Raw genomic sequence first — 72,089 nt, 5'->3', positions numbered from 1 at the left:
CGCTGTATATCTGTATATTAATTTCCAATCCCAGGCGCTGAGAGAGGAGGTCGGACGGGGAGAGGACTAGAGGCAGCGCTGTTTTGCTTTAAGCATCACTCGCCCGTGGGATCGGGTTGCGCGCAACAGTCCCTCTATCGCCAGAGGAGGCAAAGCTCCACGCCTCGGGCCGAAGCAGGTTTTTACATTGTGTCGTCAAACCCGAGGGCCCAGAAAGTCTGCTTCATTCTCTGAGTGAGGGTCCTCCCTTAGGCAGAGAGTGCTCAAGCAAAACTCAAAACTCGAGCAAAACTCAGGTATAGAAACCGATACCCGTTCACTGCACCATCCAGTCTATTATTAGGTGTACAAAAGAGGGCATAATGAATGCGCATGAATAAGTGGTCTACCGCCTCTTTTGGTGGGCTACTCTTAAAAAAAGGTGATGATTACCGTAATAAATGTGTGGTGTATTTCTGAACTAACACACTTATCGCGTTCTCTCTACGATTCCTCAGAAGCCGCATCACCCTCAGTGCAGCGCGCACCGCGGGTGATAATCAGGGTCATTACACACACTTCAATCGCCTCCACTGAGCCGAAACACACAGAGCAACACACGCGGCGTCCAACGCACCTCCAGTGGGAGCGCGGGCTACAACAGCGCAAGGTCACGGGCGGGAGGTGGGAGCGGGGAGTCTGCCTCGCTGAGTGAGTATCCCAGTTTATTCCTCCTCGGGGAGAGAGCTGTCGTTGCCGAATTCCTCCGGATGAAGAATGCTTCCCCCTCCTGCGGCCTGGGTGATTTACCCAGGAAGCGTTCGCTGTGGAAGCGTCGCTTTCAGAAGTACCCAGGCTCTAAACGGCCCCCGCGCCAGGACGGGTCGGGATGAGGCAAGACGGGGCCGTGGCTCCAGAGAGGGCCAGGAGGCCTTAGGAGGGACAACAAAAGGACCCTCCGGTCCAGGGGGCATCGTACGGGATCCCAGGTTTTGAAGGACCCGGCCTGCTGAGGGTAATGCAGCAGTGAGGAGAGACTCATTTTACCAACAAAACTGCCCCCTTTAAATACAGAGTGACATCAAGATGCTGGTGACAGCCAAGGCCAACCAATACAAGACCAGGTTAAAACCTAGTATATGGCTGGACCTAACACACATGATCCAGCCGACCAATGGTGTAACTTCATCCCTCAGTCACTCAGTCACAGACATTCGCGTTTGTAGGGCTGGCCCCGCTGTTGTGGTCCAGCCAAAAAAACACCAGAGGCCTCTAACTGTTAAACTACTACCCCGAAACAAGTCAACCAGAGCTGGTGTCAATCACGCGGGTGCGATGTATATCTTATTATGAGTCAGATTTAATACCACCGTGTCCAGAGGAGTCTCCAATTAAAATAATGAATCAGTTATCTGAGATCTGCCCCATCGCTCTTTCCCCTCGTTGCACTGCGGCTGCCAACTAATCATAACAACACCTCATTAAACTGCTCCTAGCAGAGGGCACGGCTAAAGGAGGCTAGCAGAGACAGCGATGCCAAGGATCCCTCATCACACGGGTCCTGCCAACTCGTCTCAATCACATCTCATCAAAAAGCCCCGGCCAACTGCTCTTAACAATGCCTGATGCCAAACATGAAAAGGATACTTCAGCATGTTTTTTTTTTTCCACCTAAGAAAAAGACTTCAAAAGCCCCCAATGGGCCTTTCATCAATAAAACATATCAATAAACAACGGACTCACTAATCTCTGGACTGGTGTAACTGTGTAACAATTCCCAGTGAAGTCATACTTTACTACAATGTTCTCTCTTCAGTAATTTCTCCAGTTGAAGGCAGTGACACATACATTCAGTCCAGAGTCAGACTCTTTCCTCCCTACACCTGCTGCAATAGTCCCCATGTCAGCTCTATACTTCCTGCTACAGTCACCATGCTGGTCCTATACTTCCTGCTACAGTCCCCATGCCAGCACTATACTTCCTGCTACAGTCCCCATGCCAGCACTATACTTCCTGCTACAGTCACCATGCTGATCTTATACTTCCTCCTACAGTTCCAATGCAGGCCCTATACTTCCTGCTACAATCCTTATGCCAGCCCTATACTTCCTGCTACAGTCACCATGCAGGCCCAGTACTTCCTGCTACAGTTTCCATGCCAGCCCTATACTTCCTGCTACAGTTCCCATGCCAGCCCTATACTTCCTGCCACAGTTCCCATGTATGCCCTGTTCTTCCTGCTACAGTCGTCATGCCGACCCGATACTTACTGCCAATGCCAGTCTCCCAGCAAAGTATTAAATCTCCTCAGCTTCTCACCTGCCTCAACCGTGAAACCCAAACTGCCTGTAAAAACCTACTTGGATAAAAAAAAAAGTGTTATACTGGGCTGACTGCGATGATTAATGGAGAAGAGTACAGGAACCTCCCCATCTCTCCCCCTCAGGATTACACATCTTGTCACTGAGAGTTTTCTGGGACTATTTTTTTTCAAAATAATGGTCAGAGACAGACAGACTGTGCTATAGTATCAACTCTCCTCTCAAAAATCTTTCAACATTTTTTATGAGGGGCAGAACGATAGAGCTGTACTCAATAAAAGTTCTTTTAAAAGTCCCCCCCCCTTCCTGGCATGTACAACCTGCACTAGAGCGTGTAATCGTAACACCATGTCCGGGACTGCAGAAAACTCACAGGCTAAATTGTCCATGTCATCGCCTGCGCTTGGCCATGAAATACGGAGTCTGACATCACAACCCCTCGCAGAGACGAGATGCTTCAGGGACAGGGCTTTCGGGAATGCTGGGAGAATCAGATCTGTTCTGACCATTACGGAAACTCCCCGGGTATCCATTTAAAATTATTACCTGGTTCCTCTACCCCTTTAAATTCAGTTTCCGCTCTCCGTCTCCATCTCTCTCTCTCTCTCTCTCCTCTTTCTTTCTCTCTCTCGCTCTCTCTTTTGAACTTGACAAGCCACTGTCTGAAAAACAGCTTATGTTCAATTTCCACCTCTCATCTATGAAGGCCTGAGAGTCAGTAGAAATCCAAGTCATATCTACTGCGCTGAAGTCAAATATATCCATCTTAAGTTTCACGATCCCCGCAAAATAGCACTAGAATCGATTGAGGAACTCCACAGAAACACTGAGGGTTTGACAGAAAGTCTGCAGACAGCATTTTTCAAGCTTGTGTTCTCTGTTTTCACTGACAGTTAACAGCTACAGGGTGCAGTGTCTCTCTCACACACACACACACAGCGCAGTGGCAAGCTGATTCTTTTTCACAAATAATCATCTTCCAATGCTGGGAGCTATACTGCATAAAAAGTACAGTAATAACCTTTAAAGTTCTCATTACGGATACCAGGGCAATTCAACCATATGTTTACATATGTTCTGAAGCATTTTCAGCTATGAGGTAATAGCAGCTATGTAGTCTACACAAAGGGTGCCTAGGTTATTTTCTCATATTTTTCCTCTAGACTGTGGAGTACATAAAAAATATACAGTCACTTTTTTCAAGGGGGAGGGTATTACTGGTCTGGTTATTCAAATTAAGGCTGATACTGTATTTGGACACTACTCACACAATATTCATTTTGATCTCAAATAAATCATTTAGTCCACCAGTGGATATCCAAATAGAGATGTGGAGGGCTGTGCAGTGACTGGGTTTGGTGGTAGGATGTGTCTGTCATTGCTGATGATGTCACAGATGGAGATTTGGATGGATATACTGTGACTGGGGTCAGTGGTGAGGCGGGTCTGCCATTGCTGATGATGTAACCTCCATAGAGGCAGGTGCTAGACCTACCGCAGAGGAGTCTGCTACAGTGCATGGCCTAGGCCTGCTGGTTCTGTATACACCAATGAAGAGGAGATCCATAGTGGAGAAGCTAAAGTACGTAGCCTAGGTCTGCTGGTTCTGTATACATCAAGGAAGAGGAGTTTGACAGTAGAGTTACTACAGTACATGGCCTAGGTCTGCTGGTACTGTACATATCAAACCAGCTGGAAGAGGAGGCCATCTGGAATTTTAGAAAGCCTGCGCCCCAAGATGCTTCATGACATACAGACAACTTTGTCAACTCACTGCAGCCAGGTTCCCGTACAATTGCTCATCTCCAAAACTGTAGAAATTGACATGCTCCCATTTACTGACCTATGCCACAACGTTTCGACCCTCAGGTCTTCATCGGGTCAAATATAAAATAGTTTCAAAGTGACCACTGTCACTTTGAATTCAAGCCAACACCAGGACAGACAAAGGCTTAGTCACTTGTCCACTCTGTAATTTTGTATCACTGTTGACCTTCCCCCATCCGCACAGTGGCTGGTAATTGAACCCATTCAGAAAGCAAAGTCAGTTACTATTGTGAAGAGGGGGGGTTTCCTGTTCCTGATTCACCGATTTTCAACTGATCATGTCAACCAATCACTGCCTATGAACACTGTAGTGGCAATGCAACCTCATAAAAAAACTTTGTCTAACTTGTATTTCTATAGCAATGTCACCACTGCATATATTACAGCAGTGCTATCAATGATATTTTAATGAGCCTACCCTTCCCAAAACATCTGAATGAATATCCAATTAAAACTGGCACAGCATTCAACAGATTCCTCGCTTGGTTATTCATACTGGGGCAATAAAGCACAATAGAGCCAGCCTCAGAGTTAACCAGCTGTACACAAACTTTTAAAGACGAGTATCATTTCCTCTCATATTATGGAGCAGATGTTCCGAATGACCTCACTGCTCTGCTAAGAGTCCTCCAGGGGACCTGAGAAAGCTGGAGAGCCATGTGATCCCGTCTTCACTGTGTGGTCCACCTCACTTTCTCCACAAATGTTTATTTTCATGATTGAAATTCAAAACCCTTACAGCTTGCAGTATTCATCCCAAAACACGGAATATGACAGTATTATTTATGTGTACGCTTAACGGGAATAAAGGTAGAAAGATCTACGCAGACACACCATAAGCATCATGCTATTCTCCTTCCAAACATGTGAAGAGTTGATTGTAATCTCCAAAAGAGATCCCTACCTTAAGCAGTCATTTGTAAAGTGATTATTACAGCAGAACCCTGCATGTGCATAACATCTGTTAATTAGAATAGTGTGGTATAATTGGTAGGGAACTGGGCATGCACCCCAGAGGTTGCAGGTTCGATTCCCAGGTAGGACAGATTGCACGGCTGCACCCATGAGCTTAATTTAACCTGAATTGCTTAATTGCTTCAGTATACAGCTGTATAAATAGATATTATGTAAAAACGCAAAAGTTTCTCTAGATCAGAGTATTTTCTAAATGGCAGTAATGTATTGTAATAGGAATTAATAAACCCATCTTTGATTGGCAGGTAAAGCAATGAAACTGTCCAGTCCTTGGCACCACTCAGAACCTCAGGAAATTCTCAAAAATGTACATAGAAGGCCAAAAAAGCTGGTTATAATATGGGCAAGTGAGTCGGGATATACCTGAAATTTGTGTAAAATATAAACACAACAAAAACACCAGCCATGAACATCAGGATTAACTGAGCCCAGGCAAGTGTAAAAGCCCTCTATATGCCATCAGTAATTCCTGACCTCCTTGGTCTTGGTGTCCCAGCTTAGTAACTGGAGTCAATAGAGCAGCAGTGAGGTCATGTGACACTTACTGAGGGGCAGTAAACAGTGGTACTCTGTGGCAAAGAGAAGATGTGCTTGAGGAAGAGTGTAACCACAGTTCATATCATGGATGTGCCCTTCAGCATAGATTGCATCGTGCCTGTTTGGGCAGTCCCATAGAGTCACCCGACCTGGCTGAATTACCCAAGGGAAACTGTTCAGGCAAAAAAAGTTTACCAACAATCTTAGATTTTTTGCACAGACTGATGTGCAAAATGATTTCTAAAACAAAATGGGTTTTCATACTATTTGGTAAGCGTATGTATCACTCTCCTGCTTTCTTTTTTTATCTCTCTCTCTCTCTCTCTCTCTCTCTCTTAAACACACACACACACACACATACACTCTCTCTCTTCCTCTCCCAAGGGTCCCTGGCTTACTGATCACATTACCATTTATTTTGTCGGTGTGTATTAATCCAGTTAACTAAATGCATTGCAACAGAAAGGATAAATACATTTTCTTTTTTTTTTTTTAAACGTTCAGCAGTCCAAGTGTTTTAGCACCTGAACCCTTGAGAGTGTAATAAATGTCACAGCAGTATTTATAGTGCAGTATATGGAGAATGTCCAATTCCCCGCTCCACAATAACACACGAGCATCTGCTAACCGCATCAGATCACCTCAGAAAAGATGGACTGAAAATAGAAAAGTGCAGCACTCGGCGAATCGACGTCACCCCTCCGTGCCCCGACGCGCTTTCAATTAACTCGCTCCACAAGCCTTCGGGCAAACGCAGTCCGCACGCTGCAGCCCGCACGCTGCAGTCCGCACGCCGCAGCCCCAGTTCAGTTCACCAGAGGCAGAGTTAGGTGCTGGACAGTACTTATGATTTCCAAAATATTTTAACTCTGTAGGTTAGGCGTGCGATCACAAATAAGCAATAAGCGATTATAATGTTCTTAACTGAATATTCTAATGCTGATGCAACAATCACTACTGGCAACTGAAAGCAATGGAGTTCTAGAACACTGACTTAAAATTCTGAAAGAAACATTCCAAAAAACCTACTTTTCAATGGGTTAATTCAGTATTTGTATTAAAAAAAAAGCTATCCATAGCTCAGAGAGTGTAGGTGCTCAGAGGGACAGGTCATAGACCAGGTGGGGGTTCAGAGAGTGACTGGGCCACAGCACCATATCCTGTGATCTGCTCATTTAATTATTTTAAAGATCCCATTTGTGCCCTTGGCTGCTCCACAACTGGAGACAGACAGAGTCATCTCCACATGGAGAACAACTCCACACCCCACACCCCCTACTGCTAGCTGCTCATACAGAGATATTCTACACGCACCCACGTGTGTGTGTGCACGTGCATGCGCGCGTGTACATGCGCGTGTGCGTGTATGCGCTTGTGTGTGTGCGTGTTTGTGTGCATGTGCGTTCAAATAGTTTCTTATTTTGAACAACATTTTGCTTGGGTTCTACTGAGGAGGTTCCAATGACCAGGAAAAAATACAATTTCAGTTTAATGGTTTTAGCTTTCCACTGCCTAAAAACTGGGCAACTAGTTTTCATGTCGCGCACAGTCTCAAATAAAGATTAAATGACACCATTTTACATCGCCGATTAGCACACGTAGTCCCACTTGTCAGCGAAGAAGAAAAGAGAAATAAAATGTGCCGGTATTGAACGTGCTCTCTGCGCTCTCCTGCTGTGTGGAGCAGACTTTCACATGCTATACAGCCACTGTTTTCTTTCCATATAAATCATTTCAGCGCAGCTGCGGAGCTGTCCTCTATCTATCCCGAGATAAGCCGTCTCAAATCTCCCTTCCGACATTATCCCCCCCCTCGCGCTGGGGGAGGCTGGCCACCCATCAAACTTCTCGAGTCTCAGCGACCCCCCCCCCCCTTCCATGAGGGGCCGTTGGCGGCGTGAGAGTTTGGGGGCTATCACAGCGGCCTTTCAGCACAATTCACCGAACAACTGAAGCGCTAACTGGCTAGCTGCCTTCTGCAGTGGGGGTCTGCCTCCTTTAATGTGGATTAAAACTGTCTAAATGTAAAAGAAAACTGTCCTGAAAGGGTACAGTACTGTCCGAGATGCTGTGTAATTCTTTTGATTCTTGTGATTGAAATGCTCCTGATTTTTTAGGAGGACCTAATTCCTGGGCAGTACACCTGCGAGGTAGGTTGTGAGTTAATGTTCCTTGGACCAAATTGAACCAAATCTGGCATATCCGAGCTATCAATTCTTAATTCTGGGTGCATTCAGTCTGACCTTGTCTGTCTCTGTCTCACGCTCTCTCTGTCTCTCTCCCCGACACTCTCTCAGGATAAAGGGAAAAGGAGTGCTGGTCATAATGGAAAGTGTGAATTTTACAGAGAACCTGAAGTACAGGACCTCAAAGAGCAGGAGGACACAGGAGGAGGAAACCCCAGATGTTTGTTGGATCAGGATCTTGATACTTTCCCCTGGAGATTTTCCCAAACCCTGCATGAGTGCAGGTATGACATTGGCAATGAGGCACGGGCCAACCAGGGGGTGGCAGCAGAGAGTGGGTTTTACACTGTGGATGGTATAATCCAGGGGCATCCAAACTTATTCGAAAAGGGCCAGTGTGGGTGCAGGTATCTGTTCCAGTCCAGCACTACAACCCCAGATTTAAATATTTAACTGATCACGGTCTTCAGTCAAGACCTTGATAATTAGAATCGGGTGTCAGTGCTGGGTTAAAACAAATATCCCGCATCTACACCGGCCCTTTTCAGACAAGACTGGGCACAACTGGCATAATCAAAGGGAAAGCCGTTCTCAGTACCTCATTCCAAATATCATAAACTGTGGTGCATCAACAGCTCCTGCCTTCACATGCGAAACAAATATATCTAAAATAGTTCACACTCACTCCATATAAACTAATACATTTCACCTTCATTAACTTTACCTCCTCCAGTGGCTCCAGAAGATATGCAGAAAAGGTTACGTCAAATGAAAAATTTCATGTCCTATTTCACAGTATCAATCAAATGTTTCTGACTGTTATTTATAGGAACGACTTGTTCTGGATGAATGCCTTCGGAACACATAATAAATCGCAATAAGGATACATTAGCCATTAACTTCTCTGGGGCATACTCCTTAATGACCTGGAAAGCTTACCGCTCAGAGTCTGCAGTCCCACCTCACACTGAAGGAGAGAGAGAGAGTCAGAATCACATTTCATGCTAGAGGAGGGAGAAACAGACGCACAAAGTAAACACAGCGGTGCAATCCGTTTTAAAATGGACAGAATTGCATCTCGCGGCTGAAGGAGAGAGAGAAAATGACCCAAAGCTGTAGGAGAGCGAGAGCCACACATGTTGTAGGGGGGAAAAGTCGGAATGACACCTCACACGAAGGAGAGACAGGATCAGCGCTCAGACCGCAAGAGGGTTGTGGATAATTACAGACAGTGTCTGAGCGGGAAATAGATTAAGGCAATTCTCGTTCTGTTCCTTGTTTTCCCCCCAAGTCCAGAATGAGGCAACGCATAATTGTAGATTGTGATTATTGCTGTTAGGTCCGATAACTACTTGATGTTGGTCACTACATCGAAGCCATGTCTACAGGGGGACATGGATTCACACATTATCCAAAAAATCAACAGTCCCATATCCTGTCCCGCTGATCATAACAAAATGCTGCCGTGCACATAATAACACAATCATCACGATTATCTGCTTCAAAGCACTGTGTGTGTAAACACGCCAGATCACCGAAGTTTGCCAATATGCCGTACCCTACTTAAGTAGGGTTAAAGGTCACGAGCCTAGGGATGTGACTGTGGGATCACACCCGTGGATGTGAGCGCGCGGTCAGGCCCGCGAGCGTGCGCGGTCACGTCTGCGAGTGTGGTCCCGCACCGACGGGGGCTGGGAACGAAGGAAATTGGGCCTGATCCACGCAGTCTGTCAAGATCATCAGGCGCGCACGGCGTTTCAGCGTAGAAGCGCCGTTTCCAACAGGACCACCGCCACAGAGGGCCGCGGGGAGCGAAGAACAAATCCTGCCCAAAATGGAGCGAGGGCTTTTTTGCGTCTCGGGCTTTTAGAGCTTACTGCTGCTGTTTTAAACATAACCGCGGCACGTCTTATTTCTCCAGTAGGAGATGTGCTTATAGGTTACAGAACGTGTCAGGGTTGAATGTATAAATCACCTGGTAATAAAGTGTAACACGACCAGAGTTTCCAGGCTGTCTCAAATAGTGCCTTCTAGTCCCTAAATTTAAAAGAGACTAGAAAATTTGTGTGAAACAAAATGGTTTATGGAGCAACATACTACAATAATATCATATAACTTCCATCATATTTCAACTTTTTTAGTAAGTTCAGTGTTTAATGTAAGGAATCTATTTTTTCTTTACTTTGTATTTCTTCCTTATTTTGTCTGAAGTCATTGAATTACTTGCCTTGTCTAAGGGTGCTATACAGTGATGATTCCTCAACTAAAATGCAACATTTTTATCAACCACCTTTTTAATGTCTGCATTTTGATTTGATTGATTGATTGTTCAGGTGCCAAATATTAGAATAATCTTGTGATGTAATGCTTGAGAATTTCAATCAAAAAAACTTTTCAATTGAGCAGAATTAATTTAATCTATGCAAAAAATATTCTTCAGAATATGACTTAACGCATTACTGTACAGCAGATTTTTAAAAATAAAATCTGCTTTTTCATGCATTTAAAATGCAGAATCTAGATTAACTGATGTTTATGTCTGCAACCTGTCCTTGCTGCAGGCCCAGAGAGTAAAAGGTGACTGGCGGATTCACCAAAGTATTCACCATTTTTCTAAAATGCTACCACAAATTTTAAATTGCAAATCAAATTAGAAACCGATTGGTGTGCAATATTGATTATTCAAATAATTAGGAAATAAAAATGAAAACCAGTTGAGGGTACTGGTGTATCAACAACTCCTGCCTCTACATGAGATAAAAAAAATATCTAAAATAATTCCCACTTACTCTGTACAAACAGATTTCACTTTCATTAACTATACCTTCAGCAGCTCCTGAATACTGAATATATCCAGGTTTCAAGCACTGTCTGTTTTTCAGGTGGTGATTACACTAGCTGTGGCAGTATTTCCTCAGCTACAGGTGACGCGAGAGCACAGGGCCCTAATTTTCCCGCCTTTTCTGAGCTCTGCTTATTCCCAGACCCGCGCATTCTGCTCCATATTCTCACTCATTTATTCTCACTCGTTTTCACGCAGGGAAAAGCGGCGGGGCCAATCTTTCGCGCCGTGGCGTCTGCAGACCCCGGCGCTGCCCCGGGACCAGCGCGTATCCAGCGACAGGGCGGAATGCCTCTCATCAGCACACAGTCATGAGACTTAACGCCCACATTTTTACACCCCGCACCGCGGGGACTATTTTCCGTCGCCCTCCGTGCAGGTGCTGGGAGTTAACGGCGGCGGCGGAGACCATGTGACCGGCGTGGCCTTCAGCGAGGGCCCTTCAGACGGCCGAGGGGCCCGGGAACAGGGCCCCGTGGCCTTCAGAAGGGGCAGGAATAACGGTGTTAACAACCTCCCAGAGACATGCGGCCCGGGACAGAGAGGCTCGGGGAGAGAGCACTTGTTCCTGGGCGGGGGGGGTTGGGGGTCAGTGACAGGGTTGGCTGAGAGACAGGGAGATTGGCACCAACTGCGTCTGATCCATCCACAACCCCAAGTATCATGATTTGAACGGCTATTTATTTCATAGGACTCATTTTACTTTTTGTCAAACAGGTTTCGCTGCGTAGACTGGAGAGGGCGTCCACCGCAGAGGCCAAAGGCCTTGAGTAAAGTACTAGTCCCTAGCAGAGTAACCTGCCTGCGTGTAACAGTGTACCAGTAACATCCTCCACAACCTCTGCAGCACGGCTTCAACGACATTTCCAGTATCATGAAAATAGCTTGCATATTTCACAGACACATTTCGACGGCACAACACAAATTGCGTTTTAAAAAGTGCTACGGCTGGCCTGTAACCCGCTCAATTAACCTTGATGTGTTTGTGTTGTTTTTACTGTCTGCTCGTGCAGAACTAAGAACAGCAGCCCAGACTGAAGCTCATTAAACAGGCTGAGGAGGGAAGCTGTGCGGGGCGGGGGGGGGGGGGGGTTTGGGGGGCAGCCCAGACCCCATTACCTGCGCTGACGGCCCCAAGGCCTCGCCGTAGCTCACACAAACACAGCCGCCGCCGCAGAGCTATCCTGTTCCTCCCCACAGTAAATCTCCCCACCGCTGGGTGCATTAATGACATTTCCAGGCTAAATTGAACAACATGTCTTCAGAAATGAGGTGCGGAAACAAACCGGCAGTAGTGGGGGCGGGGGGGGGGGGCTGGTTGGTGGGGTAGGAAGGGGTGAGGTGGGGTAGGAGGGGATGAGGTGGGGGTGAGGTGGGGTAGGAGGGGGTTGGGTAGGGGTGGGATGGGATGGGGTGGGGGGGCGCAGTAGAGAGGGAGGAGAAGCGTTTGCTCAGCCGTGGTCCAGGGCGAGACCCTGGAGCCGGCAGACACCGGCCTGGGAAAGACCCTGCATGCCTCCGAAGAAAAACCAGCGCTAACAGGTCTGTTTCTGCAGTGTCCTTAACAGCAGACCCATGTTTAATTCACCTCAGTCACTAGAGAGAGATTACATGCACAGAGACAGAGATACTGTGCCCTCGTGGTAGAGGAGGGGGATGATTCCTTAACATGGATCCACCTTACATTCAGCAAAACCGACCGGCATTAAACCTTCCTGTGAACACCTATGGAATTGAGCCCAGTTGAGGTGCACAAAGCTCTTCTGTGGACACGTTTAAAATCCCTCTCCCCAACCCTCGCAACTCTTCCAATCTCAGGCCTGTGGGTTCGTTTTTCATCCTTGGACCTTCTGGTTTTTGATCCATGATTAAATAAAGGCCAGTACAGTTCAGCGGTATCCAAGAGACACTGTAAAGCGTTCAGCGCATTGTGGTGTCACTGTGTTTGAGAATGTTTATTTAAAAGTGCCTTCCTAACTACCACAGTCAACATCAGACAGACAGACAGAAAGACAGGTGGAATTGGTGCTCAATGGAACAGGAAAAGAAGCCATTCGCAAAATATTGATGCATTAGAAAAAAAATCAAAAAGAACTGCTGTTTGTCCTCCTTATGCCAAACTACTCCACTACTCAAGTCCTGCAGAATACTGCTGAGCCACGGCAGGTTGATTCAGAATTGGGTCAAAGGTTTAAACTGTTTGGGGTCGCATTTTCCCAGCTGAGACATAACGTGGCCATTTTGAGCTTTGTTCCGGTGTCATAATCTTCAGGTGTTTATTCAATACAGAAATACACTTGTACATCTCAAAAACATACATCTGTAACACAGGATTTTAATGGGATAACTGTCCTGCTAACTGTGCATGATTATTTTTATTGTACTTGTCCTCTATAACTGATCTTCCTTCCAACTCTCCAACCTTCACCCTTGCTCTGCGTTCTCGAACAGGGACACAAAGATCCAAACAGACGCAGAAGGGAGTGTATCTGATATCAGCACTGACAGTCCTCTCATCTTTCATCTGATCTCCTCAAGTTGCGTTTCTATGGTTGTGAGAATACTGGAGCACACGTGCGCACACACACACACGCACAGGCACGCACAGGCACGCACGCGCGCTCACACACGTGTATAAGAGAGACAGGGAGAGAGATGGATGGTGATGGATGAGGAACAGAGGAGCGCTGTGTAAACTGCTGACAAAAACGCAGCGGCTAAAAAAGTGAAATGGCTCCCACCCAGGAGCCTGCTCTCACGCAGGCACGAGTGTGATGTCATCGAGGACCTCTCACGAAGGAGAAACAATAAATGGAAATATACAGCCAAGCTGGCTCTGGGTCAGTGCCGGAATCAAGGTACATAAGAACATTAAGAATATGCCATCACACAAAGAGTCTTTTAAAACTTTCACTGTGAAAATGGTGAAATGGTGAGACGGGCCCCGAAATGGCACCATGAAAAGTACTGTCATTTCTACACAGTGAAACCAAAATGTATTTTTTTAAAAACACTGTTATAAAAAAGCTGTAAAGAGAATCTCTACTTTAACTACAAGTGGATTCTTCACTTACAAATCTAAAATTGTGGAGGACAGACCCAAATCAAGAAAAATGTCTTTGTCCCAAACGTTATGGAGGGCACTGTAAAATTATAATTTTGTCTACATCATCTTATATCAAGTGCAAGCTCTTGAGTAAGAAATTTTGTTTGGCGAGCATTTACCGTATTAAAGGGTTACTTGCTTAACACATGGTATCTATTTGCTTGTGTTCTTATTAAGTTATCAAGTCCCCAGAAATATTAATTTCCAATAGAATGAGAGAAAATAAAATGGAAAAGCTCTAATTTTTGAAGAATTTCGGGGTCAAATGAGGCTTGTAGACACAATAAATGGTTGTATTACCTTGTTACTTTAACAATTATGTCTTAAATACCCTAACAGATTCAGTGCATGCAACATTCCACCATCTGGTGTATTAAATGTATAGCATAGTATATTTTATTTATGTTACACCATGTATCCAGAGCTACAGAGACTGCATACCGCAGAACCTGGAGTTTTTTTAAAACTGTCCTGGTAAAATATATCACATGCCGTACAACTCCAGTACAGTTCTTTGCTTCATACCTCACGATGCTACACTGCGCATTTAAAATGTCATTAACACACACTGGCTGAGTGCACTGTTGAATCTAAAGTTAAACAGGCTGAATGTCACAGAAGTCACTGAGCTTACTGAACACTAAATTCAGTTGTCCGGTCATAAAATGGCATCAAGAAGGACTGTGTTAACGCATACAGCCACTGGGGGGGAGTTTTGAGTTGCCTTTTACTGATGTCCTTGATGTGTTAACGGCCCACTAATTTAGCATCCTCTGCACAATTCGGATCTCAAAACTGTCCATTCCACGGATGCAATCCAGTGTGCTAGCAAAGTGCGGCATTATACCGAACCCTCAAGTCGGCAGCACTCTGTAATAGAGGGCCTGGGAAAGGCACGATGGGAATCCATTCCTGGTTTCACCAACTGAGCTTCCACCCTCCGGTCTTTCGGAAGACCGAGGACACACAGCCCCGCTCAGAAAGACCCAGATGGTGTCCCCTTCTGAATTCCACCGTACAGAACTAATTAGGGCCCAAAGTGTGGGATCGGATGAGATCACCTTTCCCGTCGTCGTTTTCAGAATCTGGCATTATAGCGAGGCCCGGCAGCCCCTGGTGGATTTCGGCTCACGAGGACGAGAGCTGTGTGCACCTGTCACGGGGAGGGAGGGCGGTGATTGTTTATGCTGACCTGAATATGGTCCTATCAGACATGCTGGGGGCCCGGCGCGCCTTTAGGGGGGATCTCCGGCATAAATCCCTAGGGATTGCTCGACACCTGTCAGTCACACTGAAGAGGAAAATTTCTTCATAAGCCACGCCTCTAAGGGCAGTTTCCCAAGCTCTTAAAGGACAAATCCGCACACGCATAAGCAAGCGAGCAAATTAAGCTCAAAATCGCTGACTTAGTTTCTGCATCGTGCAAAAGACAGGACGGCTTGTTTGGCCAGATCACGGTGCAGGAAAATCACACTTATTTCTCCTAAGAAATTCACAGGATGACATGGGTAGCTTGGTCTTTTGTGTTTTTTAAAGAATTTTGCTTCTGTCGTCCTCGTGTACCAAGTCACAGTTAAGTTCCATTTAAAGAAATGGACTGTGCTCTTGTACGTGAGCCCTTTAGGTGCAGATGCCTTTGAGTCAGGTACACAGTAAAAGGTTGCCATCAACAGTTAACACTATTTCACTGATGAAGGCAGCAAGCTGAAATGTCTGAATCATTAGCCTGATCTTTACTGTAAGACACCGAATGCAGATCTGTTGTCACTGTAGCTGCCCATTTAAAACCAGCAGAGTTCCCCAGATTACCCGGTAAGGAACCACAAAGGCACGGGATACGCAGGAAATGAAACGGGCGAAAACACTGACTGACCCGTGCCGCAAGCACCTGGAGAACTTCACTGAGGAACCTGAACTCCTCAAGCACCTGAACTGTGACCAGCTGGAACCAGGTTTTAAATTATGTTCTCATTCGCCCAAAGGAGGTCACAAAATGTTCTCTTCCGCCCCAGAATAAAGTGCCTCAGACACAGCCCTGCTTCAGGGGAAAGATGTGATGCCCCATGCGGGCCGTCCAGCCTGTGGGTGACCTCCCTCCTCGAGTCCGGGTGCGGGAGGGGTACCAAGACGATTGAATTTTGTTTTTCCACTCAAGGAGGGGGTTTTAGGATTTAGTTAGAAATCAAACCCTGGTCTCTCTCCCTTGCCCCCCCACCCCCCTCCCGTGATCCCAGATCCTGCAGCTGTCTCTTTTCCCTCTCATTTTTCTCTGTCAGATTTCAGGCTATAATTAGCAGAAAGACCTCGGTGACTCCACACAAATGTGAGTGTGTGCCTGCGCAGCCCAGAACTAATGGTCCTAATCCTCGCGATGGCTGGAGTGACAGGTTCACATGTACACATTTTAACCAAGTCATTTCTCAACGGTGCCCTTAAAGGGACACATCGGCCCTCCCAGGGGACGAGCATACCGCAGATCCGCACAACACGTCAATACCTCTACCTGCTTTAACATGCTTCTAACAATTCGTTTTGCCCTTTGAAAAGCAGATTTTCTGAAATGTCTTCGTTTTTTAAAGTCAGTGTTCTAGAACTCCATTGCTTTCAGTTACCAGCAGTGATTGTTATGTCATCATTAGAATGTTCGGTTAAGAACATTCTAATCACATATTTGTGATCTTACACTTGCACACATAATTAATCTCTTACAGGCGCTTGTTAGACTGTAGTGCCACAACATGCTTTTCACTGAAGCCACACTGCTTGGACACAAATGGAAAAACAGGGTCCTAGTATTATAGGTCAGCAGTTTTCAATGACAGCCCACAGTTCTTCAGTCAGAAGGCACTAAGACCCGTTCTTCATAATGGTCAATGTTCACCAGGACCATGGACCATTACTCTTGATGCATTAACAGCATTGTTAATATATCCCATTTACCTTCTATATAATAAAAGCAACAGAAGAAATGATGTTTTGACATTAGAACATGAATCTCAATCTCATTCTGGAGGGCCTCAGTGTCTGCTGGTTTTAGTTGTGTACCTGCATATAATGCAAGTACTTCATTTACTCCAATTCTCTGATTGGCTAAAGAGACTTCACACCTTGTTTTGAAGCCCTAATATGGCTGCTAATAGAAAAGAAACCACAAAAACCTGCAGATACTACGGCCCAGCAGGACGAGTTTTGGAGACCCCTGTCCTAGAACTTCGTGCTTAAATATGTGAGGGTCTCTTCTTAGCAACTGAATACAGGTGGGTACAACATGTCAAGGTTTGAGCAGTAATATGGAAGCATTTCCCACTACCCTATCAGTAAGCGTGACAAGGCCTCAATGAATAATACTATTTTGGATCAATCTCAACTACATGGAAGAACGCCATATGAAAAACTTTTGCTAAGGTTCCAGTCCCGCTCAGAAATGAATAGTGCAATAGTGTTTTAGGCTCTGCATATCTTATTGCTCCAAGGGATATTATGGTGTTACAACAGCTTGAAATCTAAGCGTAACATTTTCCAGTTTAGCACAACTTGTAAGTCAGCATGTTAAATCTGAAAAATACCTCGCACATTTTAAGTGTGCCGCTTTCGGATTGGCTGCAGGGAAACTTAATATTTATCCCTGAGTAAACCGTGTCATTGCAAATATTAAAATGTCATTTTTTTTAACTCCGTTTCTCACACTTCATTTCGGAATTACTGGCATTAGGGGTGTAACAGCTTGCTGCAGTTATGGTGGCTGTAGGCTCTTTATCGAGTTTCCTTAGTGTGTTTTCCTGATTTGTACTGTGACATATTTGTTCAGCAGATGGCATTGTGCCGTATGTGGTTGCTCCTCATAATTCTTGTTTGTAACACGTAATGCAGGGGTGTGTGTATATATGTATGTGTGTGTGTATATATATATATATATAGAGAGAGAGAGATTTACACACACACACACACGCACGCACACAGAGTACAGGCCAAATGTATTACAATACCTGTGTTTTTTTTTTTTTTTTTTTTTTAAACCTTACGCAGAGAAGAATTCAGTTAATATATGCGCATTTATTGAATAAGAAATCAAAGAATAAACAAAAAAATATTTTTTCAGTTTCTACCTACTACACAATAAGATTAGTTTTACTTCCACAGTTTAAACTTAAACTGCTGGTCTAAAATGATGAGCACCTGCCTTTTCCCAATCTTTTTGGTCTAGTGTTGATAGTGCTTGGCCCACCGAAGATTACTTTTATGTAAAACTCACCTTTTTGTGTATTGGACAGAAATTGAAAAAAAAAAGTTTGTACTTTGGTTTGTTATTCAATAAATACACATATATTCACTGAATTCTTCTCTACCTATTTTTTTGGCCTATATACACACACACACACACAGTGAGAACCATAATGTTTGGGACACAACCATAACCATTTCTTGATTTAGCTCTGCACTCCATAATTTTACAGTTCACATATGTTTGAAGTGCACTGTCTCAATTGCTTCCGTAATGCAGGTATAAGAGAAAAGCTTTCAGTATCTCATCCTGATTCTAGTCTTTTGTTTACCTTTGGAATCTGTTAATGGTGTTTTTCAACATGAAGACCAGAGTTGTGCCAATGAAAGCCAAAGAAGCCATTATGAGGCTGAGAAATAAAAAAAAAAACAGTCACAGACATAAGCCAGACCTTGGGCTAACCAAAATCAACTGTATGGAACATTATTAAGAAGATATGTACATACAGGTACAGGTATTAAGGTGAATCTACATAGTTCAAGGGTATAATACAGTAAGTATGACTGGCCAGCATGCAGGGGAAAAACTTGCAGTTCATGTTTGTGCTCATTCAGTTCTTCACACTGTTATTAAGTGCCTTAAACTTGTAGTGAAAGTTGAAAATGTAATGATGTGCTCTCTAGCAATAAAGATTTAAGGAGCAATACAGTGTCTTTCCTCATGTCTCCTTCATGTGGCATACAGGGGATTTTCTGCTGGGATATATTTAGCACCAACTGCTGTAAACAGTGCTCAGCGGACATGGAAGCAGGGGAAAAAAACCCATAGCTTGAACAAAGTTAAGCCAACGGAGTTTGATTGACAAGTTCATGTGGGGAGACCTTTACCTTAGCAACATAACTTTGGTTGCTAGGTAAACAAGGGCAGATGGATGGGCCGGGCAATTTTCCGCAGTGACCAACAACACAGGATGATTCCGATTCTCTCCGCACCACGGCGAGCGCACGAAAATGACTTGGCACAGAGAAAATGTATTAGATTCAGGTGACAAATAATTAACTGACGTCAGCTGGTGCATCCCAGGAAAGGTTGAGTTGTAAATATAGCCCCACTTTTTCCAATAAATCATTTCGCAGAGGTGTTTGGAGTAACAGAAAACACCAAACGTATCACGTAAACCTGTGATTAATGGGACGGGTCTTTTAAAGCTATTCCTAAATCGACGCGGTTTACAGATCACTGTCCAAATCCTCTCCACGTGTGCCTTTTTTAACACGACTGATGGCTCTGCACACTGACTGAGATGTGTAATGGTATTTGGCAACATCTAGCCAGGCCAAAACGAGCCTCTAATTTAAGGACATCACCACCTACTGGAAGGAGGTAATGACACAATGACTGTTGGTGGTATTGGTCAGGTGCACAATCGACCGAAAACAAATATGAAGAGGGCGCAGTGCAAAACTGACGGTACGGATCCGGCCACAAAAGCGTTTAACATATCTGTGGGTTTTAGCCATCCGATGCCATAAAATTAGCACCTTTATGCAAAGTCGATGGCTCACGGGATACAAACCGGGGTGCGTTGAGGATATTTTTGGCAGCTGCCACAGCCACTTGGTTAGTATCGGCGCTGATAACATCGACCTGTCAGTTCTTATCAGCGACTTTCTCTAAAGACAACTCGGCTTTCAGCAACACCGCAGCTGCCGCGGGGGCTGGGTGTCAAAGCTCATATTCATTGATCTGTACCAGAAGACTGCAATTAACAGCCACCCATTTTACTGAACCGACACAAGTAAAAGGGCCGTCTGTATATCATCGAAACCGTGAAGCGTTAGCCTGTTAATCTGGAATAAGAATCAACGATTTGGATTTTGTCCACGACCAAGTCTGCAGTGGATAAATACACGCAAAAAAAAAAAAATGAAGAAACAGGTCACGACTTGTAAACAAGGAATAAATCCCAACAAGTTTGCACACACAAAGCTCGACTCAATTTCAGCCTCCAAAGTAAATTGACGTTTCTTCGTCGATCCTTCAGCTTGACAAAGCCCCAGTGTAGTTATCACCTTGAGTGTGAATGGGTTGCTCTCTCAGCAGTGTTAAACAGTGTCTGCAGCCAAAGAAAACCAAACACAATTTCCCTTATTTACTCTAAAAAGAAACCATCCCTGGCCTTCTCCATCCCAAAATGTATCTTTGGCCAAAAAAGAAGCTGAAATTCGGTGCTACTACAAGGTCCCATTTCCCCTCTCTCTTTCTCTTTCAACATTTCCATTTAGTTTTTGAATTCCTTCAGTTGTAAATAGTTGGCAGAACAAGGCCCGGTGGACCTGATCCGAGCGTTAAACTGAGAGCCCTTTGTGTTTTTGAATGTTGACAGTTCATTTGAGGAGTATATTCACACCTTGATGGAGTCGAGCGTTGCCCTGGGGTGTAAATGATCTGGCAAGGGATCTAAAATGGTCACAGACTTCCTGTATTCAGTACATGAGAATTAATACATTCTTTTGTTTCCTCTAGCAAAGCCCTGCAATTAAGTTGTGGGCATACACAGACCACACTTGGAAAAATACAAAAGAAAAATACAGACGGGTCACAAATTAAAGGAAAAACCAACATAAAGTGTCTTAGTAAGGTGTTGGGCGACCATGAGCCACCGAAACAGCTTCAATGCACCTTGGCATAGATTCTACAAGTCTCTGGAGCTCTACTGGAGGGATTGAGCACCATTCTTTCAAAAGATAACCATATCGCTTTTTTCCACATCTCTGTAGACCAGTGCCTATGGTTTTTGCATCACTGAACTCTCAAATGTGCGTTCATCTTTGTTATGAAGGGTTTATTCACTGCAACCCTACTATAATATCCATCTTTATGTAGTTGCTGAAGGACAGTTCTAGCTGACACAATCTGATTGTGTCAGCTAGAACTGTCCTTCGGCAACCTGCATTGATATTCCCAGTAACCTCAGTAACATATCGTATTAATGCACAGGATCACAGTCACTGAATGTGCGCTTTCGACCACAATTTCCAATACCATATTTACTGAAGACTTTCCCATACATCTAAATGCAGATGCCATTTTAGTCACTGTTCCTACTGAAACACTAGCCAGTTGACCAGTCTTTGTGACTGAATCTCCTGCCATCCGTGCCCCAATAATGAACCCTCTGTCAAAGTCACTTGGATATTTTCCTCTTGCCATCTTGATCCAAAATCGAGGTCAACTGGACCTGCTCAGCATTTTTATACGTGCCACAGAGCACAACAGGATGTTAATTGTTTAATTGCATCATGCAGTACACCTGTATGGAAGCATCTGCATTCATTATGTTTCTCCACTTCTTTATTCAGGTTTTTTCTTTAATTTGTCACCCGTCTGCATATGTATATATTCAAACTTTAGTTCAAGACGGACAGTCACGTCTGATTAGCAGAAGGGCGACTGAAGACAAAGAGGTCTTCCACTACCTTCCTAAACTTAGATCGGTATGCCCTGGTCTTTCAGAGTATTTGGGCTAAAAGAGCAGACCTTCAGCTTTTGAAGCTCCAGCATTTGTTATTTGTTTACAAAAATTGTTCTTGTTTTACCATGATAACTTACACCAGGGGTGTCAAACACAATGCAGCCTAATCTCACTGTGTTCAGCATTATCACTACAGTCTGTTATTCCACCATTAAATAATGACTAACATTACTTCAAAATATTCTACTGGTGGAGGTGGTTAACCTCATAAAGTTAACTAATTCATCCAAATTAAATTCCATTTCAACTGAACGTACCCCAAAAAACCAACAGTCCTGAATGTAAGAATTCAAATGATCTTTTAGGGGAAGAGTGAGGTGCTTCCACCTGCTCATATGCGCCTGTGCCTGGACATGGGAGAGGTCAGAGCAGGGGATTATGGGAAAGGGCAGAGTAGGAGATGAGTGAGGCCTCAATATATCTTCTGTCGGGGATTAAAGCACATTTTACTGGATATCTGAATATGTGCCCCAGTGCCAGCTTTGGAAACACGATAGCATGGCCAGGTGCCTGAGCCAGGCAGAGCACAGCACAGCCCCAGCTGCAATGCTGCAGCTACATTGCGAGAATGCTAAGAGTTAGCCAGGATAACATGGGGCCCCTCAAATAATACCTCTCAGGCTAAACCCCCTGCTTGGACAAGCACGTACCCTCCTTCCCATATTATCTTTTAATAAACATAATGAAAAGAATATTAGAGCAGACATCGTAATACAGAACAAAGACGAGGAGACATATTAAGAGATATAAACAGCCCTGGCACAATTCCATTCTCCTCACTGTTCATTTTTGAAACATGCAGCTCCCTTTTGCAACACCCCACATCATTGTACCGATTTTGTCACAAATGAATCACTGTCTCCGTAATTTTTCTAAACACAGGATTTCCTCTCACCTGCAAAACAAGGCGATTTCACTCCCACTCAGCCAAATACAAACAAAACCACACACCAGTATAAGACACAGCCAGGTTTTGATCCTGTAGATCCACGCAGATCTTAAAAATGCCTTGAAACACGGGATTAACTGCGTGAAATCGCGTACAGTTAATTAGATGCATAAATTAAAGCCTAACTTGCGTGTCATCATATTGGTAAATCCTGAAACTGATGTAACGACCTGGTGACACGAGGGCCATAAATGATGGCGGACGTGGCACCGTGACAGGACCCGAGAGCCTCGCTGATGTCCCAGGTTTACCCACAGCGTATCGGCTTACCGGACTGGCCTTGCACATTCAGAGCGTATGGGTCGCCGGATTTATGCTGCGTCTTCCAAATCTATCCTAGGAGCGGGTCCGATTTAATAAGGGGCTCCAAGCGGGTCGGTTTCTACGTCTGCGCATTCGTTCACGGTCCCGGCCCGTAACAGCAATTTGAAATGCGACGGTGGAATACTGCAGCCCGCGCGGTAACTCTATAACCTGCACTTTTATCATTGATTAGGTCATTTAGAAAAGCCCAGAGCCCACATGCTGACGCACAATACGGGGAACTGTATCTGGAATGTTCCACTTGACCAGGCAGAACAGAACATCCCAAGCGATCATTAGAGGGGGAGAGTTGGGTTTCTCCGCTCCCCTGCCGGCTTTAGACACACACTGTATCCTTCCACGCTGTAGTTCCCACCCCCCCCCCTCAGATCCGCGCGCTCATTATGTATCATTTACACAGTTATTCCCAGTGATTAAATAATCAAATAGTGCTGCGAGCAAAAGTTCCACCTGAACACCTGTTTTCGGGCCACCCAGGCCTCGCAGCTATGCGGGGCATGACGGGCGGTGATACTGAGACACCGAGACACCTGCTTCTACAAACAAACCTTTACCCCTGGAGTTCACCGGACTCCCCGCTGTCTCAGAACACCGCCACGGTCTTTAGGGCCAGAAGACACAGGTGTTCCCGTTCTGTCACACACTGACTGGCACGCAGTGTCAGGACGGAGCTCGTTTACTGAAGCGAGAGACCGTTAACTCAAATACAGAGCTGAAAATTACACAGCCTGCTAATGCCACAGACATCGTTGTCTTAATATCATTTCATTTTTTAAAAATCCTTTTCCCGTGTTAAAGAATTGGGTGCGAAATAGACGTTCTCGCATTTTGATTATGACCAGTGGTCTACAATCTATCAAACAATGAAGACATGCGTTGTACTGCACAAAAATGGCAGCAGGATCCCCCCAAAACCTAACCCCGCGTCCACAGCACAACAATCGAAGGTGCTAAAATGAGACTCTGATTTATTAAGTACTAATTGTTGGTGTGAATGTCTCTCCCCCCGCAGATGGTGAGAGGGTGGAGGTGGGGCCTCCTGACATACTCCGCTGAGTGTTAACTTTTATCAACTGGCAGATTCATGGGCCTAAACCCCCTGCTGAGGACGTTATATTTTTGAAAAGTTGTAAACTCGTTCCCACCACTTGAAAATCGCCCCTCACGTCCTCAGGGTATTGTTTGTTTTTTTCACCTCCAACTGCGTGGTGATTAATGAGGGGGGCAGCCGGAGACAGCCCAGGCCCAAAATTAGCCTGGCACGGGGTGTGGGGTGCAGGCCATGACTCCCGTAGCCCTCGCCAGTGGACACGTTTTCGCGGGACGGTGCGCAGGATGGATGACTGGGATGGCAGGCAAATCTGGAGTTGAAAAAAGAAAAGAGGTTCGCAAAGCTATTTGTGACACTGACTGTCATCCCATGATGGATCAGTGTGAAGGCGTGGGGGGAGGAGGGGGTGTTGGAGATGAGCGGTGCAACGCCTCTGTGCTTGTACCACAGTGGGAATTTTAGGGAAAACACTCTGGCACTCTGCCTTGACTGACAGGGAAGTCAGTGGTGTTCTGGGAAAACCACGAGCCACAGCTCAGTGCGGTGACCTATAAAGCTCACAAATTTACATCACACACGTACTGTAGCCTATTTATACTGCCATCGAGCAAAACACCTTTTTCCAAGGGCACAGCTCGGACCCAAAGGCCAGTGCCGTAACTACAAGTCTTCACGGCTGCAGTGACACTCACATGTTTTGCGGTACTCAAAGTTCCTGCAGGAATGACTGAATGAGGTTCTCAAAGTTCTCGCAAGAACGACTAACTGGGAACCAGCCAATCTGACTCCAGGGTCTCTGGGGCACTGATGGATGCTCCGGGACTGAAATTAATACATTCCCACAGAGCTACACACTGACCCTCAGCGATGGAATTTTCAGACAACAGGCAAATGTTTGTTTAAGTCGGGTGTTCAGGTGTTCGAACCAGAGCTGCGGTAGTACTGCAGGAACCTGCAGTTCCTTCGATTCTGCAAGTCGATTCTCAATATCTTGGTAGGACTTAATTGGCACCCAGCAGTGGCATGTAATCTAGAATGTGAGATTTTAAAGGGAAAATATAGACCCAGAATGGCTAAAAGACTGACCACAGCTTCTGTCCACCAGGCTGCTCTGGAGCAACTGGAATAGCACCCGTGACCCTAAGGGCAAAAGCCTTAAGATCCCCTTACCAGCCTTTCTAAGGCTCTGATTTATATATTTGTTAAGAATTTACAGCTTGTGAAATGCCCCCCCACTTAACTACAGTGTAGATAACTTGAACTTGGAGCAGGCCTCCCCTCCACTTGCCCGCAGGCTACAGTAGGCTTGCCGTGCGAATGTCCGCTGTTGTAAATGAGCGGATGAAGCTCCCTGTATGATGCACCTGACTGGAGCGGCGCACATAAATTCACCGTGTAAGGAGAGGGTAGAAGTCGCATAGCTTGGTGTCATTCAGACACCGTGAAGAGCACTGCTCTGTAAAACCACACATGCCGTCACATCTGAAGGGCTCAGAATCTGTTCCTCTCTATTTCAGAATCCCACTCCAAAGGCACATTGGGTTTCTGACCCTCTTCTGCAAAGCAACAGCTGGGCTTCTTCTGGCTAGGACGATGCAAACTCTATTGTGAAGTGAGAGCTGAAGCGATACACGCAGGTGATTAATTCTCCAATCAACGTTCAAAGAATCACTCGCTATTTCTCAGTATAACGTTGTCATTTGAAATGGACAAGGGGTCCCAGTGTGTCGCACGGTTAATCGTGCTGTCACTCTAAGGACAAAGGGAAGGTAGCGTATCATTTACTGTATCTCAACACCCCTGACTGAATAGCATGTTCTTCAGATGAGCACTCCCTGGAGATGATCCAAAAGGGGAGACAATAAGCAAGCAAGGGCAGCAGTATGGCACACTGGTTAGTGCAATAGTCTGTGGCCCGGAAGTCCACAGGAAGTTGTGTGACACCAATGGACCATGAATCAGAGGGTCATGAGTAGTCTTGTGAATTATCTTCTTTGTGTGATTTCTTCATGCTCACATTTTTAATGTGATACTTCAACTTCTGCCGATAAACGACGTGGTTGATGCTTTTGTGAGTCCTGTGACCATCAGGTGGATTGAGCCTGGATCCTTCCAGAAAACAACCTCACTGCACCTTACAGCTGTGAACCAAATCTCCGTCTGGCACCACTTATATTTCACCACTAAAGCCTGCTTCACATGTAATCTTCTTTAATTTGTTGTCAAGGGAGATGTTTTGTATGTAATCTCCTCGCTGATAGGTTGCGAACCAGAATGCTTTATATGTAATCTCTCCATTTATTGGCTGTCACATGGAATGGCTTGGGTGGGATAGACAGAGATCAGAGCAAATGAGTATGGAGCAAATGAAATTCTTTGGAACTGCAAACTCATTTAATTGTAGTTCTGATTTGAAGGTTGTGAGATTTTTTTTTTACCCTTTGCTGCCTGTTGAAATCTTTGCATTACCTATATATTAAGAAAGCTACTGAAAGCAGCTCTTCTTGGACCCTTAGTGTAGCTTTGCTGAAAGGAAATTCAGTCTTAATGTGATTCCCACTGTTGATAAATATTTACCTTTACCCTGTGCTGAATGAAAAATGACATGCCCCAAAATCCCACTGAACTCCCCAGAAATTCTGTCAGGGAAAATGCAGAGACCAAATACAGGCAGTACAATCTCTGGTAGAGCCAAGGTCATGTCATTGAAATGGAAATATAAGGGTTCAGCCTGACAGGAACGAGGAACAGAGTTTGACTCAAAACTTACTGTGAAGACTGCTATAGAATAAGAGAGTAAAACACTGATCAGATTTCCTGTACAGAAAATCTAATTAAGTCTTTTTTTCCCCTCAAATTAAGTGAACAATAATTCTTATTTATGGTCTCTTTTGGTAGGCAAAAGATTATTATGTGACTGCAAAGTCCTCAACATTATCCTAAAATAATTTTCCATAAAGTAAAATGTCAAAAATCCACATATATACATGATTTTCTTAATATTTAAGAAAATAATTTTGTGCTCAAAACTTTAGATAATTAAACAGTTTTGAATCACACAATTGGATTACCACATTAGATTAAAACATTTGTGGATATGGCAGGTTGTAGCAATACCCAAACTACTTTGTATTAAAAAAAGTGTGAGGACTGCAATATCCAAACAGTCAAGTGATTTCATGCTGTTAATCTAAGAATAGGATGAGCTTTGAAGTCTGGCAAAAAATACTTTGGGGGGGAAATCGATCGTTCTTGTCCTGAGAAGTAAATAAACAGACGGCTACCCTAAATGTCATCGACCAGCGGTGAACTGGGGGAGGGGGGGTCAGGCAGAGAAGGAGAGTGGAAATGTCATAAATCACAAAGATTTTAGAATCTGATGACAAACCTAATTCCTGTCTGAAAAGAGCCGAGCGCTCCCCTCTCCACTGTCATCGAAGCCGGCCCATAAACATGGCAGCTGTCATCCCGGCCCGCCCGGCCCGTGAAGGACATGCCACCGTGCCTCTCGCATGCTTTTTCAGCGGCCAATTCTGGAATGGAGGGGCTGGCGAATTCCGATTTGCATTTTGTCACATCCAGCCGCCCCCCCCCCCCCCCCCTCCACTGACCCGGACCCCCAACCCCACCCCATCCCATCCCATCCATCCTCGGGTCGGATTTGACCATCTGTTCAAGGGCATTACTCCTGTAAAATCACTTTATTCTCCCCCCCCCCTTTACTCCTAAAAACAGGTTGTGAAAACTTAATATGGAAATAAGGGCGCATGGGTGTAGGGGTCGGGGGGTGGTGGTGTGAGGAACTGGGGGGTGGGAGGGCAGTTGGGGGTGGGGGGGTGGGGGGGGTAGTGCGCTAAATGTTGCCACTGCGAAAGGTGAGTAGAGGAGCTTTAGAGGAGCATTTTCCACTCAACAGATGATCCCCACACATGCACACCATGGTAATGAGATAGGGTACAGCGGAGCTGCCCCACCGTCTTCTGCGGCGCTTATGGGGTTTGTAAATAAGTCTGTTTCCAAATGATTATGGTTTAAAGATACTCTGCTAATCCGGTACCCTTATATCATGTCTTCGGGATGTTCCACAAATTCGGCCAAAAACTTTCCATTTCTGACTATAGCACTGAGGCTGACAATTCGTTCAACAAGTAGGGAAAAACAGCATATATTAGCACTGAAGCAAAATATCTCACTCACATGCAAAGTATGTAACACACTACACATGCTATAAAGGTTTGCAGATTTGTAAATGTGTTGTAGTGATACACCTCTGCACATAGTACCTGAAAGAAAGTAAAGCATTCAACACTGGTTTCCAAACCTGTCTACAGGTACTGAAACAATCAATAAAGCACATGTGCTTGAGATGTAACTCATCAAATACCTGGATCGGGATGAGGACACCCAAAAAGAGCTTTGGGAACCACTGCCATTGAGCAATTAAGGCAGAAAATACTGCTAAAAAGGAGACTGAAAACTTCCATTGGCATGATGAGGGCAAGAACATGGGGCCACCAGACAAAGTGCTGTGCACTGGCTGATAATAACGCAAGCCATAATAAAATCAAAAGTTATTTTGTATCTGTAATTACAATCACATGGTATCTCCCCATCCCAATTAATAACATCTGTTTCCAGTAATCATATTCCGGAATTCTCATTCAAAATTGACAAAACCGCCAAAAGCATGAGCAGTACATCACTATGACTATTTTCACTAACTTAGCTTTTCGACTATTTTGTGAGAAACAAGGCAGCATTTCTCAGGATAAGCTGCTGAATTAACTGCCATAAGATCTACAGAAACAAATCAGCCAGAACAACTGGTATATGCAGGAGGGCTTTTGGTTGCTTGTGCGATGCCGTGTTTTGGGGCCTAGACCTGTCACTAGGAACTTACAGAACCCTAAATGCATCATTAAATCTACCTCTGCAGAGAGGGTGGACGTGTACACTTCCTATAGCTCGCATATTCAGACACAGAGACCAGTTGTGCTCCATACAGCCAGGACTGGCATTCCAGACAAAATGCAGCCGTCCCAAAGCAGAGTGGATCGTAAACTTTCTGAAGAATTATGAACGTGCGACAAATCCCCACCACACCCCCCCCCCCCCCCCCTCCAAAAAATAAAAAAAAACTTCCTCCATTTTAATTCTTCTGCAGAATTATTGCTCGCCACACATCATAAATAAACTGAGAATGTCACAGGGCCAGCTTCCTGTGTAATTAGATAAATGTGCACTGCCTGGTGCTGTGAAAGCCTGGTGTTGTGTGCACACCACATGTAGGGTACGCACAGACAAACACACAGACACGGACGCATTTCTCCACAACAGCATAAACCAGTCACCTCATCAGTATATCCTGTAATGACAGAGGAAGGCTGACGGCGTCGGTGCCGTCACAGCGCCAACCGTGGCCAGTAGCGCCAATGAGCGACGTGCAACAGGCGATTCTTCTGCCCAGGGTACGGGAGGGTTCATGCATGTTAAAACCGCATACGAAGGGTCGTCCTCCGACTCTACGCTATGCCAGCTTATCTTGTATTCTGAGATGTGAAAAAGCAGCAGCTGGTGACACCAGGCGTTTTGGAGAATCGAGGTATTGGCCACCTTCTCCTGAATAGGCAGCGGGGATTGCGCATAAACACAGTTGCCGTCGCAGACAGTTGGGCATTTCAAATAACGGCGGGAAATGCTCAGCCCCACAGCGGCCGTCAAATTTATATATACTACGGTGTAAAACTGAAATGCATTGGTTCCATTTTCAGCAGTGATACGAGAGTGACAACAGTTTCCTCCGTGACCAAGATTCTGTGGCACTTCCACAGGCGCAACAGCCGGTACATGGCTGCAGTTATTCGCATTCTCTGAGGGCCCTTCCATTGTCATTTTCAGAAGGTGATTACAGTAATAGCCATGCAAGTGGTCTAACTAGATTAGGCCGCAGACATGGAAGTACCATCTGGCATGCATACTGCCAAACAGCATTACCTTGCTGACTGGGGTGTGCAAATGTGCTCTTAATTTGCTGGTCATTTAGAGCAGGGGGGCAGGTAGCAGAGCAGTTCTGGGCTAAAACGGTATTTGCTGAATTACAAGATGTTCTTTCCGATGCCAGCTGGAGGGTCAAACTGTAGTAGTGGAGGAGTGATGATGGAGAGAAAACAGAAAGGTTCTGCTGGTAATGAAGCAATGGGCTGCATTGTTTGGTGCCCAAGGATAGCAGAACCAAAGAGGGAAATTACTCCATTCAGCTGGTAGGATTACCTGACTTTTCACTGACCTTTGACAATAATAATCTGGTTAACACAGGTCCACACATTTGCTTTTGTCCCCTTGGTCCAGCGAAAATATTTTCATAAGAATGTCTAGACTACACAGTATGAGGGGAGGGAGATAGGCATAATAGTGAACTGGTGAAGTATAAAATAGAATAAATCATCAATCTGTGGAGATCATACTAGTAGCCAGGACAAACACAAGGTGTGTACTATTAGCTCTTGCTGTGACTACGTCTTTCTCCCACATATACAAACACATCGATGAATAAATAAAATCATAAAATATATCAATGGAAACATTCCACCCTGTGTCGCTGCAGAAGCATTAACTGTCATTATGAAAGCCTTCTTTATCACTGTGAAGAATTTTGCATACGTACACTCGAACTTCCATGTGACCAGTTTAATCAATCAACAATTCTCAGGTCCAAAAGCACCGATCCATTTAAACCGGTCTAAAGACAGCCACAGTCATCTTCCCTGGAGCAACCATTGATTCAATTTTTCCTCTTGTTTGCACATAAATAGTGTTTTCAGATTGAATTATCCTAAAACATAGGCTAATTTTAGGGTATAGTAGGTGGATGAAAACTTGACTTGACTAGGATCATCAACTCACTGTACACTGCCAGCAACACCCGTCCACCACAGGACCGAAGACAGACTCGGCCACATTTCACCCATTACAAACCAAATGGGCCCCATGCTGTCAACGGGCCCCCAACTGAGCGAAAAGAGCCCTGTATGTCTGTCTGTCATCGCTCAGTTAAATCACGTAAATCCCCCCCCTACTGCGTTTGAGCCTGTGCAGATAGTTCAATTTTATCTCTACGAACCACAGGTTCCATTGTGAGCTGTCAGAACAAAGTGATATCTCACCTCCAGATGAGACCGGATGCAGACAAGGTGTAGGGTTCTTAACTGAACATCCTAATGGTGATGTAACAATCACTACTGGTAATTGAAATCAATAGTGTTCAAGAGCATGGAATTTTTATTTTTTTTAACTCAAAAAAAACCTACTCCTCAAAGGATAAAAATTGCTTGGGAATAGGTAAAGGAACAGAAACTGTGGTGGGGTTTGGAAGTTTGCTAACATTCCTGTTTGTAGCTCTGCACAACTACTGAGCTAATAGCTTTGCCAGCAAACAAATGGGCAATCTAAATGAACTCAATCTATGAGTTCATTTGGATCCAATACAACTGAAATGTACCAGTAAAATGTATCAGTAAAATATGCAGTGCTAATTAAACACTGAATAGCTTTAAAAGCTTTAAGAGAGGCAGGAAGAAGTCAAGGCAGATTGTCTCCAGGAGACTTGGCGAGAACAATTTGAGAAGTAGAAGCACAAAGTCCCAGGATCTTGTCTGATTTTCCAAATTCCATCTGGGTGGACAGGAGGCCTGTACTGGCACAGGAAAAATGCCCAAAAGTGGTCCAGAAGTATCACTGCAGATGAAACAGAAGCTTCTCTCATACATTGTTTGGTCTGTAATTGAGAAGATTCCCAGGCAGTTGTTCCAAAAGTAAAACATTTGTTATGATTAGCTCAGAAGGTGTATAGACATAGTATTGTTAGAGTGCAGGTTGTGTTTCCACTTTCTGTCTCGGAGCAAAACTCATAAAACCAACAAACTTAGGGAAAAAAATTATAAATAAAATTTTAACAACTTGGCATGTAGATACAGGACAATGCCAATATTCCAGCCCAAACATGTGGCACTGATCGGACTCTTGGTGGTGCTATAACGGCTAAACATCAAAATACTGTTGAATGGAAAGTCAATCATTACTGTTGCGGATATGTTGGGTTTTCCTGTTTTATGTCTCACAGAAATTCCCTTCTCTACATGTTGGCACCACTTATGAACAAGTTCAGGATCAACAGCCAAGGAAACAAGGAAATTCCAAAAAGAAACAAATAAAAGGGATAGAATCATGTGAAATGCAACTCGCTCCAGTTATCAGATGTTAGTTTAGCGTGCTAGGTGACATCGGCTAGTTCAAATGCATGTACAACCCCCACAGCATCTTCACACCTGCTGTTTACACTGAAAGAACAGCATTCCAGCGGCTGGACCTCCAGCTTTCTGATCCTTTACTAGCTCCTTTAAAAGTTGCTCAGCTAGACCACCTGCCAATGTGTCTATAGGGGAAATGTAAAAGGTCAACCCCCACCCCCACCATTTGTTATTGATGGACGCACTTGGCACACGTCCAAGCAAACAACCATCAGAGGTAAGAAACTACCAGCCATGCTTCCACTGAGCACATTTCAGACTTAAAAAAAGAATTTGGCATGGAAGAGGCCAGTTGGCCGTGTGGTCACTGGCGGCCAAAGGCGGCGGGGTTAGGACAGCCCGAGAGTGTGCAGCAATGCAGAATTCCAGAGAGCAAAAAGAGGAGCGCTTCCTGTGCAGAGCCCAGCACATGTCACCATCTGGCCCAGGCCCATGGCTAGACAGGCATGACCAACAAGGGGGCGAGAAAGCTTTCATCGTCTGCATTATTGGGGATTACTGTTCTCCTCTTTAATAGTTTCATTGCTACAAGAATAGACCGGCCTTTTTTTTTTTTTCCAAGTAGCCGGTCAGATGTGTAATTACTGGAGCTTTCGAGAGAGAAAGGTCAGCGCAGTTTTTCCTGAAATTGGATGCGCTTGCCTCTGTACAATCTAAGAAAGAGCCTGAGAGAATGCAGCCCAGTTTTCGAAACTGCATTCAGACACGCTCCAGACATACATCTCACGCACAGCGAGATCTATAGATAGATTCAATGGCAGAGAGGTAGCAAGGGCTACGACAGAGGTATGATGAAGCAAGAGTCACACTCACATTAGCTGTGAAATAACAGACATTCTCTTAAGCCAGTGGTCATAGTAGCAGTTTATCTGACAAGAAATATAAAGCTGATTTATTGGGTGCATGTGTGTAGCCCAAATATTTGCCTGGATATTTATTCACAGGGATTATCCTAGCATTTTCAATGGTGTGAACGATGATTTTTCACACAGTGTACCCGTCAGGCCTTAAACAAATTTCTAATAAAAATTGATGAGCGTAACACAAAGAAGATTATAGTGTACATACAGGCACCAACAAGGGCGGACAAGGCTCACAGCTCTAGGAATAGACACTAGGTATACACAAATACATTCACGAGTCTCCATTTCTAAGTTTTTATTGCTACATTGCATGTTTATTTATTTAGCAGACACCCATTGCCATTTGCAAAGCAATTACAGCTGTCTCACCCCAAAATTAATACCTGCAACCTTGTGGTCTCAGGTCCAGTTGCCAAACCAAACCCCCATACCAAGGGTTTTCAACCTTTACTGATCCAGAGACACTCACCCAGACTCAAAGGAATCCAGGGGCTATATTTTTTAAATATTTTACCAAATCTATAGTCATTGCATATCAAGTCTGGCCAGGGACCAGCTACAGTACCTTCAAATACCCCCAGGGGTCTACAGACCCCCTGCTGAAAACCCACTCTCTATACTACTACTGTATATTGAGAGGATTCAAACCGTTACTATATGCTGAGGTTTCTGGTTTTTCAGAATTTATATTCTATTCTGTTCCTCTTGGGGCAGTCTAAACAGTGCCATCGTCTTAATAATGGGGTAAAATTCTAACTTTAAAAACGTCATGAAAATTGTTGTAAATTGCCGAGCGTTGCAGTGGTTGCGCTAGCTCATGGAATGCTGCATCTTTGAATTGCAGGACATTTAAAAATTAGCATTTTATACTAATTCACTAGCATACTCATAAAATATTGATATTTTCCATAATATGTCAACTCACAAGACTAACACAATAAATGTATGTTGTTCATAATTTTATGTCACGTAACAAAAGTGGGATGAAACAGCAGGATTAGAAGAATAAAATAAGATATAAATAATGTTTAAGCATTCTGATCAAAACAAATTTTTGCCACACAGGCCAACAATATTTTAAAAACCAAGGAGCAATTTGTTTTAATTTACTCATGTTGAGCAAACTAGCCAGTGCATGAAATCAAATTTTTTGACTTTTCTTCCAAATTAGCCGCTTTCTTTTTGAATCTCGCAATGCTACCAACAGCTGTGTAAATATTATGATCAATAAACAACACAAATATAAGACACCAAAAGATGACTGGCTCCAAGAAGCAGGCGTAATAATTATTAACCTGGGTCATCTAAAAAAAAAAAAAAAAGACCTCAGAATATCTGAGTTTATAGAACGCAATGTGTTTATCCTCCTGCATTTTGGCTCTTATTACTGCGTAAAAAACACAGAATCCCGTGCTAACGTGACCAATGGTGTTGTTCTCAGACTGTTATCCTCTACGCACTTAAAGGGCTTTACTCTGATACTGGAGAACCGTAGAGACAAACAGTCTGGCTGAGTGATCGCCAGTGCACATCATCTGATTCAAATCCAAGTGGAATTCCTCTGCGTCCAATAAAAATTAGCTAGCAGATTTTTTTTTTCCCCTCGCAGGATGGAGAGGACACCTGTTTCCCTGTAACTGGGCAATGGATATCAACCCACCCACCCGCCCCCCACCACCCCCACCCCCACCCCCCGCCTAACCACCCACCCCTTCCCAGACTTACACCACATCTGCTCACCATTCCACCCTGGCGCCAGGCCTCTTTTTCAAGTGCAAATTTCCTGAGCAGCATGGTTCCACGGGCCCGAAACGCAATCCGAGCAGGGGGCTGCAAACACCAACAACCCTTCCACCCTGGCCGGGCGCTTCCACACCTCCAGCTCACTTCGAGAGAGGGCAGGGATCACAGTCCGCGGTGTTCACACCTGGACGGATCTCGAGCGCGCAGCAGACTTCTCCCCCCGCGGAACGCGGTGACGGAAATGACTCAACCGTACACTCCCTGCCCATCCTACGGAACAATCTCCTGAGCTTTTTCTGGCCGAGTTCATGGATTTATCAGTACCACCTGCCCCTGGGGCATGGTATCTAAACCATCTCTAAACTATCTCATCTTTAAGAGAAAAGTAAAGGAACAAAAGAGGAGCTTCCTGTTGGTCCCTGCCAGCCCTGCGTGTGTGCCCCGGGCCTGGGTAACCAAGCGCAATACTCTACATTACACGTTGTGAGGAAGAGGATGTCAGTACAGCCTTTCCCAGCCAATTTAGTTAGAGTTAGACGGGCACAACACAGTTACCGGTCTACATTCTCAGGAAATTTCACTGGCAACACTCTCATGCGCGTTCTTAGTGTATGGTTGCAGCTTGGAAGAAATCAGTCAATTTTAGTCAGGACACCTTTTGGCAATAGGAAACTTTTGAAGCTTTTGCTTTCTAATGGATTTCTTTTTTTTCCCTTCAACCTTCACTGCACCCCACTCTGTTGTATCTGTGCGCCCTCCACTTTGAGAACCACTGGAGCAAACTCATCACAAACTGACTACAATGTATGATAACACCGTGGAGCATAACACCCATAATGCAATGGATATAGGCAGCTTAAAGCAAGTAAAGAGCATGGACTCATTTGCATACACAATTTGATTAGATCCATATAACTGATACATTAGCTAACATGGCATTGTACGGTCCAAGTGGTAAGCACACACACCTGACACATGAAGAACCTTGTCCAATGTAGAGGACAGACTGCCAAACAGACAGTAGTGAGCACGGGCGTAACCAAAACATGCAGCAGGGTGTCAGCAGGAAGGCAATGTGTTTAGTAGAGAATTAAGCTTAAGGACATTCTTACAACTTTGATCATAAAACCGGTGCACATCTCCAGCTACATACACGCCTGAGCCACATGAAACTCTATCCACTTTATGACAACTCTCACTTTGTGGCCAGGAAAAACACTGGCTAGGTCAAACTGTGTAATCGAGGGCTCACGGCTCTAAAATAATACACCTCAAGACCCTCCCTCTGGAAGCTGCTCTGCTTCTGCTATGGGAGATTTGAATGGTTTCATGCAGAACTGGCAGGTATGTGCCGGTTGAAGGGGGAGGGGCTCAATTTGGATGCAGCTAGTGAATGAAATCCACAATAGGGAAGCCAGCTGCTGCATTAGCTGTAGCTAAAAGATGAAAGCTATTCGGCTGAGTCACTTGGAAAAGCCGCAGACCGATGCAAGAAGAAGTTTAATTGCCGACTCCAAGACCTGGCATCCTCTGTCGGCACGTGGAGAAGACTAAGCAGGTAGCGCGTTTTGTTTCTACAAGGTTATGGGACTAAGCTACCTTGCAGCCAGACAGTCACACACAAAATGGCAGAGAACTTAGACAAATTATTTGAATTTTTCAAAAGCAATGACCGTAAGTATGGATGTTCCAATACAAATAGGGTACCATAGTCACCTCATAGCTCTATACAGGTAGCCTATAATAACAGCACACAGTTTCAGTCAAAAGAAACATAGAGCACTTTGAGTCTTGTTCAAAGATCTGTATTCTGTGGTAAAATGTCTAGAGCACCAATAATAAAAAAAATGCAAAGCACATACAGTACACAATAAAGCAAATGGAATATCATTTGAATACTTGGCTAGAAAACAAGAATAATGGGTCTCGGCCAAAACCTAAACATGACGTATGTTTATGAAATACATTTCTTATGAAAAAGTACATGTTGTGTGTTGAATGAATGTTCTGACAGTGAGAAAATGTTTCAGGACCTGAAGGAGACTTAAAAAAATAAACACAAGAGGGCATTAGTTTACCAGAAATCTTACCACAGCATTTTACAGGAGTACAGCCTCATGACAGGGCCACTTGGAGTTGATCAATAAATATGTGTGTGTGTGTTCACATAGCTTATATACACCCATACAGTCAAATGCAAAGGTATTGGGACAGTGACACTTTTTTTTGTAATTTTGACTCTGTACTCCAGCACATTGGATAAAACAACAAATATGAAGATAAAGTGCAGACACTCAGCTTTAATTTTATGGCATTTACATCCATATCAGGAGATCTGTGTAGGAACAGCCTTTATACTTATTCCCAAAATATTAGGGGAGCATAAGTAATTGGACAATCGGGTGCTCATCTGTTTCTTGGACAGCTGTGTGTCTTTGCATCATTAGTTCACCAACAATGTGTTGGGCAGTAGCCCAAAGGAAAAATGGCACCCCTTGGTTTCATTCACAACTTATGATTACATATTCTAAAAATGCATCATGTTGCCGATTTATACTGGCTTATGTTTACATTATGAATGCTTTGGTATACATTAGGTTGCAGTACAATAAGACCACACTTTTTTACACAAGAGGAGGTTTTTGTGTTCTTTATCTTGCTTGAATTTAGTTTTTGGATTTGTGTGGGCAATTCTACCCTGGTTCAATTGTAGTCTTGCAATGGACCAATACTAGTGTTTCATAGTTTTACATATAAACTTGTATTGATAACAGCTTTACATTGTAAAATGTATTGTGTCAACTAAGCAGGTTTCTTTTTGGAAGTAAACAAAAACATACATAGCAACGATTTGTTACAAACACAGTGGTTAATGAAGAGGCTTTCTGGTTTATAGTACCTGCAGTCCTATTGCCACCTGGCTACGCCACTCTCTGTAGCTGTGAGCTTCAGGCCCTCAGTCTGTTTCTTCCTCCTTTGAAGGAATATTGCACCAGTGTGCAACGAGCACTATATTCCAATGCAAGAGGACAATGCATCAGAAAAAATATCACATTTTTAAATCCTAGTCAATTCAATACTAGGCTGAAGTATGTTTATTGATTAATTTAAAAAAATAAAACAATCAGCAAACTCACTCGTTGTAGCCTACAGTTGTAGAGTTGCAGGTGGGTCATTAATTTTCAGCACTTAAAAAATGATTTATCTGCAGCCACTTACCAAGCAATTTTACTAGTTTGTGATTTGTATAAACGACCGGAATTTGCACCAGAATTCGCAGCAAACCTTAGGTAATGGTTATAACTACGTCTCGGAGAAGCGATAACTTCGTTAATTAAATGCACAGTAACCCGTAGATCACTAGCCGGCTCAAACAGGACAGAGATGTTAGCTTTTGATCTAGCGAGTTTTAGCTACACATGAAATGGTGGCCAAAGATCACCAACGTAACCGCGGTTGACTGCCTACTCCAGTATTTAAATTCTGAAGCACGCTGAGAGTTCTACCAATATTAAGTCAATAGATAACGCTTTCAGAAATACAAAGAATAAGTAGCATGTCTTCTACGCAAGTATGATAGTTTAGAAAAATTCAAGCAAGTTTGAATGTACTACTTGAGTTTGGAAACGTCGTCTACTTTAAAAAGGGGGAGGAGTTAACAGGTGAGTACCGGGGAACTTAAAAAGTAACGTTAGCAGCGTCAAAGTGATTGATTATGATCATTTTTGGCGAATAGCCGTCTGATTAAAAACACAAATACAAAGGAAAACACATGTTCTAAAATACCTATAAACTTTGTTTTATAATTGAAACATGCAATTATGCGTAGTATCAACGTTCAAGATCACCCAATGTAGTTCCTGTGAGAGACTATAAAAAGGGATTGTGAACTCCACCAAAGCGCTGTTTTTAATACTGTGTTTTATTAACAAAAATAGGTCTTATTCTAATTCTGAATATTGTTTCCAGGCCAAACAATAAAAACTGCAATTCACATAAAAACACAAGGAAAGGAATTAAGATGTTTATTGAGATTTTTTGTGCTTGGCACTTTTATTTACAGTTCTTTTTGTAGCAGGCCTTGTTTTTTTTATTGATATCCCTTTGTTTTAAGCTTTATTTTCATTCTAGACACACCTCACTGGCCCTCTGGTATCAATGTAATTGTAATATTGCTAGGCATATAAATACAGTTATCTACAACACACCAAAACATACTTAAAATTTTTCCATTTTCGTATTTTGTATTTGCACTCAATAACTTCAAAGCTTATAGTTTTGCTTGCACTCACCATTATGTATATTTAAAAAAAAAAAAAAACAATCTATATGATGAGGTCTGCCACAGCACCAGGAGAAGGGAAACAAGACTGTAATGCTGTTAAGTTACATAGTGGTCTGCACGTGATTCATAACCATTGTGTGCCCATCTGTGATTTAGAAACACTGCAGGTCTGTTAGAAAAGATTTAGAATCTTTGTGGGCCTGACTCAATGATTCAGAGTCGCTGTGGGCCTGAATCAAGATTCAGAACCATTGTGGACCTTTCTCAGAATGATTTGGAACCACTGCCAGCCCTCCCAGACAGCTCCCTTGGTTGGTGTGGACAATTAACTTCCAGCTTCCCCCTCCTCCTTTCTCCATTTTGATTTTAGAGTCCTTTGGCTTAGAGTCTGTCCAAATGTTGCATCCGAGCACAATGACATATACACTTTTACTCACTCTTTCCATTGAAATGCCCCAGCCAATGGGCTGTAAAATAAAAAAACCCTGCATCAGTCGTTTGCAAAGTCTTTTCCCTCTGTGGTTATGCAACTTCTGCCCACACTCACCCATTCCTTATGGTGGTACAGTCCATGCTGATAAAAATGTTCAACTCTGGCCTGGGAGCAGTACATTTTGATCTTCCTTGCTGTTCAGCTCTTCTCTGGAAACACATTAGTTCTGGTGACACTGTCGCAAAGTTGTAGTATTACAATAGTGCTATTACAGAAATATTTTATGAACCATACGCTGTTGACTGAGATTCGATGCTACAGATGGGAGCTGATGGTTCAGCCTGTTTACCCAAAGCCCTCATGTGATGAGAGCTGACCTTGTCGTGGTTCGCAGGCCAGAGTCGTTATGGCTGCTGTTTCTACAGGCCATAGTCCACTACATTTCCACAATTGCACCAAACAGAGACTTTATAATATTATCTCCTGGGTTATTTGAGATCTGTCATAAAATAAACTCACAGCATGGCCTTGCCATCAGCAGTTCCAAACAAGAGTCTTGTGTGTACAAATTACTGTGAGAGGGGCCCAAGATGTACAAGAGGGGAACATACATTTTCCAGAGGCATTTCCATAACAGCATATAAAATAGACTTGCTTCCATTCAGTCAATTAAAACATTTAAATGTTGTGAGAAAGGTCATTTTGACATGTCCGCTGCTTTGCACCTTAGCAGGCACGCAAGTGTCACATCAGATAACAGTTCATGAAAATTAATGACATGTATTTCCCTTCATTTGATTACAGACTTATTAACAACATGGAAACCGAAAAAAATAATCAAATCGTGAGACAAATGAAGAAAAGACTAGCATGGGTCATCAGCCAATGGTAGTGCTCCAGTTTAGACCATGTGCACTGACATTTGGGAGGGGCCTCCGTACTGCCGACCATCACAGCCGCTCGCCCCCTGCTGGCCACTGGCAGGACTGCTGATCATGTGAACACCGTCCATCCCATTGGACAGGTACTGGCGCTCGGTAAAAGCTCCGCCTGAGGAGGGGGAGCAAAGCAGGCTGCTCTGGGCTGCTGATAGCTTCTCAGGGCTGGTAGCCAGCCTTGGGGATCCTGGGAAGTTGTATCCATATAAATTGTAGGGGTTGTGGAGGGAGAAGGCGTTGTACGATCCCTGCTGCATGTGGTGGCTGCTGCTGAACATGTGGGCTGCAGAGGAGGAGGGGTTGGAGGAGGAGCCGGAGGCGGAGCCAGGGGCGGAGCTACCTCCCGCCTGCATCACGTACTGAAGCTGCGAGGTGGGGAAGGAGCCCAGCTGGCCGCCGTAGGCCTCCATCTTACCGCCGCCGCCGCCGCCGGGCAGCGAGGCGTGGGCGCCAGCCTGCATCCCCGCCGCGATCAGGGAGGAAGTCCTCTGAGGCAGGAACGAGTCGGAAGGCTGGGCGGAGGGCACAGCGCCCCCTGCCTGCAGCCGGCCGTAGGAGCCGTCGGCCAGCCCGCCATAGCCCTGCAGGGCCGCCATGTTGCTGCGGGCGCAGGCAGGGTACTCGGACAGGTTGAGGTTGCACAGCTGGCTCTCCCTGCAGCCCACGTTGAACGTGTTGGGGGCCAGGTGAAATGTGGGCGGAGAGCAGGAGGGGGACAGCAGGTGGGAGGGCCCGGACGGGGACGGGGTGCCCGTGCTGGATGTGGTGGGAGAGGTGCCAGTGCTTCCACCTGAAAAATACATGCAGCATATGCATGGTCACTGTGCCAGCTGCTCTCTAGAATCAGCTAAAACACCTGCAGGGTCCAACGATGAGACACTGAGCATCTGAATCCAGGTTCTGGACTTTCCAACCTACATTTTAGCTCATTCATGTGAAAAAAATCACACAACTCACAATGAGAAAAGTTTGTTTATAGAATACTATCTTACAGGTGGCTTTAATAAAACTATCTAAAAGCAACATAAAAGCAATCATGCAACATATAAGCAAAACTGTTACAGTAAAATTTAAAGTAATAAACAAAGCAGTTTATTGTGAGCGCAGTGCAACTCTCTCAAAACCCTATCCTTATTATATTTATCAAAAGTATGTTCCCCCCTTTTTTTGAGTTGGAACCATTGGAATGGTGCAATAATAGGCATGCAACGTATTCCATTCCCCATCCAAAGACATGTCATTCTAAGGTTCACCATATACCTAATGGTAAATGTCACTTTAAATCAAGGCGTTCTTGCCTCACTAAAAGGACAGATTGGGCACGGTATTGGTCTCCTCAACACAAACATATAGTTCTACCCTCAACAAAATGTACGGCATATATAATTCTCGCATATATCCATGTATAGAGCTGCGGGGGGGGGTGAGGGGAGTGGAGCAGCCTCTGAGCAGACTCACATCCAATATGTCAGGTTCTTGGAACAATAGGATAGCTATGGGAAATCAATCACATATTTTTTTATTAATAAAAAATCTGGCCAGATTTCCTTTTTTTTTTTTTTTTTTAAAAAAAGCTTAGTTCAAAACCCTGCGTTGCTAAATAATTCAGGCCGCTCTTGGCGAGCGCCTGACTTCGCACCATATGCCTTTGATAATAACTCAGGGCCCCGCTCTCTTCTGCTCTGGACGAGAGGGGAGATCTTGGTGATGTCATGCTGGAAAATTGATGGTTTTCCTCCACTGTCATGCACGAGGGAAAAACGGCCTCGACGACACCGAGGGGGTTCGCTGATCACTCAATTGGGCCCGCGTCTGATGTGGCCGCGGCCGCGAGTTCGGTCTCATTAAAACGGGGAGAGAGCTCATCAGTGGGGTTTCGTTAGCACTCAACTGATTTGAATAAGCTGATTATAAACAGACATAATCTAGCAAAAGAAAACAATGCTGCCATGTTGTCACAGTGCACGAAAGAGCAAGAAAATGGCTTTAACTTTGTGACCACAGAAAGAGAACTGACTGAACGGTTGATCTGAGAAGGAAGTGGGTTTAAAATGAATTCCCCTTTGTGAACCCCACAGCGCCAAAATGCATATTACTGGGCCAATTTCTTGGGTGGCTAGAGTGTTACAGGAGGGATCCACAGATTCACATCTCCGCAGGACTGGTAAACACCTGGGAGCAGGCGGGTCTAGCGTACAGTACCTCAGACACGTTCCGTGAAATAAAAGACATCTCCTAGCGGCACGTACCCTGCTGTTTCTGCATGTTGGTGAAGTCTTCAAAGGTAAGAGTCCGCACTGGAGGCCTCCAGAAGGCATAGGTTTCCATGATCGCCTCCAGGCCGGTCCTGTAGTGTGTGTGTGTGTGTGTGTGTGTGTGTGTGGGTGTGCGTGTGTGTGGGTGTGGGTGTGTGTGTGTGTGTGTGTGTGTGAGTTTGCATGTGTGCATGTGCGTGTGTGTGCGAAAGAGAGAGAGTGGGAGAAAGAGAGAGTGAGAGGTAGAGGAAGCTCAGAGGGGAACCATTTAAAAGGAGCAGGTTTTTATAGTGCACATAAATCTGAATGACATTTCATCCAAAATCTTGACACAGGTCTTTTTCCTCTGTGATTTATTCAGCTCTGAACTGTTGGGCCTGTACCATGAAAAAGGCTCTTTCCTACTGATGTTATTTTAGGAGTTATAATCCTTCAGCCGCTCCGTAACATCATAGGTACAAGCTAATCACCTTCAGAGACATTCCAACGTCATTTTCCTGCTCCGCTTGTTCATAATGATCAAGAAAAAAAATCTAATGTACACTCTCAGAGTCAAGTATTATTTTTTTCTCCTACTTTAACATAAAGCGGTATGACAAGTTAAAATAAAATGAGTAAAACTATCGGGGACGGAATACAACAAATTAAATAAAAACAAGCGTGATGTGACACGTTAACATTTGTGTTGTAATTAAATGGTGTCAACGCAGTTTTCTTTTTTTTTTTTTAATGTGCTTCATCTGCAAGCCACACTCTGTAAAAAAAAAACCTACTGTTTCTTTTCAGTCAGGGCTGCTCAATCTCATTAACGGAAGCGTAAAAGAAGAGGAAAAATCCAGCGGATGGGTAACGGTGCCTTGCGTTCCGTGCGTCTGGCACATGCTTGGCGCTACACTACATCAATGCCACTGGAGCTGCATTCTGTACTTTCAGGTAACGTCAAACAGAAGCGGAGAGCATCAGTCCCTTAGAGCATACTTACACAATCAGTCACTGGATTGTAGATTGTAGCTCTTTGGTTTATTTTATGCTCTTTATTTTATTTGTTTATTTTATGTTTTTTTTAAATATTTTTATTACTAAAAGCATCTATGTAAGGCTTACCGGTTTCACAGTATAAGATTTTAAATGCAATTCCTGTAGAAGTAAGTATATACATTACTACCAAGCATGGTAGACTTTTTAACTTTACTTATTTTAGACCACTAAACAATTGCCCTGAACAATTATAACCTGAACTTAATCAAAATATCTTCTTAACTTTGACTTGAAAATAAAGTGCTTTAAAGTCAAGAAATCCACTATGCAGATGTGACATACTGAATCATGGTCGAAACCAAGTATTTGAAACATTCAGGTAAGGTAAAACAGAAATGTTTCAAAGTAAACAGGAAATTACATTACAGCATAGTAGTGTGTGAATTGGTTACTACAATGCAAGTGTCTGTATTTGTATGTATGTATGTGTGTGTTTGTATATATATATATGTATTTATATATTTATATATGCAAATATAATCCTTTCATCTGTAGTTTGTCTGCAATAAACATTTAATGACAGTTCATAAATCAGGCACTCTATTGTTGGAAAAATGAAAAAAGATGTCTCAAATATCTGTGCTGGTAATGAGGTCCAGATGAATGTGCTTTCATGTGCTGTGGGTCTGTTGCGGCGTTTCCCCAGTTACATGATAATTCACCCAGCGAATGCTCCATCAGCAGAAAGTCTAGGCCATCACCACGGCTCAGTTGTGTCCCCCCCCCCCCCCCCCCAAAAAAAAATAAAATCACACAACACTTATTTTTCATCACAAATTTCACAACAGTTGACTGGCTGCGTGAGAAAATAAATGATTTGATATGAAACATCAACACAGCAGGCGTTCTTTCACAATTGGGGCTGATCTCTTGATCCCTAGGGATGTAAAGGCTAAAAGAATACGACTGATTGTGTCCCCAAAAGTCACCGGAACTTACCTGTTTCTTCCAGAATCCCGGAATCCTTTTGCAAATGGGTTGCGGTCAATCTTTAGCCTGGTGATCTGTAAAAACGAAACAGATCAAAGAGCTCAAATAAATAACGAAATAGTTAGGGTATAAAAGACGGTCAGAAATGTATTTGGTTAATACACCTCAGTTGTTAAAAACTATCCTGTGGGTTTTATCACAAATTGCAACAGGCATACACCTTGGTAGGTTACCACGGATTTGGTGTTTTTTTAAATTATTTTTTAAATTTGTGTAGAATTAACATACATCCTTTTAAAATGTGCGCTATTCATGAAGCACAAATTATTATGAGGCAGCAGTAGGTGGTCCGGAACAACTAGATGTTTGTTACAGTTCTCACGCAGCAGGATTTGGAGGAAAACAAACATTTACAAATTGACAAAACAAACAGCTCTTGAATTTCATTCATTCAGAGATCATAGTAATTCGGAGAGTAAAATCACAGTAATTCGGAGGTCAAATGTGAACCATCTTAATGAGATTTCCCCATAACTTTCAGAAAAGTAGGGATTTCCCATTCCAAAGCTGATTTCTTTTAATCTGAATTTTTTTCTGATAGATTTTTTATTACTACAATTTACAATCTAGTAATCTGAAGAATGTTTTAATATTACTATACAATGCTGTGCTAGACTTTAATATTCTTGCATATTAACATTACAAAAGAATTTTACCGTATAACTACATATCACCTCATTTAAAAATGAGTTATGCATCCCCTTTGATAAAAAAGCTTACATCTGCAGAGTGGGTTATTTTTTAATTTAATCCTTTTTTTGGAAAACATATTTTTTAAACATATTCATCACAACCTGGAATGTCACAAATTTGTGTTTTACTCACCCTGGAAAATAGCTAATATTGATATTAGGAGCGACACAGAAACACTTCTAGTAATAATAAAATGCATCCTGAGGTAGTCACTGATTTCAAAACTTGTGTGGTCATCCCTAACTAAAAAAAGGAGCAACATTGTACACTTTTATTTTTATTTTTACAAAATGTTAAAAATTTTACACGTTGCAAACTAAACCTCCCATCATGGACCCACAGACCCGCCGCTCTACAGCACTCAGTCCGCTACTGCACACTGCCATATTTATTTTTAATGCATGTGGTGCGTGACCGGCACATGTTGGGATTCCCCGTCTTCCTGCGTCAATACAGGAAATGGGGCTGATCAATCATCCCTGGCTTTAAATCATATCTAACAGAGCAGTAAGGTAGGACAGCCTGGTCTCTCTCATCCATGTGGTGGAAAGTCGGGGATTGTTCCATTCCTCAGAATGGAACACGGGAGGTGTGAGTGTTCTAATAAAACCAGCCAGGCCATGAGGTTTGAACGCTCCTGGTTCGCTTGTTGGGACATTTCTGCTTGCACAGTGCTGATTGGTGGAAACATATTACGGCAGTGGCAGCCAAAAAAAATATGGGAAGAAGAGAATCTACATTTGAAATTGCAATGGCTGTGAAGATGTACTTTATATCCTGATTAAAAATATAATACATTGGGAGGAGGGGTTATGTGCCTTATCAAATATACATAAAATATAAATATTTTTCTTTTGTTCAACTTAAAAATTCAAAAGGTAAAAAATGGCTAGCCTATAAACAGGGATGAGAGAGGGGGCTAGAAAATCGCACTATGCCAGTGAATATGTTTGCGGTGAGAAGTCAGTGAAACGCCACCTGAAAGCATTCCGGTGAAAACCCGGCTACATTCGGTTGAAAAGTGAAAGTTTTCTGGCTGATGAGGACAGAAAACTGAGTACGACCTGAGATAAATTGAGGTTAACAGAGTCGGTTTATGTCAAAATGTCTCTCAACCTGGATTCGCACCCCTCTAGACGTCTAAATTCCAGCTTCTGCTCCCTGGGATCCTTCCCACTCCATGCCCTCACCATTGTGCTCCTGTTTTTCTCCAAGAATAAAGATTAAAAAGTGTGTATTTGTTTCTGCTAGAAAAGATATTCATGGGGAAAATTAGTGGTGAGGGGTATTAGCTGGCAGCGAGGGGGGGCTGACCTGTTGGTTCTGGTAGGCCGTGACGGTGGTGAAGACGGTCTCGGGGAAGCTGAAGGTGCGCACCCCCTCCCCGCTGGGAACCGGCTTGGTGGGCGAGAGCTCGCTGCTGAAGTCCTTGCGGATGACGTGAACCCGCGGCTGGTACTTGTGCATGGAGTGCAGGATGACCTGAGGCCAGACGACAAAAAAAAACAACAACAGAACTCCCATCAGCAGAGCAACAAAGCCAATGAGTGCTTTGTCACACTTCAAATGCCTGAGCTACAATACGCCAAGCGTGTGTATGGTTTACATTTACGTTGAGTATATAACGTAAGTATGACTGCCGTTGCCTTTTCGGAACCAATCGGGTTTTAGTTACATTTGGGGTGGTGGATGGAGGTGGGGTGGGATCGGGTGGTCAGGAGGGCCGGGGGGGGGAAGGCCACCCCAACAGTTTTAATGCGTTTTGGCTGTGTAACCAATGAGAACAGGTCAAGAGCAATGAACATGAAGACTTCACACCAAAGGGAGGGCAAACAGGCTGGTATGGCCGTGTCTATCATCCCCTCCGGTCTCATGTGTGTTTCTAATTAAGAGTCAAAGTGAGCGATGTCCCTTGATGCTACTAAAGGACTACGGGGTCAAATAAAAAAAGGGAATTTTGAAAGCAGCACAAAAAACTGTGACAGTCGATTTAATTTTCTGCCTTGCCCCCCTATCCACCCCCCCCACGTCCTCAATAGCCGGTCCTATGAGCACACAGTCAGACCCTGAGGCCTAAGCCCTCACTGGTATAAGCCCGGCCAAAGCCTTTAAAAGCTGAACAGCGTGACAGTGACCTGGAATAAAATCTCTATCTCTGCAGGATGACACACACAGATGACAGTTATCACTCACTTCACCTTTCTTTCTGCTACAAAAATTATGAAATTCTTAAAAATATAAATCGAAATAATATTGGGTTTCAAATTTGCTAATGGTAGCTCTGGGAGAATATACACTCAAAAAGACCCATTTTTGTCACAAGTAAATTGGTTATGTTCTTTTTGCTATCAGCCTGTAGCTACATAGACATACATTCATTTTTTTTAAAGTCTCATTTTTACATTGCACTGACAGAGGTGCTTATGTAACATAATATTCAAGCCAAGAAAACCTTGTTTGTTTGCGTCCTTAACAGTGTCGTCTCACGCAGCGTTTTGTGAGGGCCTGTAATGTACTTTTGTAGGGACTGATGCTGCTGTTGTTGCTGTGTCTCAGTTAAGCGTCAGATGTGGTAAACAGCTGAACTTGGCATGGTTCTGCTAAGCCAGTTCAAGTGGGTCCGGGGAGGGTGGGGGCGTCGCGGTGTGAGGGAAGCCATGGCAGTCTATCCTGCCAAACCCCCCCCCCCCTTACCAACCGCCCGACCCCCCCCCCCCCCCCCCCCCCCCCCCCCCCCCGTCTTTCATTCGGCCTTCAGGACCCAAAGGCCTGCACGAGCTCCCCAAAAATGCGCTCCCCGCCCCAAATTTCACACCCGCGCACCGCTACGTTCCGGAGACCTGCGCCTCGGCGATAGCGCAGATCCTGCAGAAAGAGAAGCAGCTGTGTGTGTGTGTGTGTGTGTGTGTGTGTGCGCGCGCACCAGAGACGCGGGGCCTACCCGCAGAGCAAAGCCATGCAAAGGGCCCCTGCAGAATGTCTGCCTTCTGCCAAGTTTCCCGAAGCTGCGATACCCTCAACGGTGCTTCACAGCAGCAGCATTAAGCCCACTGAAAACATTACCCTCGGTGCTGAATGCAATCCCTTCTGTGAGGGCGTCCCGGCGGAGGAAAAAAACCACCGAACCTACTGCTCCGGGACCCGGCCTGCGGACAGGCAGTGAACACAGAGACCTGCCTTCTCCTGCCTGCGTGTCTTTCACGCCGGTTTGAGGTGTACCTACTGACGAAAGCGCACCATTGTAGCCCACAAAAAAATTCTGAAACTCGACAGAAAAAACCTACAACGACGGGGCAATCATATTTTCCAGAGAGCTTAGAGTTAGGAGCATCACCACAGTCTATATTTTTGTTGTTTTGTTGTGTAGATGCTCAAATGCAAAACTCAAATGCAGTACGTACACTTCTCTCACTCAACAGCGTGACCGGAAATACGACACATTAATAACATGTTTTTTAGTCGTTGCGATATTTTATCATTACTCCAAATTATTGTCACAATGCAGACAATATGGTTGCCTGGTAGAAAAATGATGTTAGCGATTATTATTCAGTGAATTCTTATATTATGAAAACCCACAAGAACTCCCAGGCAGACAACCAATGAGAACAAGAATCCAGGCAACACATGAAATTTTCTCCGTGTTTCAGCGGACCACAATGCTAACCACCCTAAAAGCTTTAACAAAAAACGCAGTGAGAATGCAGAGCATTGAAAGAGGGAAAGTGGCATTTAAGTGTTTGAGCCTCTTATAAACCCCTAAGCTGATGTCACCCCATTATTCACTATCTCTGTGACTCACGTCAGTGGGGCATTACATCACGCCGCGGTGATGGAGGGGGCGTGGCCTAACGGCCGCTCACGATAAAGCGCCCCCGGGCGTTAGGTCATACGGCCGAGGGATCGCCGGAGATTTAGGACGGATTTTCCGCACGTAGTAAACCCGTTAAAACCGGATTTTCAGGTCTCTCTTTTCCCAGAGGAAGAAGGGAGGTCGGCTTGGCTAGCTGTCTCGGACGTTCAGTCTGACAGACACGCTCCGTGTTCCGTGTTTTTGTGTCAGATAAAAACCCGCGGAGGGAGACAGATGCATTTTCTTGGTGCGCGTGTGTAAAGTGCGGCCCTGCCTTTACTGAGGAGGTGTGCAAGTACAGTTGTGGAGTGGCACAGAAGTACACAGGCGTAAAGCACTACCGGTCTAATAGAGGCGTGCAGGGGTAAACTTCTTACGTCTTACACAGTTGTAAAGTGCTAATATATAGGTGACTCATATAGGTGTAAAGTGCAGCCTGTTTCATGAGGGTATGTAAAAGTATGAAATAGTGACTTTATTGGATACAAAATTTCAACTCATTAAAACACATTCTATTTAAAAGTCAAAAGTTATAAAGAAACAAATAATAATAATAATAAACTTTATTTATGTAGCACACTTCAGTGCCATTCAATGTGCTTTACAGAAAAAGAGACAGAAGTAAAAATGGACAAGTAAGAGGACAAAAATAAAACAGTAGATTATATATGTAAAATAAATTACTTAATAAAAAATACTGAGATGGCAGGGAATATTAAAAAATAATTAAATTAAATTAAATTATAAAGATAAAATAATAAAAAGGCTAAAAGTAAAAATAGTTCCTAAGGAAAAGCACATTTATAAAGGCATGTTCAGATTTCTCTTAAAAATATGCACAGATCCGTGTAAAAGTAAACGTGCACGTGCAGAAGTGTGAGCGTGGCGGCGTGACACGGCAGCACTCACGTGTCCCTGGTCGTCCAGCTCGTTGTTGGTGAGTTTGAGCTTGTCAAAGCTGACCACCTGCCTCATCCAGGTGTCCCCGGAGGCCAGGGAGTCGGGGTGGATGTAGACCCGCGGGGGGACGGGGGAGTCGGCGTTACCCGCCACCATCCACTTGGAGCTGTGGTACACGTACCTGGGGAACGGAGAGCGCGCGGCCATGAACCACACAACACCGGAACCACAGAACACCGGAGGACAATGTACACACGAGAGAGGGGAGGAGCCACACGGGTCATTAACCAGACTCCGCCCCTATTAAACACAGGCTCCGCCCCTCACCCTTGCGTTCGGGTTTCAAAAGAAAAGAAAGCGCCCACGTCTTATACCACCACTCAGCAGTGTATACCAACCATTTTCTGCGAGTTCTGAGATATTCACATTGGAGCACCTGGAGCATTATGCAGTAGAAAATCTCAAAGCTTGAAGTAAATTGTATTTATCTTATTTGTATTTCCACCAGCTTTTTTGTGTATATTTTACTTTCTCCATTTTGCTTTTGCTGTAACAGTTTCCTTGCTTGTTTGCTTTTGAAAACCTGCTCAACCGTGACACCCCTGGACCACAGCTCAGTGACGTTTTACTCAGCAATGTTATCAGCTGTATTTGCCCGTGGGACCGGACAATCAATAGCACATTTATAGCATTGTAGGTGCATGACAGCATTGTTGCGGAGATGCTGCGGAGCACTGCGCTTTATCAGCGCGGCATATACATTGAGTTTGAAGCAGAAGGGGAAAAAGCAGAGCACTTGGCAGCACCCTTCTCTCCTTGATGAAGACTGTTGTTACTCATTTGCATGCCGAACGCCGTCCCTTTGAAAAGGGACATACGTCATGGCACCAGCGTATTTGCAGCTGATTGCACTTTGCATCTTATATTTTGATGTGTTTTGTCCCCGACCAAAACAGAGCATTCTTTCTGTGGTCTGTAAGTGGTAACTGCACTACAAGCCTTAAAACAGACAGCTGTTTGGCTTTAGTTCTGGCAGCTCTAAGTCGCTTTGTAAAAATCGCCTCGGCCAAAGCCATCATTAAAGAGTGAAAACGTGGACCGAATTCTCATTTTCGCCCCCTTGTTATTGCTTACAAGTATTAAATGCACCTGCGGCCCCCCTCGGAGAAGGCCAGGCCCTCCCGTAATTTCCTGTCTGAAGCGCTGTTTAGGGTTATGGTCTGTGTAGCAGGGAAAGTGTTAAAGAAGGGAGAAACCTTAGCCTGAAACAGAACTGAAATTTGATTAGTCCCTTTCATCTTTCTTAAATCTGCCATCTGGCACCAGCGGAATCAAAGATTGGACTATATATAACACCCCTTTGGACAAAGAGGGAAAGCCTCCCCCCCCCCTCCCCTCCATGCACACACGCATGCACACAGACTTATCGTCCTTACTCTTCATCGCCCAGTACTCCACGCATACACAGCTTAAACTGATTCCCCCTCATCTGACAGTCCAAACACATACTCCAAAAAGTCTAGTCCAAATGGACCTCATGTGACATTCATTTACACAAAGAGGGAAAAATCCCTCTCCATGCACACATATGCATATGCATATGCATGTGTACATGTTCACAAACACACACACACACACACACACACACACACACAATCATACACATGCACACACAAATGTAGGCGCACACACACAGACACATGCAGACACACATACACACACAAGCATTTACACACACACATACACAGACGCACGTACACAGACACACACACACACACAACACACATGACACACACAAGCACCATGCACACACACATGCACAGCACACCACAAACACAAGACACACACACAACACGCACACACACAGACACACACACACACACACACACCAGGCCAGGCCAGGCAGTAAATTAAGTTACCTGACTGACAGTATCACCATTACACCCCAGAGGTTGGACAAGCGTGTGAAAACTAGACTATGTGTGTCTGTGTGTGAGCGTTTGTGTGTGTGTGTGTGTGTGTGTGTGTGTGTGTGTGTGTGAGAGAGTGTGTGTGTGTGTGTGTGTGGTAGTTTAGTGCATATAGTCCAGGATGTGAGCAATGCGCATGTGTATTTTAAAAGGTGAAAATCGTGAACATTTAGGGCAATGAGGTGCAGCATCTGGACTGAATAATTTGTTCTCCTTCCTCCTTGTACTTCTGTATAAAGTTTCAATATCACTAAAAAGCAACTTCAGCAGCTGGAACATGGAGCCAAAGAGTAAGAGAAAATGTTTAAATAAGTCTTTAAAAGTAAGTGACTTTATTTTTGTGTGTTTTCCTTTGTTTGAAATGCCACAAATATAAAAAATATATACATTGAATTTCATCAGTAAAGAGCTTCATATTTCTCGAGCTCAATTTAAAAAATATATAAAAAATAGACATTCCAATGACATACATGTAGAACAGACTATACACAGCAGTTTGCAATACCTTCTGGGAAATTCCATAACCATGAAGAATTTTGACGTTTCCAATTTTACAAGCATGCGCGGCATCGAAAATCATGATTTTGAAATTCTATTAAATACATCTCAATATGTCTAATGTCCCAGTATGTAAACCATGTGCAATTTTATTTTAACTTTGTCAAAGATTATATATAATAGAAACAGTGTACAGTAGAATAAATACAGTACATGCATTCAGAAACTGTACTATATATGAGCAGTTTTAAGTCAGTGCTTTTTTTTTAAACAGCAACTCCCTCTGTGAATAGAACATGTACACAATGCTATAATCAGTATGCGCAGAGCAGATCGCAGACGTAAATCAGCTTTCTTAGGGACGAGAATATGTGTCGTATTTTTTTAAATATTTTTTTAAAATGCTTTTGACGCTGTACATAGTGTGGGGTTGCATACCTGTATCTTTTGTTGTCTACCGGCACTATGTCCATGGCTATGTAGTACTGCTGGTGCGGATCCAGACCTAAAATCTTCACTCTCATGGCTGGAAACATCCTCCTGACAGGAGACAAGAAGAGGCATATATATTGTTGTTTAATATTTCAATTGTTGGACAAGGTAAAGATACAAAGATACAATGTTGAATTCAATTTCATTATACAGGTCTATAACAATGGGAAAAAAGCTGCATTTTAATCAACAATAATGCACTTCAGATAGGATTTTAACCAACTGTCTTTGTTTAAAGAAAAGTGAAAGTAATGCTAAATTAAAGCATTATGTCAAAAGTAATTTGGCCTTGAATTTGTTACTGATGTAAAGTGACAGCTTCAGCTTTCTAGTAGAATCAATGCCATAGATCTCTTGTCTTTAGTTTGGCCCCAGCTGTTGGGTAGAGCCAAAAGGGGTCAGCTGTACACTAAGACACAGAAAGACAGAAAAACACCGACAGTTTGCAAGGCCAGAACTGAGAGACCAAGAGAAATAGAAATAGAAAAAGAATAACACATAGAGAGAAAATATCTCATCAACCATAAAAAAGGCTTCCAATAAAGCAACTACAAGCATCAAGATCCTCATTTGTGAAAAGTTGGTTGAAACCCACATTTTATTTACCATCATTGGTAAAAGCAAGGAAACTATATAGAGAGCTATTTATAGAGAGAGAAAAATAGAGGGGAGAGAGAGAGAGAGCACGAGCGAGAGAGAAAGAGAGAGAGAGAGAGAGAGATTTATTATTCGGCCACACATCTCACTGAAGAAAAAGCATACAGTATAAAAATCTGGAGTATTTCAGTAAGGAATTCTTCCTCTTTCTTGAAATAAATAAATATTTACCATTAAAATCTTGATGTCAGAGCAGTGTAAACTCACCACACAGTGGTACTAAAGTGAGGGGAAGAAAAATAACACTCAAAAAAATTACACAAAAACGGAAATCTGTAAGTCTGATTATTTTTCTCTAAAGCACATTCATATGCAGTTCGGCCACAGTGTAGTATTTGCCTATATTACTGAGATTAAGGACTGTAGCGTGTTCTATGCGGTGAAGAGGTGGTTTATTCTTAACGGAATAGCAATGAGCCGTTCCCCAGCAATCTGGATGCAATACTTTACAGCATCAGAAATTACAGCCATTTGCTGTAAGTTACGAAAATAATTAACTTTCATAACAAGGGAGCCATTTAAACAGCGAGACCAGGCCATTTTAAGCTAACTCTCCATTTTAAATTTCGAAAAGCTGCATTTTCATTTTGTGTCATAAATCTTTCCACTTATAATGAGAGGGCTATTTTCCCTTCCTCTTCCTTTGAAAAGTACAGGGTCATTATTAAGGAAGGCATAAAAAAGAATGTTGCATATTCAAAGAGGCCCTATGTTACCTAAGCAGAACTACTTAAATTAATACAAAAATACAACTAATTTAATTTTAAACCACTTTGGAAAGAAATGCCAGATTTATGGCCCTGCTGTTGTTTGGGGTTTGACGACATGTATTGCTCAGTTCCTGATGCAACATATGAGCCAATTCTCTGAAATCCCTCTTCCCAAACTTACAGAACGTATATGAAGCATTAAATTGGTACTTTCCTTTTTTCACTTTCTCCACTTTATAAAAAGAAGAAAAAAATTCTGACTGCTAACGTCTTTGACAGTGTATATTTGCATTCAACAAACCTAAAATTTCAATGTATTTTGCTTTCAGCTATTCACACATTTAGTCTAAAATACACCTGACAAGACTGAGACTGTGATGTGTGGCTGAATTTGTATTAACTGTTCATAACAAGAGATATAAGACAATGTACACGAATGATTTGTCTTCTTTCTGTTAATAATAATAATAATAATAATAATAATAATAATAATAATAATAATATATTTTAGCAGGGTTTGTATAATTTATTGATGAATACTTAATTAATCTTTAGAAGTACCGCATTGCTTTGGACCATCTAATGGCTCTGATAAAATGGACACTTTTTGTAAGATTTTATACATTTAATAAACATTTTATTTGGCAGAGGTCAGAGGTTGTAACAAAAATACAATTAGAAAATACAATATTTATTTATTTATCTATTTTCAGTCTATGATTCAACAGTTCATTGTGCATCAGTATGCTCAGTTATAATTGATTATATCTACAAACTATACTGGTTTTTGTCAATTGTTTTTATTAATAAAAGAATAATAATAATAATAATAATAATAAATAAATAAATAAATAAATAAATAAATAATTTACTATATATATATATATATATATATATATATATACATATATATGTTTGTGTTCTTTCTATTATTATATGCTAATATATCATGTCATATTATTATTACTTGTAGTACTATTAGAAGTAGTTCTGAGTAAACTGTAGTAAATTGTGTAATCATAAATATTAATATCGAAGTCTTGAAAAAATATTTTATTAAAATGTATTTTCGGACCGAATCAATTTTCTGTTAGGCTACGTGTCTTTTGGACTGCATCTAATCCCGACATATTTGAATCTAGGTGTGTCACAAAGCAAAATAAACGATTTAACTACTTTTACTTTTACGTTATCAATTTTACACTGGATTGCAAGTCCACTTAAACCGACAATATTATCTATCGATTTCCAAATGAAAAGTTAAAGAAAACACTGGGTCGAGAATCACGCAGCAAATGACCATATTTTATGTCGTTACAGCAGCCTACGCCAATACAATACAACGCGCGCGCTTTATTCAAAACGTAGGTTAGTGTTGTTCACTTGTAAACCGCAAATAACAGGCTAGTAAGTTTTTCAGCCCCTGCGCTCCATGGTAGCATTCAAGGTTCCAGCTTTTATCTGGATTGGCACAATCCCGTCGGGTTCACTGCAGTTTTGAAAAGCAGCGTCCATTGTATTTCGAAGTTTAGCGGGCGTTCAATTAAAAAGTCGTTGGCTATTCCAGAAATGTATGTTTTAATATCGACTTCATCGTAAAATTATACATGCAAATGGAAACAGCCCAACGATGCGACCCTGGCGAAAGAATGAGAGTGGGAAGGTTTTTCCTTGCCACTGTGTAAATTATATCCCTCGTTTCTCAAATAATTGCCACCCAAAAGAGCAAGAAAATCATAAACATATTTTTAATTAATTAGAAACAGGACCCATTGGCGCGTATTCTCCATTATCAGTGATCTCAGGAATGGACTACTGCCAGCGTCAAGTAGACCATTGGCTCGTCATTACAGAGCAGTGCTCGTGGGTCCAGAGCCCTTTTGCCCCCATATGCAACACATTAGCACCCCCAAAACATAGTGTGCTTGAGTTATTCCCCTTACGCAACGGCATTTCTGCGTAAAAGAATTGCGTAGATCACTATGTCGCCGGCGCCACCTCCTTTTCCACTAAGCGTGAGTGACCAAGATGCTTCCAACAACAGAAACCTATTTATAAAAAGTAGCCTCTTAAATTATGTATTAACATTCGCCTAAATCTTATTCGCTTATAAGGGCATTAAAGGCTTAGACGGAAATTCAAACTTAAAATATATTCCATCTATATTTTAGGGGTCAGACTGCGCGCGAACCTGGCTGCCGGATAGTTTGTAGGCCCTACGACCAGCGGTGTGCTGCATCAGGAGGTAAATTACCTGCCGGCTTTTGTGATGATCATCTCGGTGCCTATGTCGTGGAACCGCTTCCAGAGGTCGGCGCACTGCAGCTCCACCTGGATCTCCTCCATGGAGGAGGAGGGTGAGGGGTCGCAGGGGGTGGGGGCCAGATCCGAGGGGGAGCCGAACGAACAAGACGTCCTCTCAGCCAAGCCCTCGCTGTCTGAGCCGGGACTAGCCTCCGAATCTGCGAATGGCGCGCGAGAATATATTTACAAAAAAGTAGAGAACTCCATGAAGGAACAAGTGTCCCCAGTTACAGAAGCTCGCCATATTGGCTGGTTAGAATAAGCACGTCTTCTTTTGACCGTTAAAATGATATCCTTCAGTCACAACACACAGTACAACGGCACTACAGGGGTTTTGTATGGTGATTCTGCGATAGTGGAGGCAACCTGTAAATTCTTCGGGTCTTTGTCAAATTAGTTGACATTTGTATGATATATATTACAGTATTTGTTTATCTGTGCAATACAATATCACCTCAAGGTCCGTAAGGAAGTAACTTTATAAAAGTCAATTTACTTCAGTAACAACCTTATATATCTAAGCACTGCATGATAGAATTGTTGATTTACTATTGGCCTAACAGATGTCAGTGTCTCCTAACTCATCTCTTTCATTGTAATTGAGATCCTTAAATTTCATCAAGCTACTCTTTAAAGTTTCCTTTTAACAAATTAAACCCTCTTTTTACATGGCAGTCCTGCACTGCAGCACATTTATACAACAGTGTATTTTTAGCAGATATTTGAGTGATGAGCACCGCACAAAATTATTGTTTTAGTCATAATTTTTTTAGAACAGCATACTGTATATTCAGAGGGACCACGATTGAGACAATCCACAGTTGTCCACCAAATGACCTAGATCAAAAGTAAATAATGGGTTTTTTAAAATAACATGTCATTGTCCAGTTTGATTGGCTGTGGGCACATCATTTATTTTAAATGACCAATTTCACCTGTCTAAGCTATAAGAATCTTAGCCACAAAAGCTATTCCACTGCTTTCTGCTGCCTGTATATTTGCAGTGGGTTTAGTTCTTCTTCTGCAAAAAGTGCAATGTGCTTGAATCACTATAACTGAGGCATAACATTGTCAAGATGCTCTTGCACTAATTGCGGCCCAATTGGGTTTACTTTGTGTGTCTGCTAACATTCAAATTCAGTAGTTTAATTCCATAAAGGGTTTTTTTTTACAGTGCAGCCCCTATATTCAGCACTTTATTGAAAGAGAATCAAATTTACACTTTGGAAGTAGATTACATGTTACATACAATTAGCATTTGTATATGTATTTGGTCTTTTTCATGAATATAATTCAAATGAGCAATAATACAGCTATGACCTGTTAGTCTACGGTTATATTTTAAGCAGTATTAGTGAGTTTGAAATGAGAGATTTGGTCGTCTAGGCCTGGAACAGTGGCATGGCAGATGAGATTCAGGTTCCCTGTCTCTGCTATATTTTGTCACATGTAAACATATATTGACCTTGATGTGACATTGCTAGGCTTCTGTAACATGAAGGGTGTCCCGGAATATCCTGCTTATCTTATTTATTGGCTTCTTTGAATAAATCTATCCTGAGGGGTTTGGCAGAGCCCGACATTAATTAAAATCAGTTTGGCCGTCTTGCTTCCTTTGTGTTTTGGTTTTGGAGGGTTTGACTACAAAGTTGCACAGGGAAAGTTGTACCCTTTAAAATTATTAGTTTGATAAGTATGTCATCCACATACCTTTTAAAAGAGTACTGTTGACCTGTCTATCCATCAATCTATCTATGAAAACTGTGTCGTATTGGGGGCGTTGTGTGTTCACTAACTAGGGGAGAATTGCAAATGAGGTGGTGAAGGATGTGAATTGTAAAATGGAATGTGAGATTAACTTTTTTATTCTTTCTGTTGATTCCTTTAAGTACTTAGTCATTGGGTTTTTTAATCTCGTGTTACTGTATGTCTGGTTGAAAGAGGGAGTACTTAATAAAGTATCTTTGAAAAATAAAAAAATCGAATCTATCTATCTTTCTATCTATCAAACAAAAGAGTGGCCCATCATGCAGTGCAGAATCAAATTAGTTTAAGTATAGCTTCACTGCAGACATTAGATGCTGACATTCTGCCTAATAAAAATAAAATAACCAAAAAGGTGATTAATTCAAGCTTTCAGTGATCTGTAAACCATACTCTACAATCATAGCTGAATTTCACATCTATGGGATGCAGAAGCTCATGGCACTAGAGTGGCCAATTACATAGAAGGACACAGACCAAAGAGATGGGGTGAAAGCCGGGCTTATATATTTGATTGTTATGACAGATTACCAAATAATTACAATCAATATGAATTGGAAAAATATTTTTGCCCCATGCCTTATAAAGCAATATGGCCTGCTTTCCGAATCAGAGTTGATAGAACAACGAGCGAAGACACATCCTTGTGCTGGGAAGCAGCGAGACACGGGATGATTTCCGAGGGCAACGCGAAGACACTCAGTGTGAAGGGCCGACCGACCACAGAGAGACAGAGGGGGGAAAAGCGCGACCTTTCAGCGTCTCTCCGAGAAGCGCTCTCAGTGTAATTGGGATGACAGGTCTCTCTCCCCCCCCCCCCCCCCCACCCCTTCGCCCCCTTTCCGAAGGGCTGAGGAGCACGGTGCTGAGCCGGGGACCTCGGCTGCCCTCGCCCGCAGAGCCGTGTGCGGTGTCGATTCACTGCCGCTGTCATCGGCCCCCCCCCAGCTCCCTCTGCCCCGACTCAGGAGTCAGCCTGCGACGCTTCACAGCTCCCCGCCGGAGCCTGTGCAGGCTTGGGCCTGGGCTGCTCCAGAGCTGGAGTTGTTTTTCTCTCTTCTCAGCGGCGCTGCATCCCCAATGCTTCCGCGAGCCAACGAGGGGGCTATTCCTTGTGCTGATTGGTCGTTTAGGTGTACCCTTTGGCCAGTACTGATTCAGGGCGTGTAAGGTAGAGAGAAATAGCCGCTACAGTGTTGGGGAGTACCACACAGGAGCCCAGCAGGCAAGAGGCTGCTTATTTCAGCAGTTAAACTGCTCATTTCAGCAGAGTTAATCCGTTGATTACCGTAACTGCGTGACTAATGATGACTAAGCAATGGGCCCAAGGTCCTCGTAGAACGAGTGCACGTTTCCAGCTTCTGTGCTGAGGAAGCGGGCCTTGTTCTGTCCAAACTACCCTGTGGTTGAATTTGGAATTATTCTGTTTCTCCAAGCCCTGAGCTGAATTCAGTCAAACAATGCGCTGGAACACCGATGGCCTGGATCACGTTTCTACTCTACACCCCTGTGTAAACAGGTGGGAAAATATGAGGAACGTGATGGCTCACTCAATGCAGATTGAAAAATTACTATATAGAATGAATATGCAGCCAGTTTACAGAATGTTTTTTCCTAAAAATTTCCTACAAATAATAGGAAATGCAATTAGCTGGGCACAATATTGTCGACACAATGAAAATTCAATGGGCTGACTACTCATGGCCACTGTACTGAAAGTCAACGTTATACTTCGGTGTATCAATGTTATTATCAGCGCTACATATCAGCGAGTGGTCAACAGTAGGAAAAACTAAATGCCAGGGCACTTTTCCAACACATTAATTGTAAACACTGCTTATGAATTATTTCTGTCACAGTTCGTGCTCTTAAATTTTGTATTTTAATTACCTGCCAACTTGATTAACTGAGTCTACTGTCTAATATTTTCAACTTTTGGATAAATGACAGGCAGTATTTTTCTCCATTCATTTTAGGTATAATAATCTAGTACCCTGAAAGAATTTTTTTTTAAAGCCATTGATAATACATTTAATATGTTTAGATATTAAGCTACAATCAGAATTATAAGTTTTATATTCTTTCAAATGTCAGTGCAAGTGTTCAAAAACTATTATATTTAACCTATACACATTATATTATTTGCAAAATGGTGGCTTTGCATTATAATTTTAAAGAATCGTACAGAAATGTTTGGCTGTCATAATGCCTTTCCGAAAACAATCGTGAACATTTGAAAAATCGTAACGAGTAGGGCTATAATTTCACCTTCTACGTGTGCGCGCGCGCCAGCGTGATTGAGAGAAGAAAGGAGAGAGACTTCTGATAATACTGAGGCTAGTTTTTTTGTTTTTTGTTTTTTATTACAGGACGTTATAACAACCCATCAATCCAAAGGGACGCCTTTATATGACGGACTTTCTTTCCATGATATATTTATTGCTTTTATATGTCATACACAGTTTTCTTGCGATAAATATATACATTAAATATAGCTTGAGCATCATGCTTTAAAAGGGTCAAACAATAGCCTGAAAAACAAAAAGTGACCACAGAAACGAGCTGTCTGCAATGCTTCCAAGGATCGATGAGAAATCCACCTTCTAAAGACTACGCCGCCAAAAATGCCCCATTCCAACTGTTCAAGTGTCACGGCATGTTCAATTAATTAGACACTGAGAAACAGCCGCTGTCTAATGGAAATTCTGTCGCACAGCAGACTGCAGCGTCTAAATGTAGTCTTTACGATCGGATCAACACTGGACATTTTACGGTGTAGTATAGGCCTAAACTGCAACTGATTCTCATTTCATACAAGGAATGGAATTAAAATGAAAGAATTCGTTTTAATGCTGGTAATGCTGTACAATTGCTTTAGAGAAATGTGATATTATAGCTTAGTAACTCAATCTTAGGCGTAAAATTCTCGCACACATTTGATTGAATTGTACATTTGTGTGGAGTGCACAAAACGTCCCGTTTGCTTGTTATTGTGCACGTTTCCCGAGGCTAATACTCTACGAATGGGAATCCAAACGAGCTGCGCTTGAACAATCATTAACAGTCTTTTTTTAACATTTTGCCGTTAGCCTCTAGTTTTGCTTTTTTGATTACGCAGTTACTCTGGTTTTGTCCATATAAAGATTGATTTAAAGCAATATTTGAATAGTTGCCTGTATATCTCAGAGTGGTGAGCGACAGAAAAGACCTAGTGAGACAGATTGAAAGTGTGTGAAGGAAAGTCAGTGTCACTAAACAGAGTCACACCTGTCTGTGTTCGTGACATTAGTTTTAGCTTGACAGTGAGTCAAACAAATCACCGGAGCATTATATTAGTATCTGCGAGGAAAACAAATAATGTTGTTAATAAATTTGTTCTTATACACGTTTTTGTCATTTAGGTTAGAGAGCTTATAGCTTTTAACCCAGAAGTTACAAGTTCGACTCCCAGGTGGAGCACTGCCCTTCAACAAGGAAACTTAATTGCTTCAGTGAATATCTATAGATCTATCAATGGATTGCGCAGTAAAATGATCAGTGTTAAATCAACTCTTACAGAGTAGGCTACACCTGGTCCCTACTGGACTCATATGTAGGCTACTCTGTTAAAGTTTAATTAACAATGGACATTGTACTGTGTATGTAAATAATTTTAGCTGTGTAAACAGTTTGAAAAAAATGCCTAAAACTGAAAATGAAAATGTAAATAAAATATGTGAATCAGTTTAGAATAACCGGATTCGATTACAGCTACCGCCTCATAATAGCCTACCCATTACAATTGCTTATGTCACAACAGATCATCAACAACAATTGCGGTTTGTATATCTGAAAAAAAAGAACATTTCATGACAGTAAAAGTGTGAATTCTCCTGATACGGGTTTTTTCTTAACCTGATAAATCATGAGCGTTAGATTTCACAGTATGCAGAGGGATAACTAACCCGCATACAACGTACCGCGCCAGGAATCAATTTGTTAATTCATTACAGTCCATATCAAATTATTTTTAAACTCAAATCACACGTTTCTCAAATGTTTATTAAAATTAAATATTTCTTGCAAGTGTTGAACCAGCTGACAACTTGCTATGAACGACACACTCTTAAAGGTAAAATACGTGTGAAGACAAATGAAAAGGTGAAACGATCCCGCCATACATTACTCAATGAGACTTTTCATTCCTGTACACATCTCATACACACCCTTTTTGTAACTTCAACCTACATATCTTTTATTTAAGCTTGCCTGGAATCAAATGATTTTTACGCGCAACATGTAGTAGCCTACACGTTGACTTTCTGTACATAACCAAATGTCTGGAAGTTTGACGCTATAGCGACACATTCGTTGCCAGGCTGCTTAAATTGATTTAGTCGTGTATATATATACACTTATATGCTATATACTTATACATATATCGGCCATGTAGGCCTATAATTGTTGTGCTTCAAAATATGGTAATTTATATCAGAAGCTTCATGAGAAGGCTGTATGAAGGCTAGACACAATCACGTTTGTGCTTCTCGATGGCGCATAGCTCCTACGCCACTGTAGCGCAAGAAGGCATGGTGCCGATAGTGCCAGGGCGTTCCGCAATTGCAAGAATTTTGGCCATTTTGTCTGCTGATTACGGCTGATCTTTCAATACAATAAAGTTAGACATCCTTCCAATTGCTGAAGGCTATACTTCTATTTTATGAGCTCGTGTAAACGTCTCCTGGTAAAAATGGAAAAAAGCAAAATGAACGATGAACATGGAATATTTTGAGGTCAGGAATGAGAAAATATGGCCAAAAATAATATGGTGCACGTGTACACACATACATGCTTAATTACCTTTTAAAGAATCTTCAGTAATTCTTACTTTTGAATTATTTGAAATATATTTCCATATGTACACGAGAAGCTACTTTAAAGAACAGCAGATATAAAATATATTTGGCGTTTGTGAGTTATCACCAAATAAAAGATTGCTAATTATATAATTTACAATGATTAAAAAAAGGGATAAGATCATTATCCTTTATCTAAAAAATTAAAACTTTCAAGAAACATACTATAAAAGTTTTACAATATATTCATGAATTCTCAGTTTAATCATGATTACCCATGGACGTGATGAAAACGAGCTGCCCTGTATGCTGACGATGATTATGATGATGATGTTTATTATTGGTATTATTAGTAGTAGTAGTAGTAGTAGTAGTAGTACTGTTGGTGTTGTTGTTTGGTTTTTTTTTTTTTTACTTAAACAGAGGTCATAAAGTGTCCTTCACAAAGGCCTTCAAAAGTTTAAGAAATGGAACAACCTTGTTTAATATATTTAAATTTTAGTCAAAGAACATTTTACAACAAGAAGTGCTTAAATTGCACCATGGCCACGTAACAACTGTTGAATATCAAAACAAAACCCGATCTCCGAAAAATCAGAAAACCGAAAGGGGCCTGGGGAATAATTTTTATTTTATTTTTTAAGAATGGCGTGCCTGGGCCCTCACTAAGGTTCACTAACTCTTGTATAGATTATTTTAACGGGGAACTGCTCATAATGTGTCAAACATAATCCTAAACATTTCTGGGTGCTAAAATAGTGTAGCCTATTTTGTGCTGCCATTTTAATAAATGCCTTATTTATATCCCCACATCATAGGCTACCCCATCTCATGATGAAATTCTTAACATGGATGACCGTTTTATCGTCTTCTGCAAAATTGCATTTTACAGACTAAGTGTTGAATTTCTCTTAGAAATACGTTTCTAATAAAGAATAGCTCCTGCACGTTAAAAGGAAACAACGATAGTGTTGCGGTTTTCACTTGTGGCATCATCTGTGCGCGCAACAACACCGTTTTTGTACAGACAATTATAACAGGAAAGAGCAAAAACAAAAACGATTACGCTTAAATGGCCACTACGCACTAACCAGGGTCAATATCCAGACAATGCGCAGGGTCCTCGCCGTCTCCTAACGGTCCGTTGGTATCGAGGCTTTCCATGGACAATTCCAATTCCTTTTCCTCCCAGCCTCTGAGTTTCCTCTTCTTGTTCGTCCCGATCAGAGCTTCCACCGAAAAGGCGTGCGCCCTCGAACTCAGCGCGGCGGCAGATCGCCTCCTGTCAGTCATCTCTTACACGGAAAATCCCACAGAGAACAAAAATCCTCCTTCCAGAGCCGAGTAAAGGAAATAAAATGTTTACAGACTGTTTTAAAGCGAAATCACTCTCCACAGACAAAAAAAGTAATCCAGATACTAGGACTAATAAAAGTTGGCTAGATAAGACTTCTCGGTTGGGGAGGTGCCATTTCCTTCAGGGGCTCCGTTAGCTCGAACCCCCGTCAGAAATAAAAGGTTGTTTGGCCGGTAATTCTGCTTTCTATTCTATTTCCTTTTCTGCCTTCAGTCCTCTCTTTCCTTTATTTTCCTTTCCTATCCAGTAGACTATATCGCTATCGCGTTCACGTACACTCTCTCCCTTTCCCCCTCTCCCACTCTCTGATTGATAAACACTTCTGGAGAACTTTTTCCGCAGCGGTTGGGGCAACCCTCTCATCTCCTGTCAAATCCTACGCGTCCAATGAGAAGCGTGGAAAGAGAAAGAGCCAAAATGTGTCGTCCAATGAAAGGAGAGAAAAACTCACCCTGATTCTGGGACCTTAAACTGGAACATCTTGACATTGTGCTTGCTCTAAATTATCCCCGTCAAGTCTCAGTGTAAAACAGCAATACCGTCTGCACCTACACATGCGAAACACATAAATAAGCACAGCAACTCAAAAGAGATGTACTTTGTATTTTGATGAAATACATAAAAACCCAATCTCTTACAGGCTGTTAGCTCATTAAAAAAAAACGTGAAGCTACTAGGCCTATCTTTGATTCATTTTGTTTCCAAACTAAGCCCATGTGCAAGCCATTCATACTAAGAAGACACTATTCTTAAGTGTCTTAAGAACTGTCGTTGCTAAATTTGTTTTGCAATTGTATAACCAAGAGTCATATAAATTTAAAGCATAATTTGGCTACATTTAAAAATGCAAATGTATAACGAATGTCTCATATACTGAGATTTGCACAAAGAAATAACTCCGTAAATTAGCAATATTTAAATACTGTTATGCGATTCATTATTCGTGACAACAGCCTAAATGTGAGTTTTAAAAGTCCCGTCTACAATGTTACTAGCCCTTATAGAGTTGCCTAAATGTTCCCAAAATTAAAACATCGTTTATCGCTCGTTAGTAAGCACGGTGGTGGTCTTCCATTCACATGAAGACTTTTTGCAGATTTTCCCAGACAGATTTAAATTTGATTCTCGCACTGTTTTAATACGGGGAAATTGTAGAGACCAGGACACCTGCACAGAAACGTTGCAATATCCGAGTTTCCTTCATTGTTTTGAGTAAATCTTCAGCAAGCTTTACATTTCTGAGTTCAGAACCTCGGGCAGGTAGCTCGGTCATTATGTGGGGAGAAAACACATGGAATCGACTGGTGAGCGGGTTCCATGAAGTTTTTGTTCTTTTGATACACACTTCTTGAAAGCGGAGAACACCCATTGGGAGGTAATTTTGTAAATGTGGCATGCAAATTTTGAGAAACTCAAATGCGAAAGAAAAAAGAAACACGAGTAGGTGCTTAAATTAATTTTCACACTAACTACAATAAAATCAAACAATTTTATCTTAAATGAAGCTTAATGCCTGTTCAAAAAGATTATGAAGTTGCTGAACAAATTACCTAAACCATAAACAGTTACATTAAAAAAAAATATCATTAAGGCAGAGTCCAAGTCAAGACAGGTTGCTAAGAATATAATTAGAGCAATGCGTGTGTCTATTTTTCTCGAGTCTTGGTTTTATTTCAGTAACATAGGCTATTAACTGGTGTGTAAATCTTTTGTTTTAGCAGACTGTTATTCGTTAAAAATCTATCTGGCATGTTTAACGACAACATTCCAAGGAATTACAGGATAAACAAGCTATCTTGCTAAAAATAGTTTATCTGTTATTTTCCATTATGGGAATATATAACGATGAAATTCTGGCCTACTTAAGAGAGAACCTATTTAAACTGCATACTGCATCGCAATAATGTAAGGCTTTCCTTCCAGATAGCGGGTATTAATATAAACGTCTCTGCAGAATAATGCTCACATTTCAATGAATGCTTTAATGTTTAAATTAATTGTTAATGTGCTATCTAGCGCTATAAATAAACATAATCAGTAACAACACAAAAAATACGCCTTACACTCGCTTAACTTCAATTATGTGTTCTCTATTGACATTTTCCATAATTTAACTTGAAAAGTTGAATTTTGTGCTAATCAGCCACACACATTTGATTTATTATAATTAGACCGCTATTTCACTGTCAGTGTGTGGTTGCATTTTTCTCTCATTTTGACACACTTATTGTGATTTAATCGCCTAAAACATGATAATTGTATTGGCTTGTATGTGCATATCTACAACATACAGTTTTGTTTGTATAAATGTAATGCATTGATATAAATATATCTGAAACATGTTACTGTCCTTTTAGTGCAATTTTATATTTTGTTTATTTTGTATAATTTTGGTTTTCGAGCCTATTTTAGCAAATAAATATGCCTGCGAAAATAAACACTTCGAATACAATGAAATTGTAACCACATATGTTAAGCATTTCATATTAACCAATTAAACAAAACCCCATCTTCCACAATCGCTTCTTTAACGTTATTAACACCAATGATGTTAATGGCAACAATATTTGAATAATACTGTACACACCCTGAAATCAAAATAAAAACGCAGGGTTATAGTGTCTGCAGTCTACAGCCGGGGAGGACAAAGTCACCACTCAACAGAGTTAGCCAAAAAAACAACAGAACACAATGCACCTACAATAAATGGTTGTCCGTGAAATTTAAATGACCGAGTTATAAAACGTGTTACAGTTTCCATGACTATAAAGTTAACGATGACCGGTAAATAAATGTCATTTATTTGGCGTCATTATGGTTCGGGAGGTAATTTCAGTGATATATCTACAATGGAAAAATCGAAGACACATGTCTTTGCTGACGTAATATCATACTAAAGAGGTCTGTATACCGTCTTAAAATTAAAATGTATAACAAATAGGTCTGATGATGGTTCTCTGAAAACAAATACAGGCCAAATGTTTATCACTACGAAAAGGTTGACTGAAATATTTTAGTCGTCTACTAAGATTATAACATTAGACCTCGAAAAGCTCATTTTGGATGAGACTCCTTCTAAAGTAGGCTATTTTGTCCTTTGTTTTTTGTTAAGGTACCGTGGAGAGCAGCCTATATACTCCGACGATTCAATAAAGGTGCAAATGAATCACGACTGCTTCACCTTCTTGAGGCATTTCTGACTATTTTAGGTGAACAATTTACCTTCATTCTGCTATAAATAAACGGGAAAATATCCAATAAACACGGGTTATTTAAAACTCTTAAAACAGTATGATTTATATTCGGATTTTCTTATCGCAATACAACAGACAATCAATAATATTCCAGTCATAAATAAATTAGGATGGGTTGTAAACGTTTCAATTAGTCAGCACATTAGGCCTGCTATTAATTATCACAACTAAAATACTTTAGTTACGAATTTAATTATGAACGTTTACATATTACAAAGTTAGACTAGAAGGTGCGTGTAGCGTTTAATGATGAAAACAAATGATATATTTTTTTCTTTTGCGTCTGTGGTAAATTATTGTGAATGATTGTGAGTGCCCCATACGGTTTCATCAATCTGACGGCCCAAATGAACCACGCAAATTTAATAACATTATTTCAGAAATTCCCCTAATTCGTATTTACATCAGAAAAATATTCATATTCCACATGCAGGTGAAATTAAGTATGAATAAAATTCGTGCGCACAAACTTCCAGCGTGCGTTTAAATCTTGCAGCACTTGGTCTTTGACATTGCTAACAAGACAACGGCGGCTCAACGCTACCAAATTATTCCAAAAACTTGCAAATGGCTATAAAAGATATCACCTGTAGATTAACTCAACATTTCCCCAAGAACATGTTCAAACTGTCTAAGGTTTCAAGTGTGAAGATTTCAAGAACAAAATGCGCTTGTGTGTACACGCGCTGAAATGACTCTTGACCTGTTCGAAAAAAACAGTCGATTTTATGGAAAAACTTATAGCGATAAATTGTTTGAAGTCAGACTGTCCATTATTTTTCGTAGTTCAGTAAAATATTTATAGCCTCTGTTAATAATGCACACATCCTGTAAAGGCATGCAATTCGGTGGTAGGCTAATGGGCGCAAATGTTCGTGTCCGTCTTCCCCTACACCGTGAAGTATATTTAACATAGGTGGATGCACATGCAAATAAGCGGTCGTAGTACGTGGTTAAGATAATTCGAAGATATGCATGCCCACAGGACGGACAAATTTCAGGCTTCAGGTAACAGATTCCGTTATATCTGTTTGTGCTGGGAAGCAGTTGAGCGGACCACGGTCTGAAGGCAGACAGAAAAAGAACCCGAGGCTCCCGTGCAAGGGAGGACTGGGACAGACTGAAGTAAGATCCCTCGTGTCCCATAGTAAAAAAAATATTTTAAAAAAAGGGATTATTGTGTTTCATGTTAACAGGCCATTGCTAGCATTTTATTTAAATTGTTGCTGATTACTCATCATAATTTTAATTGTTGCTCAAATTTAGTGAAAGGGGAAGGCAGTTTGGGCCGTTCTTGTTCTCAAGGATGCACCAGGAAGGATAATGCAGCTCTCTATCACCCCATTGACACAAGTCTGTCATACAATATGTTAGGCAAGGGGTGATACGGATGATTGTTTAATATTCGCTGAATATGATGCTCAACATGTAAATATGATATATAAAAGTCGGGGAAATGGAAACTAAAAGCTATAAGACTTTTGATTGTAAAAGTTCTGCGATATTGGAAGCTTAATTAGTTAAATACAATACAATAGAATAAAAACACAAATTAATAAGGTAACATTCTGACTGTTATTGACTGACAGTTTTATTTGTGAACACATGTTTCACTGTAAACTGTTAAAAAAAAATTTTTCTTCCACCGTTCGGTGGATTTGAATCACCATGTTCAAAAAATATTTAAACGCATTTCTCAGTTTTAAAAAAATGTCATGATTGTTTTGAAACAATTGTTCATATTTTCAAGTGCTCTGCACTACATTTAAAATCACCATATAGCCTGCCTTATTACCATACCGATGAGATTTTCTGTCAGTTTCTGTCATTTTCTGTTGTAAATTTTTCTGGGAAGACTTGTGTGACATTATAGTCAACACGACTAGATGGCAAAGTAGTTGGTATTTCATGGTGATTTCAAAACAGAACATATGATAGATGATAATAGAGGATAACAGTCTCCTGACAGAAACAATGCGCTTTTACGCAACATTTCTGCGCACCTAAAATTAATAATGTGATCACGTATTTAACATAGGTAATCGCCTCAGTTTGTTTTAAATTCATCCACACAACACAAATGCTCGATTCCTCTGGTGGTAGAATAAGACAGCAAATACAGCTGAAGCGTGAAAAGTAAGGAATGCAGAAAATAATGTTATAATAACATCCAAAAAGACCTCAGAGAGGCATTACAATTAAGAATGAACAAATTTAGAATATAGCCATTTGAGCCACCAGAAAACACTGCAGCTTTCAAGTTTTATCCAAAGCACTGTGAACACATTTTTAATGGTTCAGTGATGGAGGTTAATTTATTCAAACAGAAATGGAATACATTATTAAAATTTGGTAAATTTTTTGACTTTTCACACTTTTTAGTCCCTTTGCAGACATGGTTGTTCAATTAAGGTGGATTTTCATAATAATCCATATTTATAATATTAACTCCACACTTTCTGGGTTAAATTTGTGATTCAACTGAAAAAAATATATATAACACAAATATTTCATTTTAAATAGCTGAATATAAAGATGTAAACTAGCATCTAAATTAATGGCATAGTAAAATCCTGTGGAATTACATGTGGAATAATTTAAGATGCATTAAACTGTACTTCACCAGTGCAAGATCAGTTCAGCGGTGACTTTGTCTCAGGTATTCAGTAAAACAGATGTTGGGGCTTTATTTCGCGTTTAGTCGGAGAAAACATATTCTACACTGGAGTTTTTGTTCAAATTATTATTATTTACTTCCTGAATAGGACTGGCCGCCTATTTTGTGGCTAAATGTCCATTGGGCTTTAATTGTAGTTTTTTCTTCACATTAAATGCACTTCCTCACTTATTAACTGCCCAGACTAAATAAAATGTTAATACAAAGGCTACATTTCCAGACCAGTATTTTGATAAAACTGAAATTTCACTTCTGGTGAGTTTTTCTTGTCACATGAAACAAAAAACCAGGATTCCTTTTCAGATGTGGCTCATTCTTTAAGATACCATCTCACTGCATTCATTTATAATTGTTAAAGGTGCTTACTACTGAATGGCAATTTGAATCGCACTAAATAGAGTGTGCTGTGTGTAGATCTTTAACCCGGAAAATAGAACATCACCACAAACTATAATGTCAATCTATTTTGTTTAGCTTTTAGGACAAAATCAATCCGATTCACTTTTATGTTGTTATATATACTGTTTTTCAATGACACAAAAAATGCATATAATCATCACTTAGCAACTGTCACTTGTTCTTCCTGTACAAGACTATATAGTAGATTCCAATTTCTGAGGGTTTTGTCATTATAAAAATGGCCAGGTCTTATAACTGAACGTTGCAGTGGAAGACTAACTAACGAGGAATAAAGGAGTATACTGCACAATTAGCTGAAAGCATTTTCAACTCCCCCCCCCCCCCCCACATACACACACGTAACAAAATTATAAGGTTACAAAACAATACATGATTCAACGTATTTCATAAATCTGAAAATGTCATATCTACTGTGAAATACTGTATGTAAGGATATGTTATGCTTTCAAACAAACGTCAATGACAAGAAAAGTTAACTTACCACTATTTTGACTTGCTTCTATTTCTAATTCATGGGAGCAATGTACTCCACATAGGCAAATGTGGACAGAATCCAACCCAAACCTTTGCCCAGAGTCAAAAGCATGCACAGGGCTTGTGTGGCATTACAGTCAATATGACTAGATGGCAAAGCAGTTGGTATTGCAAGTATATTTCTGAGACCATAACAGACCATACTGACAATAACTGTCACCTGAAAGCAAAACTAAACTGTTAGGCAGAAGTGTTTTGAAACAATGTTCCAATGTTCCAAACAAATACATAATGACAAAAGTGCTTTAAGTCATGGTTATGTCTCAAAAATGTATTTTTGAATTCCCAATGTTGTATAGAACACCATGTGTGTATGTGGCCTAAGTTGCAGCTGTTTACAGAAATTAATTTTGTGCGAAAATCTGCAGATTTACCAGCATGTCTTGCTGTATAACAACTATGTTTGCATATCCATGCCATTTTGCATGTATAAAATTCAAATAAAATACAATTGCACTTCAAAAA

At 42.1% G+C, this 72,089-nt stretch overlaps 1 protein-coding gene and 1 long non-coding RNA gene across 2 annotated transcripts; both read right to left on the bottom strand.

Moving 5' to 3' along the window:
* Positions 1-22,195: 22,195 nt before the first annotated feature.
* On the bottom strand, positions 22,196-38,501 carry LOC135241267 (uncharacterized). Its single transcript, XR_010325962.1, has 3 exons — positions 37,905-38,501; positions 37,667-37,776; positions 22,196-24,165 (listed from the first exon to the last, which is right to left on the bottom strand). It is a non-coding gene; the product is annotated as an uncharacterized LOC135241267 (long non-coding RNA).
* A 276-nt stretch (positions 38,502-38,777) lies between these two features.
* On the bottom strand, positions 38,778-65,057 carry tbx15 (T-box transcription factor 15). The gene is made up of 8 exons (XM_064311070.1): positions 64,474-65,057; positions 56,734-56,941; positions 53,059-53,160; positions 50,162-50,333; positions 46,714-46,881; positions 44,656-44,720; positions 42,673-42,770; positions 38,778-41,213 (listed from the first exon to the last, which is right to left on the bottom strand). Exons 1-8 carry the CDS (start codon positions 64,673-64,675, stop codon positions 40,387-40,389), a joined length of 1,842 nt encoding a protein of 613 aa, XP_064167140.1. The 5' UTR covers positions 64,676-65,057; the 3' UTR covers positions 38,778-40,386.
* Between the last annotated feature and the right edge of the window lie 7,032 nt (positions 65,058-72,089).

The sequence above is a fragment of the Anguilla rostrata genome, chromosome 15, assembly GCF_018555375.3.
Source record: "Anguilla rostrata isolate EN2019 chromosome 15, ASM1855537v3, whole genome shotgun sequence".
Lineage (NCBI taxonomy): Eukaryota > Metazoa > Chordata > Actinopteri > Anguilliformes > Anguillidae > Anguilla > Anguilla rostrata.
The sequence above is the reverse complement of the archived record's forward strand: the minus strand, read 5'-3'. Positions and strand labels throughout refer to the sequence as shown.

What these genes read in the sequence shown, in the direction of transcription:
- tbx15 (XM_064311070.1), bottom strand. Translation starts at nt 64,675, where the DNA reads ATGACTGACAGGAGGCGATCTGCCGCCGCGCTGAGTTCGAGGGCGCAC. An exon ending in ATCATCACAAAAGCCGGCAG is followed by an intron (nt 53,161 to 56,733) that starts GTAATTTACCTC and finishes GTCTCCTGTCAG; the next exon opens with GAGGATGTTTCCAGCCATGA. An exon ending in GTAGACAACAAAAGATACAG is followed by an intron (nt 50,334 to 53,058) that starts GTATGCAACCCC and finishes TCCGTTCCCCAG; the next exon opens with GTACGTGTACCACAGCTCCA.